This window comes from Gavia stellata, chromosome 4, assembly GCF_030936135.1.
Source record: "Gavia stellata isolate bGavSte3 chromosome 4, bGavSte3.hap2, whole genome shotgun sequence".
Lineage (NCBI taxonomy): Eukaryota > Metazoa > Chordata > Aves > Gaviiformes > Gaviidae > Gavia > Gavia stellata.
Genome location: NC_082597.1, coordinates 50043059 through 50115147, shown reverse-complemented (window position 1 = coordinate 50115147; position 72089 = coordinate 50043059). Strand labels below are relative to the sequence as shown.

At 37.8% G+C, this 72089-nt stretch overlaps 1 protein-coding gene across 1 annotated transcript; it reads left to right on the top strand.

Moving 5' to 3' along the window:
* The first annotated feature begins 27200 nt into the window (after positions 1 to 27200).
* DCN (decorin) lies at positions 27201 to 67053 on the top strand. The gene is made up of 8 exons (XM_009817866.2): positions 27201 to 27368; positions 31440 to 31672; positions 48279 to 48391; positions 59031 to 59244; positions 59420 to 59533; positions 60768 to 60861; positions 65030 to 65168; positions 66267 to 67053. The coding sequence occupies exons 2-8, from the start codon at positions 31468 to 31470 to the stop codon at positions 66459 to 66461; spliced, it is 1074 nt and encodes a 357-aa protein (XP_009816168.1). The 5' UTR covers positions 27201 to 27368; positions 31440 to 31467; the 3' UTR covers positions 66462 to 67053.
* Positions 67054 to 72089: the final 5036 nt, after the last annotated feature.

The window sequence follows — 72089 nt, the reverse complement described above, 5'->3', positions numbered from 1 at the left end:
AGTCTTTCTCTTTTAGCACCTTCTCAGAGCGACACTTGTTTCTCTTACTGTTTCCAGACTTTAATTTCTAGCTGTTTCTGACAAAGCAGACAGTTTCAACCAAAAAATGCCCAGTTCTGTACTCTCATCAGTTTGTGGAGACAGCTCCACCCATGTTACTCAAGCTCTGCTTAGACATTGCCCACATCCGGCTTTGAGGGTTCCAGTCATCTTGTTCTGGGTAGGAGCTCAACAGCTTCTTCTGTTTGGTCAGAAAGATGAACAATTGACATATTCATGGCTTATAAACATATTTGCTGGCAGCTCTTCAGAACATCGTTGTGATTAGTGTATGAAAAATGTAGGCTGACAGGTATAAAGCTGACATTTAATTTAGCTCCAAGAGAGATGTTCATAGCACTTTATTTTCCAATGGAAAAGCTAAACTTTTCAATACATGCACAGCTGATGAGTGAATACGACCTCTGACCCCCAAAAGCAAACACCACCACACAGCCAGTGTTAAAAAAAAATACACAAAAGACAGCTAGGGCCTGATTTTTGTTCAGATTTCATTGTGTGAATTAAAAAATTGCACACACATTTCACAGATGAAAAGAGAAAAAACGTGATAATTAGATATTCTAATTTGGCAATCAAAGTTCTTAAAACTGTGCTGAGTGTCAACAGTTACAAGTTCTTTTGGACTGATATTGCAGCTTCCATCTCTGTGGAAACAGCTGCCATTATAGGCATTGTATTGAATCATGAAAGGAAGAATTGAACTCTGAAGAAAGATTGATTCTCTCTCTGGAAAACTGCAGAGCTTTCCTTTTCTCCCAAACTGAATTAAACCAGAAAAACCACGATTAGCTCAAAAGAGATCCCATTTTTTGGAAGTACATCTTGCATTTCACATAACACCGGACTGATACCTCACCACGAGGTCTGCAATGCCAGAAGAGGTCTGTTGACTTTTCCAAGCAGAAAGAAAATGCACTTCCAATGACACTTTTACCTCCTTTCCACCACATATAACATATGTTCTCATCTCTATTAAGAACATTCAAATTAACCTATTATATTAATGGGAAACATTTATGCAGGCCTTGCAGCCCAAAGATCTTGACTTTTACAATTATCCTGAACTATTTTCCAGGGTAGACAGGAGATGCATTATTCTTCTTTCCCACGTAAGTCACTACATATGTGAAACATCACCAGAGGTTCCTTCCTTTCTTCAAGCTGACTTTCCCTGCCTCTCCACATTAGTTTGGCTATTCCAGCGCTTCTAAAGCACTCCATATGTTGATGAATAAACCGTCATTTCCAACTTGTAATGAGATTACTCAGTCCTTGGGAACAGATTTATTAGCTACAGTTATTACATGTCTAATCGCAGCCTTACTTTCCATAAAGAAAATGAACAGGCATGGATTGCATTTGAGAGCTTGGGGTCCTAAATATTTGGGTTACATCTATGTAGACTTTGTTATTTGGAAGGAAAGCAAAAGGAAACAATAAAAGGCAGAGGGGGAGGGCTTTTTACAAACCTAGGCTAACAAATATGAAGAGTCATTCAATGGACTTTCTGCACATGCTTTAGAGTTTTTACACAGGCTGAATACACGTTCACCATATATTTGTCCAGCAACGATGTCATCTGTTATGAATAAATGATGGGTGGGAACAGAAAAATGCAATGGAGGGAATATGCTACAACAGTGGAATAAACAGGCCTTGTAGTAACTCTGTGGTGAGAGAGAGACTTTGTGTGAGGTAGAAACCACATTTCTACCAGATGGCATGGACAGCTCTCCTGGAGGAGAAGGGATATGATGGGGCCCAGCTGTAACTCTTACTCTCCCAAGTATCACTCTGATCCCAGAACCATGCAAGAGAGAGTTTTGGGAAAACTAAAATTCAGGTCATCTTCCGCCTTTCCTACCCATCCTCCAGGGTGAAATTCAGAGGGAAGATCCAGTCAGAAACTTCAGCTACAAGGGCAGGTCCAGATGCAGCCTAAGGAGGGTTCTTTGAACATTTGGAGAACTTCCTACGGGGAGATTTGGACCTGTAATTACCAGGTGCTGACTCACCTCCATCTAAGCCACAGCTGCATTTCCTGCTGCCTTCTCCCCTTACCCTGTTTCATTATCCCCTGTTCCTTTCAATGACCCCTTTCTCCTTATCTTCCCTTCTACTTAGTGTTTTCCTCCAAAGTATCGCCCCTCTCCCTGATGCTACCACCAGCCTGAAGTCTGCTGCCACTCCAGGGGTCATGTTTGTGGTGTCAAACCCATTCAGGAGTCTATCTTTCTTGTCTGTTTAGAGTAGATGCTTTTTGCAGCAACTTGCAGCTGTGATTCTTCCAGGGCTGCCTTCTAGGTTGATGGTAATGTGTAGTCATTCTCTGTTGCTAACACATAAATAAACAAGGAACCCATAAACAAGAAATCAATCTTTTTTCAGTTCCAGAGTCCCCTTGGGTGTTTTATTGTATGGCTAGTGCAGTTAGGTGTGATGAAATAATAGAAAAGATAATTTTCCAAGCACATTTCTTAATGTGGAAGTTCACTTTCCACCTTTTTCTTTCTTTTAATAAATTTGTTGTTGCAGGTTTTGGGAGTTAGTACTAAAAGTTATCATTTAGTTCAGAGTCTTTTACTGGTTGGGAAGAAGTAGTATATTTGAATATAGGCAAATGAACTGTAAATATTTTTTAACCATGGAAACCTTCGTTTGGTGATGACTTCACTCCTACAGAACAGTCTAGTGATCCTCTCAGTTTTCAAGGGAGGGATATATTAACCAAAAGATCCAGGCAATGCTATTGGGATTTATAGGGTTCACTGGCTGAGACCTCTCTCACACAGTACCTCTGTTGCCAAGTTACGTGAAAAAAGCAGTATAGTTCTACACTACTAAAATAGCATACACTTATAGTGCCTGTTATATTTGATACTGTCACTTTGATTCAATACATTAGTATATTTGACATCAGAACTAGAAATGGAGAAAATGGACAGTTCTGGGCATTCTACCAGACCCCAACAAATAGCACGTTTTTGTTTTCCAAATAAGGGCCAGACCCCCAACTCAGCATAGGTGGAGAATGTTTGCAAGAGAGGTTCTTTTATGTATCTTAGGAATCAGAGAAGCCTCAAGCCTGCTTCATTGTGGGTGCCCGCAGCACTGCCCTACCCTAGGTTCAAACCTGTAGTTTTCTGAGAAGTAGGGACTTACAACGACCTCTAGCATTTTACAGCCTCTACCCAGACCTGGGCAAAGATGCAGAACATGGTATAAGTATTCCACTTCTGGACTATGAGATGCTTGTAAGTTGAGTGCTTAATATGGCTTTGGCAATGCAGTACCTGCAAGTACCATGTATTGTATACTTTTTTGTGGGCATTTTACTTCACAAAAGTTGCTAAGCATACAGTAGGAACAGTGGATGCACTAAAATTGTATCTAATTATGGAAAAGCTTTAATTAATCTGCAGTTATCAACAACCAGGACACTAAATATTAATTACTCCAAGGCATCTGATGTGAAAACAAAATCAGCCAAGGTCAACCAAAACCACTACTGCCTTGTAGCAAAAGGAACTGGACGTTCCTTTCTTCCCTTTTCCACTCTACTAAAACTTTCCTCACCAAAATCTCTGGCATCTTTCTCTTAGTGGACCTATGCTTAGTCGCATCATGCTTGTCATTCCTGCTTTCTCAATCCCTCTGAATGAGAGTTTCCCCTTCTTTTATTGTTCCCCTTGCTTGCCTATGTTCTCCCTCGTTTTAATCTGCTGACCCAGTTGCTATCCTTCAGACATACTCCCTTGTTTCCATTGTCCTGTGTTGTCAGTGTTTCTCTTACGCCTCTTTTATTCTTATCCTTAGTTATATATATTCTTATCCTTAGCAATATGAAATTATCATGTCACTACTTACTGATATTATTGTATTGTATTGGTAAAATTGTACCACAATGGTACTTGATGCCTTGATCACAGGTCTTGAAACATTAGTATAGGCCCTGTGCAAATATCCCAAGATGATTCCTACTCCAAGGAATGTAAAAGTGTAAGAAAAGGGACAACACGAAAAAGTAAGGCAAAGAGGGAAGGAAGGAAGGAAGGAGGGAGGGAAAGAGGGAAGGAGGGAAGAAAAGAAGGAACGAGAGCCCAAGAACTGTAGTGCCATATTGCTTTATTCACTTAGCACTATCTCTTCACCTTAAAGGTTTGCTAGCATCTTAAATAATGGAATCTGAGTTCCTTAATTTTCCCACATATCTTCTTGTTTTTAGAGTCTCATAACTTCTGAAAATCCCAAACTACAGCAATACAACTTTAACATGTTACTTTCTTCCAAAACCCAAACTGTGACCAGATTGTCCCTATATAGGATCTGTGGCCAAATTCTTCTGCTTTCAGCATGTTAAACCTAAAGGTAATGCAATTCATGTAATTACTTTTAGTTACATACTCCAACCATCACCTATGGAAATAAACATAGTATCTCTCAAATCTCGCATATCCTTAAAATAATTTTCCCTGTAGAAATATGTCCACTTTCTGGGTGTGTGAATTGTTCCTAACACCTAAAACTAATGAGAAAATTGCTGAAAATTATCCTGCTGCTGTGGTTGAGAAATTTGGTTTTCATACATGTGGACATGGCAGATGGGAATTCCAGAGATTTCTGAAAGCAAAATTCGAGCTTTGAATGACAGATGGTTTGTGCATTAATGCAAAGAACATGGGCTAAACTGAGTGGCATGTATGCTTTTTTGATTAAACTGGAGTATCAGCAGCTGTAGGATACATTCTTGGTTTTGCTTTGGGAAAAGAGGGTTATCTTCTTCTTTTAATTAGCAGTGACAGCATGTAGAGAGCACTGAAGAGATTTGCTCTGTGCCAAAAATCTTCATAGGACACGTGGGGTCTGCACTTTGAGAAATTTGAACAGAAATAGATAGCATTAAGGGCAAAGTTTACTAAGGGAACAAGATTATAGATTCATGAGATTGTGGCTACAGCTGCAAAACCAGCATGGGAAGTTCCCACCCCTTCTGTACTGCCTTTGGTCATTAATTCCTCTCCTGTGCTATCTCCTCAGTTGTAGAGTTACAACTGGTCGTAGTGTTAAGCTGTCAAATAGCTCACTGAAACTACCATAAATAGCTTTTCAGAAAAGTGAAAATGTTTTTATTCTTCACTCTGATTACACCAGTGGTCTTGGCGGTGCAGAGAAGTAAATGCACGGGACATTCACACTGGTTTTCTGGTCATGGCCAGTGCCCTATCTGACTATAGATATAAAAACTCCACCAAGCAACATACAGAAGTTGCTTAGGTACCTCAGAATGCACTTTGTCTGTGCAGAGACAACCTTGGCTGAAATGACTTTGCAAAATTTAACTCATGCCAAAACTGAACTATCACTTAGAAAACAGGACTTCCAGCGTCTCTGGGAAACCCAGGCTGGTAGGTATGCTCTGGGCAAACCTGAGAGATATTGTTGAGTCCAACAAGAAGTTAGAAGAGGTTAGGCTTTTTTTGGGTTGGTGGTTTGGTTTTTTCTGGCAACCATGAAGTGGAAGATTTAGATTTATGCTCTTCAGTTTCATGGGATTCAAGATTACCTACACTGATTTCTGGGACATTGCTTAAACCTTTGCCCACCAGAAAGACTGAGTTGGAGCTACTCTTGCTTTTCAGTAAACCATTTTTAGTGGGTTGGGGAAGCTATGAGGGGTCTGAGATTTCAGTGAGTGCAAATACCACTGAGAAGATCATTCATCTTCTTGGGGAGATGGGGTCCCTCTTCTGCAACTCTATGTTAAAAGTGTACAGACAGCTCCTGCATGCTAAATAGATACCAGTATCTGCTCCACACCTAGGTTAGTGTCCTCACTGCCTCTCCCAAAAAACTGTTGGGGGCCACATTACTAGTTCTGTAGGTTATCATGCTAGGCTGAGTTGGAGAATCTGGTAATGTCCCAGGAACAAATATCAATCTACTATTATTTAAGATGCATACTATAAGCTACAGTAATAGAATAGTTAGAATTCTGTATGTCTAGTAATTTCTTCTATCCGAACTAATCAGCTTAAATATTTCTGTTCTATAAGAGGGATTCTTTGGCAAACTTATTTCTTGGAATTCCTGTCAGCTATTTTTTACAAAAATTTTACTTCTACATATAGCTTTGAAAGACTTCAGAAGGGTTTTGGTTTGGCATTTTTTCCTCTACTCTACTGCTTGCAAAGATAGTTTGAAGTATATTTTAAAATGTAATTATTGAAATGTCATTCAATAGTGTAAGCAATGTGCCTGGATACCTGTGGATATGTAGTCACACACAAGAGGAAAAAAAGAAACCATGGTAACAATGTTACTCAGAAATAACACAGATTGGAATAATCAGTTTAGGATGGAAGAATACTGCAGAAATTATGCAACTTATAGATAGGCTAGTATACTATCTGCCAGCAGGCAGCTTTGCCCAAATCTGTGCAGATATGTGTGTTTACTACCTTTATGACTAGCAAAACTCCTTGACAAGAGGCACTAAAAAAAGAAAAGAAAAATTCTAGTATTTTATTAATTACAGTAAGAATAATGTCCTCATATTTACTTCACTTAATCCTTATAGAAAAATTCATTTTTGGATACTTGGAAATAAATTTCAAAATTACTCTTCTGATAGACAGGCAGTACAACTACACTGGACATTTTTTCAGACATTGGCATTTTAAAGCAGTATTTGAAGCCTAAACTAGGGATTTTAGATAACTGTTTTTGGTAGACTGTTAAGAAAGTAATCAGAGAGGTTAGTAAATGCAAGAAGACTGAATACTGTTGAGCAAACTAATACCCCACTCCTTCAATCCATTTAGCAAAAATGGCACTTCTAGCTGACAGGAGAGGCAATGGTACTTGGTGGTACAGTAAGTTATAAATAAATTAAAAATACAAGAAGTAAACTAATAATGAATGTGTGATTTTCTGCCTGTTTATGACTCTTTTTCTCTCCTCTGTTTTTCCCAGTTCCTGTACACTCCCCAGCACCATCCTTTGGAAACATTTTAATGGGATTTTAAAGACACAATAAAGACCCAAACCGTTCTATGATTCTATGTCTGACACTGAAATGCAATATTCTTCACATGACAAATGTTTTTCAAGCACACCTCTGGTAATTGTTTTCGTACTGGTATGTGTGAAAGAGGGCAATATACTCCTGGAGAAATGAGGCAAGAGAGGTAAAGACTGCATTTTTGGAGTGGATTATCTATGCTCTATTATTTATAGAGGCTTTTGCTTAATTTAATACTCCTTCTCACTTAACCATGTAGCATCCACAAGTCTTGTGAAGTCAGCTGGTAGCAATAAGAGCTTAGCACCTTGGAAATTCTTGGTTTTGATTATCTAACAACTATCCACATTTAATACAATTTTTGAGTATGAGGCTGTGAGACTTAGCATAATGCAACAGAGGGCTTCTGGTGCCTTTAGAGGACACAATTCTCCACTAACAGCTCTCCTCATTTCTTCATACCTTTGGAGAGTGGCACTCTGCCACATGGCAGGCACTTCATCTTCCTCCTCCTCCTCTTCCTCCTCCTGTTTCTCTTCATGTCACAGTAACAGGTTCCTGGATTGGTTTGAGGGTCAACAATCTGTTTCTATGGCAGTGATTTGCTCCCTTCTGCCACCAATGTGCCTTCTTACATAGACCAAGGATTTTAATATAGTGAGACCAAATCCAGGCTTGAGAAGAATGAATTTTGCTAGTTTGAGACAAGTAAATAGGAATTCTTCAGTTATCAGTTTTTACCTTTATTCCAAGTTTTTTTTTTCTTATTCTCTTTCGATATGTTAGCCTTATCTTTCTTTTTCAATGGTTTTCCACCAAAAATCTCCTTCCTTTCAAGAACTTGTAGTTCAGCAACTGTATATAAGCAAACAGTAGATGAGAGGGAGTTCCTAAAACCAGCAGCAGACACCTCCCTCTTTGTCTTCGGTATAAAAAACTCTGCAAACCCAGCTGTCTGATGATAACGCAGCAACTGAACCACAGTACCATTTAGCATTTTTAAGAGCTGAAATGCTGTGTAAGTAGTGAGAACAGTACAGTTTTCCTTTGGCTTTGGATAATACCGGGTTTACAGAGAACTTGTGCCTATGCTGCTGTCTTTAATGGACTTTCTGACTTCATGTCCACTGACTGGCTTGAAATCTGACTACTAATATGCAGGAATCAGCTGAAATTTTCATTTGAAACAAACTTTTTGTCTAAAGATATCATGTTACTCCTTAGAGAGAGTTCCTCATACGCTCTTCAAATTACAGCTGCTCAGACAATCCTCTGACATCGAAGTCATTCAAAACAATGAATATTGTACTCATGCTATTGAGGCACAAAATGTCTTTATACTTCATCAGGAAATATTTTAAACCAATAAACAGACAGGCAGAACATTCATAATTAAAGCTGCCAATTTGTCCTCAGTTCACATATTTTTTAAACAAAATACTATATTGTTTTTCTGAAAAGAAAAAGAAAGGGCTGTGCAATTAGATATGAAGCCTGAGATAGCTGCAGAGGAAACCAAAGTTGACTTTTCTGGAACAGCGGGTTAGGGAGTTTATACAGTGGTTGTCACTGCTGCTGGCATTCCCCTCCTCCCGCAGACTCAAAAATGCCCTTGGCCTTACTCTGAAAGAAGCACTTTTGCTGTGACAAAAGTTTTTTGCATTTTTTTTTTTTTTTTGCCACAGGAATGGACTTCAGTCTCCTTTTGAGCAGCAAACTCAGTCTCTCAGGTTTGGGTAGTAGTGCTATTATTTTGACTCCTTTCTTGGTAAGGAAGAAATTGAGCCTCTGTTCATTATACTCACTTGGAATAGAGCACAAAACCAAGAACTGTTTCACTACATTAACTACTATTAATGCTTCTCCTTACCTGAAATAAGGAAAAAATATTGGCCTTAAAAAGGCAATATTCATTTGAAGTCTACTCAACTTCAAGGAGTCAAAGTTTCAGTCCCCTTCCATTTTTGATAGCTTTGCAATTTTTATTTTCTTGTTTCTCTTCTCCTATAGTTAAAAAATGAAATTATCCCATTTCCCGTAGCAACACAAAACAATAGAAAGCCGTCTGTGTATACATTGGAAAAGGTGAAATGATGAAATTTTGCATTTAGTGACAGAGAACTCTGAATCACTAATCAGTATCAAAAGTGTTGAAAAAAAATAAATTATGAAATAGCTCACTACTTATGGCACCAGGCCTAAAAATGACAAAATGGGGCAGACCCCTACACCCATGGAGAGACCAAGGTCCCCTGCTGATATACGCATGTGCAAAACAACCCCCCACTGGAAGAAAGGACAATGGAACATCTCCAGTCTTCTGGCTTCAATTTAAATTCAGTTTTTTTCTTGTACAATTTCCTGACTGCAGTTATATTTATATTTATACTCTCTCATGCATAAATTGCATTATTCTGTTAAATATTTAAGCAACTGTCATAGTGTTAGTTGTATTTCATGACTTTCCATAATTGACAGAAGTAAAACTGCCTTTCATTTGCTTCCTCTTAATAGTTCCCAATTTTTAGCTTTACTTCTAGCTTGTCAGCTCTGTTCTTTAATTAGTTTTAAGGGAGCATACAGAATGCTAACGTAATTTTAGTTAGTAAACCCAAACACTGTTTAGTAAACTCAAACACTTTCCTTTTGTGTCTGTTTACAAATGGTGTTTATGCAGGTTCAACAGGACTAGCAGCAGAACATTTCCAAAATAAGTTTATAGAGACAGCATATTTGCAGTGCTAAAGGTGTTAAGTCAGGCATTTTATTGTCTTATCAGCAGAATTTATCTAGGCATATAATATCTTTCATGAAATCATGAGTGGTTTGCAGACTTCCATCTGTCTTTCCACATTCTTCAGATTTTAATTTTTTGCATGGCCTATGGAAGTGGGCTATCCTTCCGAAATAGCTGTAAAAAACAAGCAGTTGGCACCTAATAAAAATGAACACAAAAACTTCCAAATTGCCTGTTCCTAATTGCCCAGAAAGTGTGAATTAGGCTCTAATCCTTTGGGTACTTAGCTTGCACTTTACTGCACATGTGAAGAGACCCCAGAGAGCGCAGGATAGTGGCTCAGACCCCTGGCTGTGGCCTGGACTGCAAGTGGCCGCCCGTCATTGCGGCTGTGGGTGCAGCAGCTTCACTTCATCCACCTTTTGCAGATGCGTCCTCGGTTCAGGCAACCCCAGGCAACCTGTCATGCTATAGGAGAAAAGAGAAAAAAAAAAAAAGGAAAAAGAGTCTGCTATACATATACAGGAATACTGCCTGAGAGATGCACAAAATGATATTTATAACCCACAGATACAGTCAGCATTGGGAGAGCTTCAGCTGGAGTCCAGTTCTGGGCACTGCATTTTAGTAAAGATTTGGACCCATGGAAAAATCCTGAAGACAATGCTGAGAAAGATCATGAGACAAGGAATCATGGTCTGTGAGGAAACACTGACGGAACTGGGGGCTAGAAAAGAGTGAGCTGCACAGATAAAGGCCTACAAACTGCTGAGATTCCCAAACAGACTATCTTGTCTCCTTTTCAGTGGTGGTAGATGAGGAAGTGATGGGCTTTGCTGCAGCAAGAAAGCTTTGGGGTAGACTGTGGGAAAAAATTCTTTCCAAGTGCCAGGAAAGGTCACCTCACTGCTGTTGGAGGTGGCTGCCCGGAGAGCTGTAGGACCTCTGTCACTGAGTGCCCTGGGATGGGCAAGGGCATCTTGGGCAGGATGTGGCTACAGCTCGCCCTGTCCTCCAGCTCCAGGTGGAAATGGGTGTCTTTGCATCCCTCCCAGCTGCAGGTTTCTTCATAAAAGAAGAAACTGCAGTTCTTACCCATAAGCCAGGAATGATTGCACAAAAAACATGGATGGTTAGTAAATGTTGATGCTTGCTTGCTTAGGAAATAACATCAAAGAGTCAAGTATAAAGAAGATTTTCCTATTTTTTTCATAACTGGGAGTTCTGGGATATGTTTCGATGCCTGGACCAGAGGTTTTTTTGAGGTTGTTACAGGCCCTGTAACTTCTTGGCCCCTTTTCATTATTTACTGTTGGCTATTGTGCTCGAGAAGCAGACTTCAAGAGTTTGGTCCAGCAGGTTTGTTTAGTAATGAGCAAAACAGTACTGACTTAAGAGTTCAGACAGTATATCTAATAAAAGGTGGTTTACATTTTAGCTGTCTTTTATTGGGGAAGAAAATTATTCCCTGCTAACAATTTCAATTCCATATTACATCCACACTTCTTGGATGTGTCTACAAGGTGTATCAAGAGATACGAATGTGCATATCAAGACCAGTACGTTACCTAATATTTACAGTTAGTGGCTTGACTAATATCTGTGACCATCTTATAAGGTATAATTTTAAGCCAGAATAATGCAAGTAATAATTTTTCTGTAGGATTCTAGAGATTGCCTGTCTCCATGAGTCATATCCAAAATCTTGACCAGCTGTAAGCATATTTAGAAAATGTAAAGTTGTTCCTAAGAAAAGAGTCAGCACCTGTCTATAGAAATCTCTGTATGAAAACATGTGAGTTGGAAATTTCACACACCTAATCTAAGTAAAAAGTATTTAAACTGGATTGAGTTCTGAGTTATCACTACATTTGGGTGTTTATGAGGTCAAAATATTTTCAAGTATTCAAACAAGGTGCAAATTATTTTCCTTTTGGTTCCTGTATTTGTTTTTAGTGAACTTATGTACATATGGAAGTTGGTTCAAATGATATTTGAATGCTACCTCCAACAATTTCTCTGCCCTTTGCTCAGCAGAAGTTACAATAAATGTCAATATATTTTAAAGTCACTGACAGTGAACAAGTCAAAGGCAGAAATGATCCATTTTTGAAAGACAAGTTATTTGCCAAGAATGTTACTTAAGTTCAGTGATTTTTGTTGTTTGCTAGTTGCTGCTTTTGTCAACATCACTGTACTTCCCTGAGTGCTGCTAAGGGCAAACTAATGGCATATTTCAAAAAGATCACATGGATGGAACATAAAAATCAGTCTTTCAAATGTCACTTAAATACATATCATTTTAATATTAAGATTTGTACCATAGCTCCTAGAGACCTGAAATGACACATAAGCATTATTTTCTTGTTACTAGATAAATACCTGATAAGAAACACTTCTAGACAAAGAATCAAAAGCTTTACGACCTCAAAGTTTCTATTGTTTCAACTTTTCAGATGGCAGAAATATGTTTTCTGGCATATAAACCTATTCTACTTGATATTTAGAAGTACTCCTAGTACATTAAAAAGCTCTAAGTGATATTATTAACAAAGAGGAATGCTGCCAAGAAGCCTGTGCATTCTGTCTGCCTACTCTGCCTACTCTGCCTACTCTGACACTCTGCACGTACGGTAATAAAATAAAACTCAGCAGCAACCAGTGCAGAGCAGTATACTACATGCTATTTCCCAAATATTCCCTACATGAAGAATATCAGACCAATCCCATGCTAAGAAAGATAAAGTATTAGATACGGGAGCTGGGAAACGCTAAATGGTTTCTTATCATTAGTGGAGAAAAATGCATTCTGGACAAAGTCCATATTAGTGAAATTAGTGGTGCTTCTAAATGTGTTCTGCAGAAGTAAAATACAAGTCTTTATGAACGTGTATGGAGCCAACACTTTTCTTTTTCAGTACATGAAATATCTGGTTACTCTTCCTGTAATGTTTTATTCATACATGATTTCACAGTAGCTTAAATTTTCTAACAGAATTCCCAAAATACTTGTATCCAGATATGTGTTTTCATTTTAGACGTGCTGAATTCCCACATCTCCTACTGAGCAAACACAACTGAGTTGATGCACAAAATTGACCTATTTATTTATGGTCATATCCAACATGCACTGTAATTAAGGAAAAAAATAATTCCCTTGTGTGCAGTTACATGAAGGAGTTTGCCAAGTCCTTTAACTTTAGGCACCCACTCAAACAAAAGTTTGTTAAAAGAATCTTTAAAATGCAAAAAGCAGAATTTGGTAAAAAAGTTTGGTTTTGGAGGAAAATGTTTATTTCTGATCATTGACACATTTTGGAAAGTGTGTTTCTAAGTCTTTTCTACTATAATGGTTGTTAATAAAAAACAGTGGCAAACCCCCCAATATATTACAATATTTCTTGTTCAGAATATCACACAGAATTTTCCTTCCAAACTATTTGAGAGAAAAAAATTTCTTATTTTTCGGTGTTCTACCATAAGGCAAAAGAGGGGTATCTGGAAAATAATGAAAAAACCCTTGAGTAAATACACTATAATAATACTATTCAAACTATTTTAATATCTCAGCCTATTAATGCAGGCGCTTTTCTCACGGCCTCTCATGTAATCTATTTATACTGCGTCTAACTGAACAATATGTGAGTGAGAATGTTATTTATTTTACTTTTACATCATACTGGGAAGCATTCATTGCCCTCTTTTAAATAAGCATTTAGAACTTCCTGCTTCTTGTGAAAAAAAGATGTTTTCTTTTAACTTATGTGCAAAGCTTAATGAATTTGAAGGAAAAAAACCCTCACTTATTCAATAACTTGCTCCAAAGAGCAGCATTATTTGTTAAATAAAGCAAATAAAAAATTGTTAAATAAAGGAAATAAATATGTGAGTAACAAACCTTATGAAAAAGCCCATGCAGTGCATATCTAGTAAACATATTTGCCTGCTAATTTATGAATGCCGATGAGCCTTGTGCTTCCCTCTGGGCCCATCCTAGATAAGCTACAGAAGCTTTCCGACATGCCTGTGACAGCCTTTGCTCTTCTCACAGAATCACAGAATCACTACAGTTGGAAATGACCTGTAAGATCTTCAGGTCCAACCATCAACCCAACACCACCATGCCCATTAAACCATGTCCCACAATGCCACGTCCACATGTTCCTTGAACACCTCCAGGGATGGTGACTCCAACACTTCCCTGGGCAGCTTATTCCAGTGTCTCACCACTCTCTCAGTAAAGAAATGTTTCCTAATATCCAGCCTGAACCTTGCCTTGCGCAACTTGAGGTCATTTCCTTTTGTTCTATTACTTGTCACTTGGGAGAAGAGACCAACACCCACCTCTCTGCAAACCCCTTTCAGGTAATTGTAGAGAGCGATAAGGTCTCCCCTCAGCCTCCTCTTCTCCAGACTGAACAACCCCAGCTCCCTCAGCCGCTCCTCATAAGACTTGTGCTCCAGACCCCTCACCAGCTTCGTCGCCCTTCTCTGGACACGCTCCAGCACCTCAATGTCCTTCTTGTAGTGAGGGGCCCAAAACTGAACACAGTATTTGAGGTGCGGCCTCACCAGCGTCGAGTACAGGGGCACGATCACCTCCCTGCTCCTGCTGGCCACACTATTTCTGATACAAGCCAGGATGCTGTTGGCCTTCTTGGCCACCTGGGCACACTGCTGGCTCATATTCAGCCGGCTGTCGACCAACACCCCCAGGTCCTTTTCTGCGGGGCAGCTTTCCAGCCACTCATCCCCAAGCCTGTAACATTGCATGGGGTTGTTGTGACCAAAGTGCAGGACCCGGCACTTGGCCTTGTTGAACCTCATACAATTGGCCTAGGCCCATCCATCGAGCCTGTCCAGATCCCTCTGCAGATCCTTCCTACCCTCGAGCAGTTCAACATTCCCACCCAACTTGGTGTCGTCTGCAAACTTGCTGAGGGAGCACTCGATCCCCTCATCCAGATCATCGATAAATATATTAAACAAGACCGTCCCCAAAACTGAGCCCTGGGGGACTCCGCTTGTGACCAGCCGCCAACTGGATTTGACTCCATTCACCACAACTCTCTGGGCTCGGCCGTCCAGCCAGTTTTTTACCCAGCGAAGAGTACACCTGTCTGAGCCATGAGTCGCCAGCTTCTCCCAGAGAATACTGTGGGAGACAGTATTCTGTCTGCTCTTATCACACTGTGCATAACCCTAGAAATACACCAGGGCAGACCAGCGCAAATATACAGGTAAAGCCCTGTCCGGCAGCGGTCAGTGAGCAGCCAGATTGCTTTCAGTGGCCTCTGTGTGACATACAAATTTGAAAGGAGTCTAGTGCTTAATGATATTATTCCAGTGTTCAATCCACTCTACCTGTCATTTAGAAATTAAAAAAAAAGCCCACTTTTTAAATTAAGAAACTTTGAACATAGAATTTGCCTTTTAACAATGCGGGTTCCTTTTTTTAGAAGCGACTGAAGAAATTTCTCAGCGTGAGAGAAAGTAGAAAGAAGTATAACCCTGTGGGAGTGTTCAAGCGTACATATTTCTTACGTCTTACGTCTCATTGGTGAATAATGGGAAAATATGTCAGAAAAATATATGTGTTAGGGGAGGAAAACTTTAAGTGATTCAGTCTGGTGAGCAATAGGCGTAGCTTGAATTTTAATCTTTCTCCGTCTAGCACTCTCCTTCCCCTTTTTCCTGTCTTATGTTTTTGATTTTCCCATTTAATTTATTTAATACTTTTATTTGTTCACATTCAATCTTATACGAGTGACGTATTTTTTTCACAAGAGATGCTCTTTCCCAGATACCGCTCATTATTTATAGCACTATGTGCTAGAACATAAACTTTTCAGGTATTCAAGGGATACACATTTTTGCATACTGGAATGTCTTACATTTAGTGGCATTTAATACAAAATATAATGAATATAACTACTTTGCCTTTTCCATATCCACCCTCCAGGAATGGCTTTCACAAGAAAATATCTGGATCACAAACAGTCTCTTCAGTGCCAGAAAAAACTCTGCTGTCTCTATATGACTCTACAGTCCCGTTGAACTGCAATTTTAAAGTTGCCTGGGTATTCTTTCATGTCTATAAATCACATCATTGTGTGTCCCAGTGTTAATATGTTCCCTCAGTAACTGGTTCATGTGAAATGGGTTGCTATAAAATTTGCATTCACATTTTTTGTACCAGTCAAGAGGAAAACCCAGGCTCAATGGCACTGCAAATTTACTCCATAATTTCTTACTTCAGACACATTAAAAGATAGGAATCTTTTGTTTGGACCAAATTAAACAAACCACAAGATTTCTCTGAAAAAATATGTACTTCCCATGAAATATTTACAATTTATCTCTGCAAGGGTAAAAAGAACTAAGTCAGTCCAATTTAAATGACTGCTGTAAACCCAGTTATAGTAGGTTGAACATAACCTTATATTAATTTTTAATCTGCAATATTTACACCAGACAAACTGAAGAAATCCAAGTCTGCAATCCCTCAAGGAAACCAGCAATTTTTGTGAGTGACTTTTTTTTGCACAGACTCAGAAAGATCTGCTACTTCAGACATTTGAAGTAGATGTCCAGTTTCATTCATTCTCTGTTAAATGCAGAACAGTGTTCAGAAATAACATCCAGATTATAGGTACATTTTTGTTGCTGATCTCTTACTTTGCCTCCAAGACACAATGGAATTTGGCTCCAATCTGATCAGAGCTGCTTTTGCTGGGTTCTGCTTAATTGATGTGCCCACACAATCAGTACACAAAAAGAGACAAAACAACCAAAATAAAATGTTACTACCCCCAGTTTTAGGAGAGCTGTCAGAGCTTTGGCACAGATACTCACTGTCAACCCTGAAGAGGGTACATAGACATTAGCCTTTCAATGGCTGAACTCACGTTTGTTGATTCAGCCAATCCTGAAGTCTACAGAAAAGCCAGGAATTCAAGACAGTCACTTTTTACACTGTTTTGACCAGAAGATGATGTGTCAACTCTTCCTTCTTTTTTCAGAATATGTAGTGACCTTTGTTTTTAGAGAAGCTGTCCTTTTTGATTTGTGAACTATTTTGTTGGATTCTGAAGTAGGAGAATTATCCACTGGATGTAGATCTTGTTTCACTACTGCAAGTCAGGTAGTTAAAGACTGTGAGGGAAGGCCAGGCATTCAAATAATCCACCTCAAAATTCTTTTAAATGTGATCATAATGCCACCAAGATGTAGAAATCCTTGGCAAGCTCAAAAATACTTTTCATAGAAAGTCAGTGTCGTCATTCTTCCACAAAAGGGGAAACAAAGCTACAAGATGTGATAAAGTCATCTGAGTTAATTTGTAATTTTCACAATGGTAGGGGGTATTGTGCCTTTGTATTGGATATGAAGGTGGAGGTTTGTTCTTTTTCACATATTTTGAAGACATGTAAGAGAACATAACACAGTGACAAAGATTCATTCAAAAAAAGGGCTGTTCATCCAAAACCAGATTTTCCTTTCAATTTGTTAAGGCTAAAAAGAAGAAGAGATTTAATCACTTTCAGGGAAAACGCAACTAGACCAAGAGTCAATCCTTTTGAAAAGTCTTTGCTGTCAATAAATATCTCCACAGAGATAAAAGCGCAAGACTTTCTAGTGTAGCAGACAAAGTACAGAGGATGGTTGGTCCCCTATTCTAAGCTCTGGTGAAACTCATATAAATTGTTAGATACCCCATTTTAAGATTCAGTTAAGAGAATCTGTGGGAGACTAAATGAATCATCAGAGGATTGGGGAAAAAAGTGTAACGAGAAATGGTTAGAGGATCAGCAGTTGTTTAGAGAAGTCTTAGAAAGGAAATGATGACACTCTTCAAGTATGCATAAGGTTGCTATGAAGAAGACTGTGATGAGTTGTCCCACAAGAAGTAGAACAAAGAGTCATTGGCTTAATTTGCAGCAGAGACTTACGTTTGGTATTGGGAAAGCTTTAATAACCATCAGTAGAGCTGAGTAACAGGATCCAGTGCTGGGGAGCGGAGCCCTCCTGGATCTGCCTGGGCACAGGGAACAGAAACAACCGTGGGGGGAGAATCTGCATCTCTGAAAGGTGTTTTACTTGATGCCGCCTCACAGCAGGAAGATAGACTAAATGATCTCTTTTGTTCTCTCTCCTACATTGCTATTATTGCGTGATTTTCATGCTGCACTTTGTCACAAGCTTGCAGTGGAATACCACTACTGAGAAAATGTGTGCTGGAGCTTCTGCTTCACAGATGTAGCATGCAGTTTATATACTATAAAGTGCTGCTAGGTTATCAGCTCAAAAGCATATCCACGTCAAAAGAGTGCTTGTCACACTTGTGTCTACAGTTTTTACAGACCCGCAACCCATGACACTTGTGTCAAATTAATTGTGTTAGCTTACCTTAGATAGAATATACTCTTTTCTGGAAATTAATGAACATTGAAGGAAAAAAAACCATTATGCTTGGCAACCCTGTAAACACTATGTCATATTTACTATGTAATATATAGCTGGTTAATGGCTAATGCACATTTAAATGAGAGATGTGGGACTCCGTCTTACAGTCACTCTTATTGCAAAATCTTATTGAGTTAAATAGGAATAAAATAAATGTGCTTTTATAGAAATGTCTCAAAACCCAAGAGAACCAAATAATGAATGAGATTCTTTCAACAGAATTTTTACATAGAACAGGATGTAGAACAGAGCTCTGTAGTAAGACTATAATTTTCTGTTAATTTTCCATTTGATTGTGTTGGCAGTTTTAAAAATACTATAGAAAACCAATTTTGTTTCCTGTGAAATACTTTTGGACTTTTTCATACACACAATTCAGACGATCAGATTTTCTATCTGATGATTTTGGGTCTTTTTCTCTTCTAAGAGCTGGATGATTATAAAGACAAGAGAAAAGGTATTCTGATAAAATAATTTAATTCTTAAGCTTCTAAATAAAAATACATGTGAATATAAAGCCATTGCTTATGGTGATAGAGAATATCCGTGTGTCCAGTTACTGCCTATATTGAGTACACTGTTCTCCAAAAGCAAAGAGATTGGAAGAATTAAGAAAGTGATGCACAGTTTTCTGTGCCTTATGTAATCATGAGTTGATGGGTCTTGGACTACCTTTTGGACTTCAGAAAAGCTGACTCAGAAATCCAAAATTCAGTAAGCAGTAGATCTAAACCAAAATCAAGCTTTTACACTTAAGATAAGCCTGGGAAGTCTGGGCAAAGGGCACACTGTAGGTCAGAGATTGGTAAAGCTGTTGCATATGTCCTATCAGTCACTTCTGTTCACCAGCTTTATACAAACAAATGAAACTAGGAAAAAAAGAGGGTAAAGTACTCTGGATGTCTAGAAATGTCATATTTAATTAAGTCACATTTTGTACTAATTTGCTGTATAATTGCCAGCTGCATTGATTCAGGAGTTTATAGTCATAGGAATCATAGGGTCATCACAATATTTTTTATAGTCCCACATAACACCCAGCACAAGGCTTATCTCTCCTCAGTATCAAATGGCAATTTCTTCTCCTTTAGAGTACAAAACGGCAAATCCCTAAGAGCACATCCCTTTTTAACTGGACAAGATGAAAATACACACTTAAACACTTGTTTTGGTGAAAAATGGGAATATGTAAAAGGCAAAATTCACTTTTTTTTCAGAATAAGCCAAGCAATTCTCAGACTGGTAATGAAACTGATTCAAGCTACAATAAATATTGTACAAACTTTCATTATAAAGCAGTAATTTGACTCTGTTTTTCCTTGATGAAAGGTATCTGACATTATTTTTAAAAGCTTCAGACCTGAAATGCAAGAATGTGAATTTTCATCTCTTACAGCCACTGATCTTTTATTATAAACAGAAGGTCGTATTATGGTTTCATTTTTAAAAAATAAAATATCCTGAGGTATAATCTTGTAAGAGAAGCCATAAAAAAATAATACTCTCAGACAGGCCGAACCTTCTTTCAAGATCAAAGAATACTTTTAAAAACTACAAAAACCGTTTTGCTGTCTCCACCATATTTGGCAGTTACATTTCATATATTTTGTACTTTTTTAGTGCCACCAATTTTGCTCTCCTTTAATCTGAAACATTCCATAATAAATTATCAATTCACTATTTGCAAAAGAAACTATATGAAGAAGCTGCTTGCTTTGGAAAACAGCACCAAACTGACCCAATGAACACAAAATCTGAGAGGTTGTGAGGAGATTGCAGGAAAGGAGGGGGAATTTCAGTAGATGGTGGGAGCTCCATAACTCTGTACTAAATTCATGTAAAATGGCTTGCCAGTAATGTTTGTGGAGAGGAGCCAGAACATACTGAGAAATTAGGCTATGTAAAGTGGTGGCAAGGGATGAAATAGAGATCTAACCCCAGAGCGACATGTTTTGTTGTCATTATAGTTGAATACTTGAGCTCATTAGACTGGTCAGGCCGTTGAGCCTCTCAGCCCGGCAATGCCATCTCTTGCATGTCCTGGTAATGCTTATAATGAAGGATATAAGAGACCCCAGTGACTTCAGGTGACTTCAGGTTTAGTGCTTCAAGGCCACGGAACAAAATAAAAATGTATTAAAGTAATCTTAACCCTAAGCAACACTAATTTGCCACTGCAAGCCTGTTGTAATCCGTAATCCAGAGGTTTATTATGTTGGAGCTGGGGGAACGCAACGTCTTTGGGACCCAGAAGGAGAAGCAAGGTTGAAAAATGGACTCTTTGTAAACCATATAGGTTTCTGTCCTGGATGTGCACTTGACAAATGGTTATGATTATTAGATAGGCACTTCAGACTAAATAGCAGGTGTCCTTTAGGCTAAAATATAACCTAAATTGTAGCCATAGTTGGATAGGTGGAAAAAAAAAATAAAGCCACAAAAGTAAGGCTGAAAGATTCTACCAAGTCCTCTAAATTATTAGAATTTTCTTGGATGTATTTTTAAAACCTGTTTATTCTCTTCTATCCTATAATTTGAAAAGCAATTGTTTATTTTTGTGGCTTAATTCCATTGCTTCTTTTGCCAAATGTTTCTCATTTTAAATTGACAAGAAAATGGCATTGCAGGCTGTGAATGTTTTACATACAGTGTGAACACCTCCTCGGAGAGCTGAATTTTCTAATTGTGACAGAAAGATAGGTAATTCCTCTTGCGAAGCTGATTCAAACAATTTTGAGGAGACACAGGGTGCAGTAACACAGTGGAAGACCTTTAACAACATGACAAATGACTGTTCCAACCTGTCCAAGTCTCAAGATCCAGTTTGCAGTGGTTGTGGTTTTATAGATGAAGAACAGCCTCTGAATAGATTTTTGCTTGCAAGCATATGTGTGGCTTCTTCAGAGGCAAGATTTCCATCTTGTTATAAAAAGCTGATACATTAATTTTGAAACATCCTATCTAATTCTTACATGTAAGGCAAAATAACTCCATCTTTAAATGTAGTTGGTAGATTCAAACTAGTTCAATATACTGACATTTTAAAAAGTGATTAGTTGGTGTGTGTGCCTGGCTGTTTTCTGTGTCCATCCTCCAGTGTGTTATGCAATACCTGATTTTCAAAAAATGCTTATTGAAAATCTGTTTGAAAATCAGATCTATTAGAGATATTTTGGAAAACTGTTAGTCATTTTTCCAAATCTTGACTTAGATCTCTAAGGGTTTGGGTTCCTGGTATATTGTGATAGATGAAGATGAGTCAAGAAATTCAGTGGCTAAATTTTGAAATGGCATAAATCACAGGATGCTGCAATTGCAATAAGATGGTATGATTTATGTCTCCTGGGGGTGTGTCCCAGCATGCTCATCAATTCATCTATTACGTACGCAGATCTAAAAGAAAAACGACAAAAAAACCAAAAGTGAGACAAATAAATGCAAACCAAGAATATTGATAAACAAAGTATAGTTTAACTTCTATTCAGCTGAAACACAATGGACATGTCTGCTATCCTCTAAATTAAAATGTAGCTGGTCTTTTTGGAACAGCAGGTTGCTCCAGGAACACAGTATGGAACAAAGAAGTAACTGAAAAACATGTTGTAAAAAAGGAAATAAAACAATGAATAATGTAGGAAAAGGATAGCCTTCTTTTTTTCTGATTACCAATAGAGTAAACATTCTACTGTAATTCAATAGCTGAAGGAATTGTCATCACATTAAAAGTTTTTACATGTAGAATTAAACTCTGTTTTATTTAGAAAACCTCACTATGTTTTATCCAGGTTGACTATGGAAAATTACTATTGAGGAACATCAGTGCAATTACTTGGTCAGAGCAATCCCTTGAAGAGCTTATTTATAAGAATAAAAGTAGACTATGCTTTAAATAGTAGCCAAAAGAAAGCCCATATCTGGTTAATGGCAAGTTAAAATGAGTAACTTATCAAATGCTTGATGAAATGCGATGGATATTTTGAAGACTGTTCCCTGAACAATACTGTAACCTTGAAGTATTTAATGGCTGATGACCCTAATTCCAAGTGATCTTGGAACTGAAGGAAATCTGATTCTGTATCAATAGAAAAAGATTTTAAAAATATATGAGACTTTTTTTTTCTTTTAAATTCTGAGCCATGATAGTGTGAAAATGAATTTAAAAGCTTCCTACTGCCTTTTCTTATGAACTTCCATTTCACCCTTCTTGAAGAGGCTTGTATTTTGCTTTTCCATGTCTTCAATTCAGGTAAAATTTGAGTACAGTGTATAGTGTTCTCATGATCACTTCTCCATCCTGAATGCTAGATATCGTCTGTGCTATTTGGACTCTGATCCCACCTCATCGTTTTTCTGTATTATGTTTTTAAATTGACTCAAATGCAGTGAGTTACTTCAAAGGTTCAAGAGTTATGAAAAGCACAGCCTCTTCATTTGAACCCCACAGGGCACACCCAGTTCAGACAGGGTTGGTTCTAATGTAAATCATCACCATCCACCTTAAGATTCTCAATAGTTCCTCTCTATAGCAAGGTCACACAATCCAAACAAAACTAGTAAGTTTTGTGACGACATTGCTCGTATCTTCAAAGTCACCATTTTGTATGTTTAGCTGAAGTTAGAAATTATTTATTTCCTCAGCAGATTGCCAACATACAAAACCAAGCATTTTAATATAGAGACACAGACACAAACCCTACTGTAAAGGTCCTTTTCTTCTATTCCACTCATTTTTTCAGGACTTTCCGCAGTAATACAGTAACTAGCTCCCCTGAAAAAGTTTACTTTCTCTGATGACTAAATTGGAAATCAAGGATGACCTGGCTATTCACATGTTTTTCATAATCTGGGAATAGGCTGTTCAGAGCTGCACAGGATGTGTCTCATTTTGAATGCTGGTTCATAACCCCTGACTAACAGAGGACATGCAAGGAGTATAGTTCCAACATTTGCATGAATTACTGTCATCCTTTTCTAGGGCATTGTGTAATCCAGCTGGGATGATGAGGCTTGTCCAGAGCATGATCTAAGGGCCATCAAAATGAGAATTAAGGTTTGGATTTTTCATCTGAACCTTGAAAATGGTTGGACTCCAACACAAGATACTGCAAAATATAAAGAAAGGCCAAAATCTGATGAAACAGCTGCTCACTTGAAATTTCATCTCCTCTTACCTAAACTAATCCTCTCTCCTCTCCAGTCATCACTCCCTCCTTCATGGCCCACAGAGTGACACACTTTCCTCGGAATGTCTCTTCCATAGGGAATTGCAGCCTTCTGGTACCTTTGGTGAGGGGCATCTGCCAGCACACTCTTTCCTTCATTTCATGTAGAAATGTCAAGAAGTTCAGAACTATCATTTCTGAGGTCACAGAGCACTGAAGGAGACTTTGGTACTTAGAATATCCAGAAATTACATTTCTGTCTCTTTAGCTACCTTGTCAGGCTGTGCCTGGGTCAATATTTACCTGGATCAATGTTTACTAAGCTTGGGTCAATATTTACTCGTATTTTTAGTAGGGGAACTCCATTGCTATGGTAAAGAACAGTCTACTACAGGTGATTGGAAGAAATTATTATGCATAGTGTAGAAAGGAGAGGAGAGACAGACAGTAGTATATTAGAGAACGTGGAGAATGCAATGCTAGGGAGCTAGTAAAGCCCAGGCGTAAGATATAAAGACAGAGGAGGTGGAGAGGGCCCCTGAGAGGCAGCCAAACAGGGGGATCTGTTTTCATCCCTTCCTGATGGGGATTGGCACTTATCTAGCTTGCTCATGAGGACTTTGAGGCAGATTTGCCTGCCGCTCTTCCTTACCACAACAACGCTAACCAGTCTTTGATCATCAAAGCTGGGATCTATTAGAAGGCAGCCCAAGAAAAATGCCTTTTTCTCTAGTGGAAACTTAGAATGAGGAAGAACCTGAATCTCTGGGCCACCATGTTCCTGCAGGACAGATCCTGTCCTCCTGCTTTGGTTTTATTCCAGTGACATTCTGGATTGCAATAAATGCTACCCTTTTTTCCCAGGCTCCCTAAAAAAAAGCCTTTCTTTCCACCCCCAGGGGCAAATTATGTCGGCTCCCCGTCCTGAGGAGTCTGCAACCTGTGCTGGTAACGCTGAGCGCCTGCTGGACCTGCCTGTCTCCCAGCCCAGCCCCGTGCTCCAGGAGCTCTTCCCCCAGGGTATGTTTGCTCCTCACAGGGCAGCTGCTCATCTCCTTCCTGCAGAGGCTTCCACTGGACCCAGGCAGAGCAGTCAACAGCAGGCAGGCAGGCTGGCTTCCTGTCTTGTCTCTCACCACTGCCCTTTGAACGGTCCACAAAATAAGCTGTGAGCAAATGAAGCAGATGCTATCCATCAAAATTTAATAAAAAGACTGTTATATAAATAACATTAACATGCAGTTGCCTGTAATTTTCTGGGAATCAGTATTTGGAGCAGCATGCAGCCCTATAAGTTTGTTAAATTGCAATAATAAAATCATAGAGAAACCAAGATTGTTTTAATCATGATTTTTTTATATTGACTAAGCTGTAGTCAAAGTAGGTAAGACTGGGAAGGAGAGCTTATCGATGCTAGGCCCTGTGTATGGTCATGGGCCTTAAAATTATATAATGACTTAATATTGTTGCTGGGTTGTTTTCTTTTCAAAGTTGTTTATCTTCTGAGTGACATAGCAGGGGGCAAAGAGTGGGGTTAACGAAATACTTGTATCACATTCCCGTAAAAGCACACAAATGACTCAAAACAGTTAATAGGGTACTGCACCAATATTCAGTGTCGTAAGTCCTCTCCCATTCAGTCGCTCAGTTCTCCACATACTCCACTTTGCATTTCAGGAGGACTTGGACACCTAACACATGCCCCTTCTACCTCTGGGTGTCAACAGGCAGCGTAAGTGTTTTCATAATTCCTAAAGGTGGTAACACCTTTTCCCCTCTGAGCTTCTTGGGATGGACTTTGTTACAGAAAAAGTAGGAAAATTCTCCCTCTACGGGCAGCAGTTCCTCTGCAGGCAGACTGGGAGCCCCCAGTCCACCCGGCAGGCACCCTGTGCTCCACCTGTTCCCACCTTGAGCTTCATGTTTTTGTTTGACGCAACTCAATGCCTAATATAAAAAAGAATGAGAGGTGGCTGTCCATCCCCTCTTGTGCCTCCAAAGAGATGACTAAGCTATTAAATTATAACACCTTTCAACTCCATAACAGATATCAGAACAAATGTATTACAATTTTACTGGGAAAGGATATGAATGGGTTTTGCGAAGCAAACTGACAACAAGTTTACCCTGACCTGTTCCTCATCAAAATCTTGCTTTGAAATGTTTTTGAACACCAGATGCAGCTGGTGACCAAGGTTCAAATAACTGACATTACTAAGATGCAGCCAAGATTTCAGCAAGCCTCATGGCGACACTTCTGGACAAAGATAAGGCTTTGTTGTAAGCATGAAAGCTTGGAACACCACTAATCACATGTAGAAAATGTCACAACAAAAATCATTAACAGTCTTGAATCCAGTGGAGAGGCAGGAGAAAGAAGTTAGCTCAAGGACTAGGGGCAAATAAATGATCCTTAATTTTTAGAGTGAACTATATAAGGAAGCTGTAATGTAAGATGTCTGGTTACACCTTTGTACTACACTGACCAAAATTAGCAGTCAATTATTCTACCATGTTTTCTTCCACCAAAGGAGAACAATTATAAGAGCTGTTTTAATGGCTCTTCTTGAAATTAAATTAAGAGAATAGCTAAAATTTCAAGAGTTTATTGTGTTTCTAAAAATTCAGACTTCTTTTAAACATCATTTCACATTTTACAGGCTTTAATTTCAGATTTGCACCTGGTCTTAGCCTAGGGGCAGAAATAAAAGGATACAAGTCAAAACACAGAGACACAAGCCTCCAGTATTTAGATAGGACAGCTAACAGCACAGGGAAGCTACACATGTTCACAATGTGTTTGGATTACTAAATAAATAGTAATTATTGTATTCGCTCTCCTTTCAGTTTGCTAGACTTTTAAAGTTGCACAGGAATAGAGAAACTGCATTTTAGCTTCCATTGATATTTGCATCAAAACAGAAATTACTAAAATAAAATATAAATCTGAACAATGAGTCAGATACATTTTTCCTTTCATGCGTTAAAAAATCGCCATTGTCTCTTAAAAAAAAAAAAAAAAAAACCAACAAAGAAACCCACCCCAAGAAACCAGTTAAAGCTAATTTCCCCTCTGCTTTGCTGTCCTGGTGAGAAAGCAGTAAAAAAAAGAAAGGTTTATATAAAGCAGTTCTAACCACAAATGTTAGACTTGTTCTACTAATGAAAACATGATTTTCATATATATCAAAAACATGCTGTAGTTTGAAGAAATACATAAAAACTCTTATTAGACAGGATAATAGTATATTACACTATATACTACTTGGTTTGACAATGATTATAACATAAGCAAAGGCAAGTTGATATCTGTTTAAATAGTTTTACCTAAAGCTACCCCTTTTTTCTGATATTAATCTCCACTTTGACTAACTCCAAGATTAATTTTATATCATTTCCTTGAATTACAAATACTATAAACAAGAGGAACAGCCAAACATTTTTCTCAGTAATGAGTCAGAAAAAAAAACATAGTTAAAACCAAGAAAACTTTCCTAAGTGGTTGTTGTAGGCACATAAATAAAATAGGTAAAATGAATTACAGCAAGGCATCTGTCTTATAGTGTACAAGTAGTCTGAGATTCTAAATAGTTGAAAAAGAAATAAAGCAAATGAGAAAGAAAAAGGAGGAAAAGAAAGCAAAAGAGCTGATAAAGTTTCTGGCTACAATACAGGAGACATATCATTACCATATGATCTAATGTGGGTGTCAGCCTGGATTGTGTTCATTGAGAGAAACCTTATTTTTTAACTGTGCTATGGAATAGAAGCAGGAGGGTTTTCCACCAAGTGACAGTCACTGAGCTGAACTTACCCCCTCCTCCTTTCCACACCTGCAAAGCCTTTTGCCTGGGTTGAATATTTAGTTTAATTACATCTCAGCTTTGAGAGCTCCTGTTGCAAATCCCTGGATTAAAAGGTACGGTTTTCAGTAATTCTCCTGAACTATGCTGCACTAATAAAACTTCAGGCAAGTCTACGGCAAGAACTAGTTGAATTTTAAGAGAAGCAAGGAAAAAATCCTACTAAATGTTTAGCAATGTTAAAGTTTTCTATCCAGTACTTTTGTTTCTTGGGAACATGAGAATGCATTCTCAAGGACTGTGCAGATTTCCTACTGTTTATTTGACTGTTCTGTCTCTTGTTTTGATTTGTATAAGCACTGCTATAGTCCTTTCTTTTTCCTTATTGTAAACTTCTGCAGCAGTACATTCTCTGTTTGCAATCCAGTGTTTAGAATCGGTGATGTAGTGAGTGTAAAAAATGCATGATTTCCTACATTTCTGTTTTAAACTGCACTCTGATTTCTTTGTCACTCGGATTTCTTCATCTATATTCCAATCATTAATGAATATAATTTCAATTTCAGAGAAAAAAAATATGTAGTATTTAGTTAAACGGGCTCAGTGTATGCCTTTGTAATGCTAGAAAGTGCTATGTTACAGTATACAAACATGGGACTCGTATTTAAAGAAGGTTCCTATGAATGAAATAGTAGAAAAGAAAATTCCTGGAGTTGAAACTCCTGTTAACAGAGTTTTAATCTCTTTAAAACTTCCAACTCCTATGTTTGCACATCTAGACTTTAATGCATAAAATGGGTAAAACATATACTGTAGGAGATTTTTTTTGAAACTGCACATATTGTTTAACTTGCCTTTTGTGGCATTTTGAGAGCTTTCTGACAGTAGGAGAACTAATATTTAAAACTTAATATTAAGGTAAACTGACAAGAAGACCACCAATACAGTGGTGACGTGAACTGATGAAGCATATTTCCAGTGGTATTTTAAACTGAAATGTGGCCAAGTCTATGGTATAGTTTCCTCTGTTTGTGGAAAAGTCTTCCTCATTGTAAACACATAATTAAAGCAAATTTAAACAGTTATGTCCTGCAGACATAAATATTGTGTCACAGACCTTTAAGAATTCAGAGTTTTTCCCCCTCTCTATTTTTTTTGTAAGTGAAATGTAAACATTTCTTACTAGTAAAGTTTTGTGTATTTTTTTTTCTCTGTTTATGTTCGTTTACACTGCAAACAATAGGAACAGATATGTGTGCCTGCAGTACAAATATGTATATGAATAAAGATATGCAGACACATACCTATTCCTATTTCCTGATTAATATGTAGCTTTTGTCTGCGATTTTCTCTGCTGTGTCCTCAGATTAGATCCTTGATATCCTTTGTTGTCCTACAGTTTTCCTTTATACACAGCTCTTACTGATTTTATTATAGTTTTGACAAAACAGGGACCAAAGGAAAAAGCCTACTACAGGGTTTAACTGAGATAAGCGGTCATAAATATTAATGTGAACAAGAAGTAAAGTGTGAAGACACTTCCAAAGTGCCTTTGCATTTTATTGGGGTTTTTTTGAGGGGTAGTAATTTAACTCCAGGATAAGATCCTGATTGTGCATTCTTGGGATGGATGGTGCTTCAGCAGTGACCCTGGAGGGGAATACAAGCAGTTTTAAATATATTAAAATATTTTACAGCTCTATGAAAAAAAATCTATGTAAAAAAGAGCTAGGGAAGCTCTTTAAAAAGTACTGACTGCCAGTGCCTTGCCAGGGTTGGTGTGCAGCATTGCCAATGTTTATTGATATTAATGTACATTCTGAAAAATAATTTATACTGGGGTAATGTTTTATTGGCCATTTTCATAAGGCAGCTTATTACGATGAATGATGATGATTTAGCAAATTTGTCTTCCCATTTCAGACTATTAATAAATTGCATTGTTATTTTACAATAATTTGTACATAGTAATGATTATTTCAAAAATTTTGTTTTAGATTAAATTATGGTAAGAACTCGCCACCATGTATTAACACCACTTTGCTGTGACATCTGTACTTGTCCGTGTGCAGTCTGCATGCATCACGGGGGTGTTGCTGGGGAAGGGACACAGCCCCAATGTCAGTGGGGGACCAGGGCAGGAGGATGGCCCACATGGAGACACAGCCTGCCCCTGCTACATGGCATGTGTTTGCACAGCACTGAGTTGGGCTAATAGGACATGCTAAAATGCTCTGACTCTCTGGCTGACATTGGGGTCTGCAAATCCCCTCAGTGCATGCAGCAGGTAATATGTCTGCTCCAGGAATAGAAAATGCTTTTGGATCCAATTAAGAAACCAACTATGTCTCTTAAAGAGGCAACAGAAATGGTGTTTTACTCCATGTGAAGTCACTTCGAAGTCTTTGGACATCTGAAGATGTTGGATACCTGACTTCCTGTTAGGTAGATGACAGAAATATAAGCTATGATTTTAAAACACCAGCGTATTTTATAAGGTAACCTTACCATCCTCTCAAGACTGAGCCCTAAAGGTTTCTGCAGGATTGCATTATTGGCATCTGTAGGTAGAAATTCATAAAGGAAATTGAACCCAGGCACAATGTAGATTGTATCTCATTCCAGGCCTGTGTTTTTTATTTATTCAGATTTTTTATACTAAGCACTCCTGTTAGAGTACCTGGATGTGGTATTCTAGAAAGAGAGGCCTCAGTATACCACTCTCACCTAACATCAGCTGCCCATGTTAGTCATCTACCTGGTAGGTTCCATATGTCAACGCAAAGAGGGAGACAGTCCTCCTCCTCTGCCCCTCCCCCAGTTTTTTTATCGTTCCATTAGTCAATATGGAGCTGAGAAATGCTATACCACACCCCTAACTGTTAGATAAATTCTGCTAGAAAAAAGTTAATCCCAGCTAGTTCCCAAACAAGGCATTTTGGAAGTTATTGACCTGAAGAAGCAAGTGGACATTTTTGCTTTCATTACAAAGAGCAACATCTGTATTCAGGACCATTTTAAGAAAAGGCTCCTAAACAAATGACAAATTTGCCTCTCTGTCATTTGGCAACTTGAAGGCAGGTTTCTTCATATTTTTTTTGGTGGGTTGTTTTTAGACCCATGAAGGTTTGTAAAAGATAAGCTTCCTTATATAAAGTAAAGAGTAAAAGAAAATAATTTTCAGAAAACTAGCTGATCTATATAGCCTTGATACAAAACCTGCAAACAGCTGTTTTGTAATTTCTCCTGAGCACTGACCAACACAGGTAGCACAATGTACAGTGTGTTGAAATGCATTTAGGCCTAGGTCCTGAGAACACATATTTAAGCAGTTTTCCTTGTTAATATCCATGGCAACACATACTTGCGTAAAGTTGCTCCTAAGCATTGAAGTCTGCAGAATGAGGCCCTAAGTTCCATTAGAAAGTGTGCTGACAATACTACAAGCATCAATTCAAATGCTTATGCAGTGCAAAGCGGAGGATTTTCAGAGTGCATTGTTTATATTATAAAATCCCCTAGCCAAAAATTTGGAAAGCAAGCCAAGAATATCCAATATAATACAACATTGTATGCTGTTTTATTGTGCTGTTTAAACTGGGAAAGAAGTATAGCTCATTTAAACAACTAAAGATCTTCCCCTCTCTCTCCACCCCATCACTAGATCCTACTTTTTTCAGTCAGTTTTACTAGGCTATAATTTAAAACATACAGCAAGCTGGCGCTTTAATAAAATATTTCTCAAGACATAAAACACTGCATTACAGTGAGTTTGGGATCCTCAGGTTTGTCCCCAGGGGACAAATTCATTGCTCTGAAACAAATGTTAATGAAATCAAATAGACTGTTACGTTGGCAGAAAACAGACACATGGAAAATGTGGCTTATTGTTTTGACTGTTTTGCATAACAAAGCTGACAGTGCTGCCTGTTCCTAATAAATATTACTCTAAATATGCAAACAGATGTGTTTACAGTTGCCTTTAAACTGCTCTGTAAAAAAAAAAGCCTATTGACAAGCAGTTACCAGACTCCTATCACGTAACTGTCTTATTTTCAAAATTCGCTTTTCATTTATTGAAAGGAACAGTTATGCAATTGGTGGATATGCTGGACCTCCTTCAGCAAGAACTGTGAAGCTATGGGAAACTGCTACTTTTGTTGTAAATCTCCTGCTTTGATGCCTAGGTTCTGCCTGGAGTCGATGAACTAAGCCATGAGGCTAGCTCTTCTCTTCGTCCTACTGCTGCCAGCATGCTTGGCCAAGCCATTCCACCAGCAAGGCCTCTTTGACTTCATGCTGGAGGATGAAGGGTCGGCCGATATGCCTCCAACGGATGATCCCGTCATATCTGGATTTGGACCAGTGTGCCCTTTCCGCTGCCAGTGTCATCTTCGCGTGGTGCAGTGCTCTGACCTAGGTAAGCCCAAGAGTATCTTCATAGGGTATATACTTACATTCTAGCCACGGGTTTGCAGCTGAGATGGTGAGGCTGCTACACACTGCCACTCTGTAACTGGGCTTTTGTCAAAGAAATATGCTACAGCTACTGATAACTAGAATGTACTATATGAAGTAGGCCATAAAGCCCTGACAAGATGGACATTTGTTGTGACCATGAAGAATGTTTGATTTTTTTAATGTATATTTTGTGTATGTACATCTCATTTGTTCTTTGAAAGACCACATATTTCTGTTGCAGAGAAAATAACTTTTCAAGTCTAGTCCTTCAAATGCATATTAAATAAATTCAGTGAGGTCAGATGTGGGAATGGAAACATTTTAAAAGGTTCTAAATTGCATGGTCCAAGATGCAACACCCTTAATCATACTGTCTAGTACCTCAACATAGAAATCATCCCATTTTCATTGGAATACGTGAACATGAAATAACCAACCCTGAATCATATATGCTGGAACCAGCTCTTTGTAGGAAAGAGCTTGGAAACACTCCAAAACAATGAACACATTTTGGACCTCCTTATTAAATATCTTTCTTAGACACTGTTCAAGCTGAAACCATGAGAACCCTTCTCACAAACTCCCTTTACTCCCTCACATACAAGGGCTTATCTGCACAGTCAAACCAGCAGGATGTGAAGCCATGCCTGCCATCACTGTATTTGACTTTCCCATGCAGAAATCTCAAGAAATGAAGTTGACTTCAGTGAGACTGCTCTTGTTTTAAGCCAGTATTATTCAGTCTAAGTCAGTGTGCGCTGCAGAAAATCAATTAAAGTTGGTTTTGCTCACAAGGAAATTAGGCAATTTATTTAGTGGACAGACAAATAACTTCTCTTATGATTTTATAGAGTTTATTTTTTTAAAAAAGTCCTCTCTCAGCTATTTAAATGTATAGCTGGGTGTTTTTATTTTCCTATGTTATCACATTGGCTTTGATAATTACTGTAAATCAGGGTACAAATCCACCAATTAGGATCTGGGTCTCATTGTGGTGGGTGTTGTATAATTACAGAAAGGAGGGCGAAGCATTAGTTACATCCCTAGAAACTTCTGTGAATTTATTAAAGCAAGCCACATAATTACGCAACAGATATGTTTGGCAAAGACCCAGTGAACAATGCAAGCCAAGTTGCACAAACGAGCACGGACTAACGTAGCCATGCATTCATAAAGCTTTTACAGTACTGTCCCTGTTGAAAGATATTTTCTTTTTTTACCATTTAGGTGCCAGATAGTAGCAAACATGTGGTGGGGAGTGGGGAGGAGGTTGCCCCATATGCCATGAAGCTCTTAGGTTTTATTTTTATTACATTGGCTAATGCTGATGGAATTCAAGTTATTTTGGGAACTTGTCCCCAATCTGCTTCAATTCTGCAGAACGTAAGGAGCTTTCACTTGGTAAAAAAGTGGAGATATTCACACAGGGACCCTTTGTTGCTGTACTTGCTCTCATATTCATTCAGTTCTCCTTCACACACACATGGTTTCCAAAGGGTTGCACTACAGTCCACTGCCTACAGATGCTTCTGGGTTAATAGAGTCCTATACTGACAAGAAGACCCAGAAACACAGCAATTAAGGCCCCAGCTCTGTGTTTCCCAGATAATTTCGAGAGGGGTGATAAGAAAGAGATATATTTTGAGCTTGGTTTAAACCCACATGCTGCAGATACTGCAACAAAAAGATTGTGCTTTTGAAGTGGCTGGGTTGATAACATCCAGCCTCTGGGCACAAAGGAAGAGAGATCTCCCTGGGCTTAAAATATGCAGCCCTGAAAAATAAATAATATTTCCCTGGCAGAGCTCAAGGTAGTAATAATCATTCAGAGTTCCCCAGCCTTGGCATTACGTTTCACCCATCCTTGTCACATGTGGCTATGACAGCCACTGATCGGTCGTGGCCCAAGTGGGAGGCTCACCAAGGCACAGGTCCAATGGCCGCCCCCGTGAGCAGGGACAGGACAGCTGTGTGTGCTGCCTGCTTGCAGGCAAATCTGCCCTCTGTTCTCCTCTCTTACGGCCTTGAGTCTGTTTCTGTGTGACTGGGACTCAGACAAGGTCAGATTTACCTACCGACTTGAGGAAAGCTGGAAGCTGGCCCCAGGAGCTCAAAACTTTGTTGCAAACTGTGGAGGTCCTGCCAGGATGACCTAGCATGCTCCTGGGCTGTGGGATGAAGGGTGCTTGGAGCACAGTGATCAGGAAGGCAATATGCACACAGGAGCCACAAAACCAGCAATGACAGTTCCACCTCCCTGCTAACCAGCGCTCCTGGCCCTGGCTCCTGGCTCCCTTCAGCGTCGGGCATTTCCAACCTGACCAAATTAGCTACCTCCCTCCCCCAAAATTATCAAGTTTAGTCATCTAGTCCCATAGGCACTAACTGAAGAAAAACTGCAGGCAATAATAAGACTCCTCCCAGGGATATATTAAGAGCTTACTAAATTAAGTCCCACAAAGGAAAGTTGAAATCTGGATCAGGATCCTTTCTTCCATGGACTCTCTGGTGTGGAAGGAGGGCTCTTTGCAGCCACAAGCCCCTGGGAGCAGAGGGCATGTCAGAGCAAGGCAGCTGGAGGACCCTAATGTGGGCTACTTATGCAGAGGTCTCCTCTTCCTCAGCATGCTTCTCTTTGTGCCCAAGGGGCATTTGCTATTTGTAAACTCTTGCTTCGTAAGGAAAAAGCCAACTATCTGACACAGACTTATGTGAATAAACCACAGGAGAACTATTACATCCAGGGGCCACAGATCAGGTTTGCCCCTTATCTCATGAGCACTAGATGGGAATAATAATAAGAAAAATAATCCAAATTCAATAAAAACAGTGAAAAAAATGCCCAGTGGTCCAATTACAGTCTTGTCAGCTGAATTTTTGCATTCCTCTACTTTTAAGCTTCAGTCACATCTTCCTAAACACATACCTCCGAATTAATTTATTTTGCCTCCAAGCCAAGAGCTGAGTTAGCAGGAAGGAGAACGCTGCCTTCTCACACCCCAAAGAAGAATTCTCTCTGAGCTGCAGTTACTGACAGATTGAGAGCAGAGCCCCATGTGCCTACCTTATAGGAGATGTATTACCTTTGTGTAACAGGCTCAAGAATCTCATCAAGGAAGACCACTGTGGTATCTTTATAAAAGCAATGCATTCTCTGAATCTGCCTCCTGTTGCTAAAAGGGAGCCACAGGTTCACTTTTTAATCATGCCTCAGTATAAGGCATTACTATGCTATAGCCAGACTTTCCATAGAAATCACAAATATCTTCCTTATTAGCACACACTACAAGTGGGGAGTAGCTGATACAGCTGGTCAGAGGCAGCTATTCGTGTTTTAAAATAATAAATACAGGGAAGATATGCAGTCAGTTGGCCAGGCAAACATGCCTTGTAAAAGCCCTAGCAAGGATTAACCGTTCCATTTAAAGTCTTATCCTCTCAGAGGCAGTCTCAAGAAAAGGTTCCTCCCAGAGCACCCTGGTAGGCAGGAAGACATATGTGTGATTACTCAGCCCTTGCAGCAGATGCAGAATGCTCCATAAGCGTGTTCAGAGGTCATGGTCAGAGCTTTATTTCACCTTCAGATAAGTCTGGCAGCCCCTTACGAAGTGAACAGTGTTTGTGTTCTGCAGGATGCAATGAGATCCCCTTCCTTGGAGACTTCACAGGACGTAGGGGGGTCCCTCCAGCCCTGTTGCTGTGAGCGTCCATGGAGGTTTTGTGGTCTCCAAAAGGTGTGCGAGAGATGGATTTCTGTAATCAAAGTTCAAGCAGTATTACAGCTTAAATTGGAATTTTACTCACAGCTCAGAAATACAGGTTTTCTCCAGCTGTAAAGTAAAGAAGGGTATATTAAAGCTCAGCATGGGTGTTGGAGTGTGTGTTTGAAAAGCACTTTGAGATCAGTGGGTGACAAGCTCACAGATATGTAAAGCATTATACCAGGGATCCAGTAACACAAGGCAGTTTATCTGAACACATACAGTGACTAAACTGCAGTAACTAAAGGCTCTTCAACATCTGAACCATGGTAACATGACAACAACAATTTATTTGTTGACAAAAGATGATTTATCTCATAGTATAAAACCTTCCAGAAACATCTGAACACTCATTTTCTGATCATGTCTCCATTTGGGAACCTCATCTCTCATTATAAAGGACATTATCTCCTTTGGGATATACCTTGATTTGAACTTCTGTTGTCAGCATAAAACCTTTTTAAAGAAAAATAATACGTACCTCATTGGTGATCAGTCTCAGTAATTTTATGAGTTCAAGAAAACAGATAAGATTACTTACTATTGTGTGCTTAGCTTTAGAATCACTGCCATTATTTGAATGTTTACCAGCCTTTCAAAAACATAATTTTTAAAGCTAAATATTTAGCTCAAAATCTTGCAGGTTTCTAAAGATGTAATAAGAGAACGCATGGAACCTTAAATGGCCAGACATTAACAAACCTAATTTTTAAATACAAAAAATTATTAATTTAGGACCTGCCTTTAGGACAAGTTATTCCATATTTTATGCATTTTTTCCTTCTAACAATAAGGACTAGAGACTTATTCCTTTTATCTTTAATAGAAGCTGAGACTCTCATGAATCCCCTGACTTCATGGAACTGGATCATGTAACAAAAATATTATCAATAAAAATGGAACCATGAAATTTGGGAAAGTATATTGTCACTTACACTGAGAGTAGTCTCTACGTCACAATACCATGGCCTTAGAACTGAAGACTAAATGCCGTTTTGGACAACATTCTTTAGTCAGACATAACTTATGCTGTCATCAAACACAAGTCATTGGGCTTTCCACATGTTGACTGGGTGAATTGTAATACTTTAATATGTTGGAGATCAGACTGGAGAATCTATATGAAGTATTACAGGTATTACCTGTAATATAGGAGTGATCTCAGGTGATGTTAGCTGTCTAAGAGTCATCTGGGCTCCTTTCACAGCCATGGGGAGAGTTAGGGAGCTGCCCCATGGTGCAGTTAATCCTGTCTAAGCTGGATGTCAGTGACAGAAAGAATACAATACTCATGGAGAAATAAGCTGCCAACACAGGGCCTCAATGACCACTCAAGGCTATACAACTTACTTTCAGATTAATGAAGTTATGTGTGATAAAATTAAAGCATGGAAAAAATAAACTTGGGTTACCAGCATTATTTTGTAATAAGTTTGCCATGGGTTATTAAAATTTTTGTGTATATTCTGCTTAGATACAATTTTTTTGGATGCCTTGGAAGTTAAAGACAGCATGAATTAAAACCGTGTACTCAGTACATCCTGAAAAATTATTAAGTCAAGAAGCCAATAATTAGAAAACACTCTTGAAAAGTTGTCAAGAAAAAAAATATATTGACCTGGATGTAGGTTGTTTTATATTAACAAAAAGTCAACAAAATCAGCAACCTGAATTGCTGATGTTCCAGTTGATAAACTTGATTCTAGGTGAAAATTAATCACAGAATCACAGAATCACTACGGTTGGAAATGACCTGTAAGATCATCAAGTCCAGCCATCAGCCAACACCACCATGCCCATTAAACCATGTCCCACAATGCCATATCCACACCTTCCTTGAACACCTCCAGGGATGGTGACTCCACCAATTCCCTGAGCAGCTTATTCCAGTGTTTCACCACACTCTCAGTAAAGAAATGTTTCCTAATATCCAGCCTGAACCTTGCCTGGCGCAACTTGAGGCCATTTCCTCTTGTCCACTCTAAATACATTCTTTATTAGCTGCTTACTCCAAGGTAGCAGTTACCAATTCTGTGTGTTTTCTTTTTTTTTTTTTTTCTTTAGATTTGTTTGCTTGCTTTAGACTAGGAAATGCCATTTAAGAAAGCCTAGCGGCAGGAATGGAAATCCTGACTGCCAAGTCAAGGTGGTACAAGAAGTGACTGTTTTCTGGTTTGCACTGTGACAAAGGTTCATTTCTAAAATTTCCCAATGCATGAATAAATAGCTAATGGATAGCTCGTAAAATGTGAGTCAATTATTATAAGTCATAGCAGGTGATTGCAGTGCTTAAAACATACTAAATAATCACTGCTGACACCTACTAGTGTTATGGGCCTCTATAGTATGTGTATTATGTACTGAAGACCTTTATGGGTTGTATTACTTGGTAAGACATTTAACTATTTAAAAACTATCTGTGTTTTCACAACATAAAGCCTGTGCTATTCAACTGTGAGAGGTTCCCAGCCAAGTCTTAGGAAGAGCTAAATAGTCCAAAGGCTCCTTCCCAGTGTTCACTGAGAACCCACTGCCAACAGGGAGGAGACCTCGGAATGTGGGTCCTATGTGAAGCTACCAATGATTAACAACAAGCAACTACCAATACTAGCCTCCAGCTACTCAGCAAAACTCTGCTCACAGAGTCCAGTTACCATGCTATTTAGTAAAGATTCTAGTTTTAAGCAGATTTTCAAAACACCTCTTACTAACCCAGATTTGAGAGTGTCCCCTCCTTATCAACTTTGGACTCACTGGCCTGTATTTTGCCTTACACATGTCCTGGATCTGTCATGTGATTGAAAGGCGGTGAGCCAAAAGAAGATAATCAGGTTACAGAAAAAAAGGAGTATTTTTCTGAATATACTTTTATCTTTTTCTAAAGTTCGAATCTAAGATTATATAATTCAAAATACACTGCAGATTATTTTTTTTAATTTATTTCTCCCGCTTTACATGCCTGTCCTGACAAACAATATTGTCAAATGCTGTAATTCTAGTTCTCTTCAGTTGTATTGTATTTAAGGTCTCATTCACACAGAGCATTATTGTCCTTTACACTATGAAAACAAAGTAGATGGAGTAGAACTTGCTCATTGGCTTCTCTGCAAGGGAAGAGATGGGAGCAATGAACACAGACACAAAGGGACCTAAAAACCAAGGACCATGGCTGCCCAGGTTTTTTTTGATGGGTGGGGGGGGTTGAGTTGTAGTTTTCAACTTACGGGACCAATTATGGGACTCAAACACTTCTGTACAAATGACCCTGTTGTTAGCAGGGTTATACTTGCTGTATAGGCAACTCTGCTGCAAACTTCTTAGGCAATCAATAGGGAATGAAAAAGGTGAAAAGCAGTATTTAAAGAATTTGTGTGCTCTCTGCATGCATGCTCTTAAGTGAGAGGGCACCCAGGAGAGAATCCCATACCAGCTTTGTGTTTGTTTCCAGGGATCTATTTGGAGTGCTTTGAGTTGCTACAAAAATCTGTTAAGGAGAGGATGCTTGCAGTTTTAATTTCAATAAGAAAAGGAATGCAATAAATACTCATATTTAAAAAAGCAGTGAAAACAAGAAACCTTTTCTGCCCACCTAATTTCATGGCAACTTTAGGGATTTAATGGCAAAACAACAACAGACAGATTATTTATAGAAATGCTACAGCATTTAAAACATGTGCAAGTGTAAACGGGGCTACAGTCTCGTTCTGTAATACGTCATCAGCACAATAGAAATGTGCAATAGGTCATTCAAGAACCAGTTCCTGCCTCCGCCTCCTACACCACTTAAAATGTGAAAGCCTAGGATGACTTCAGTTTCTATGCTGGAGTGCATGTTTTCCCTTCTACTGCTCCAGTGTGGGCCTCAGAAACTAAACAGTCTCTCAATAAATTAATATTTTACGGTGACATGGAAGAAGAGTGTTTGCAGTGGTGCAATAACCAGTCTCTTTGCTGAATATCTCTACCTAAGAAGTGCAAGAGCAAAGGCATGAGTGAATTACCCAAACAAGATGAAAAAGCTATGTTCTCATTCAGCTCTGATACCATTTCTTTCTGTAAGCTCAATTAGGTCTTCAACATTGATTTCTATGCCTTCAAACTGGGAAGATTGTACTGATCCTTTACGACTGGGAAGTAAGAATGGGAGAGGAAAGGCGAACAGTGCTAATATAGTTTGTATAGTAGCAGCAGCCCAGAAAGGAAGAAGAAAAGAAGGGCTCATATGACTATAAAAGGGAAAATCATGCTTTTTCAAGGGAAGCTATAACATAAATTATTAAAAAAGGAGACATAAAGAAAGTTTCAGATTCAGGAAATGAAAAAACAGGAAGGAGGAACTTAAGAATTGAATTAAAATCTTACTGTTTTCAGGGTTAGGGGGCAAAATTTATTTTCTCTTCTTTATTCTTTCACTCTGTGGCAGACAGTTTACATCCTCTGAGCTGGAGATGACTATTACAGTGATAGCTGACCTGGGGAAGGACTATCACTAAATGACTGACAAAATAAGTAACAAAGCAAAACTATGTAAGAGCTACAAGGATATATACAACATCATCTAGTAGAAAGAGGGAACTAGCAGGTCTGCAGACTCCCCAGTTCAGTCAGGAAATTCTGTCCCAACATTTATTTAAATGTTATTCACTATGTCCAGACACAGTCACAGCAGCTCCTTCCATTGCTTTCTTGCATGAAAGTAGGCTGAAAACAACATTTATGAAACATGGCCATGTTATGTTTAGAAGTACCCAAAATAACCAGGAACATATCTCTGCCCTCAGGTCATAATAAAACTAGGGCTGTGCAATGACCATGTGGTCAGAACAGGAAGGGGTAAGTTTGCTTGAAACCAGAGAAGAAGCCCCCTCAAATGACTCTTTATGGCTACTACATTATGTTAATGTTAATTCTGGTAAATCCCAAAGTAAGGATTGAGGGAGCTACCCTTAAATTGTCATATGTTGCCTGCTGCTTAAACTGCGAACTGGGCAAACATCAAATTATATTACTCCAAAGGATCATTCAAAATGTAATTTGTTAGATAGTGCTCACTTTTCTGAGTCACTGAAATGCTCTCTTCTGACTACTGTAAAATACTCGTAAGAAAGAAATGTTTCACCTTAATGCATGATATTCATAGATAGTACATCTGCATTGCATCCACTTTGACTAAAGCCGTTACGAGAATGTGCTGGCAGATTGCGTGAATCACACAGGACAGTTGCTGTTCTCTGATGGGATGTTTTATGTCTGTAACCATGACAGTGGGAAATGTAAAGCTGGCAATTCTAGGAGTTGAGAAAACTCATAATATTTGATTATTTTAACTTAATGTCTTAGTTCCTGAAGTCTCATGATTATTTCAGAATATTTTTCTGACTTTCTAAAATACTTCAGTGCTTCTTGAGAAGGCATATAGCTTCCAGAACTTTGAAATTAAAAGTCAGTTAGTTAGAAAGAACATAGAAAGAGAAGTTGCTTGATTTTTAGTTTCAAGAATATATCATTACTCTTAGGTATTAGCTTTTGGAGCCAGGAGGCTGAATCTATCTCTACCAAAGATGTGACTAGCACTGAAAAATAATTCATAACATCTGTAACTTGCAATATTTGCTATATTTGAAATATGTATTCACTACACAGAGTGGGTGGAAATAGAAAAGAGCAGTTAAAGCGATACATTCATTTTTAAACCTTTGCTAAGGCCTTTTAGTTATTAGTGCTATCGTAATGGAGACTTATGCATTTGATCATAATGTGTGAATTTGTTTCTATTTTGCCATGTTCCTCACTCTGTTCTGGGAAACAATGTTGTAAAAGTTTGGACAAAAGAGCAGTGTAGCAACATATCAGTAGGTCTACCTTTGTGAGAGGCCACCTCAGCAGGGGATGGAGTTAATTTTCTTGTTGTCTCCTATGGGAAGGGTCAGAGATATACAAAAATAATAAGTGATAAAAATAAGTCCAAAATGGATCTTAATGGAAGATGAGTCTTATAGACTGAAGAACAGAGAAAAAGTCTGAAAAATGGTTGTGAATCACCTTTAAGAAGATGTATTTTAAGAGTCTCATGCATTCCAATGGACACTGCTTTTTTATATCTCTTTCTTAGAAAAAAATTATTACTGCTGATTTCATAGGAAGCAAGGGGAAGGTGGAGAACAAACTTTTACTTTGAAAAAGAGAGAGAGAAGGAGGCTGCAGATACTTCTCTGTAGATAAATACAATTGTTTCTTATTTTATGGATGGTAGGATGCAAAAAATGAAATTACTCCTATTTGCAAATCCCACACAGTAGAGAACAAATTTCCTGTAAATACTGAAGCACATAGTCTCAGAAAGTGTCAGTGAACTTTTCTAAGTCAAAGCTTTCAAAGTTGTGTTAAGCTCCTTGCCATCCTTCCAGAAAGCAGTCCCTGAGTCCTGTTATTTTCCATGACTAAGTATCCTGGCCCTGTAAGCTTGTTGTTCACCTCATTCGCCCCGGAGTCCACTCAGGGCATTACTAAGGGCATTCACCCCCGGGAGGGTTGCTGCCCATCAGTGGGATGCGGCAGAGCTGGGCTTAGAGCAAGGGAGAGCACACAGCAGTGTGCACAGGCAGCGGCAGGCAGCTGCTGGAGAGGCTGCCTCCGCTGGGAGAGCAGCCGCTGATGATCACGGCTGGGAATTACATGTAGTTCAGCCCAAATTCCTCAGCTGGCAGCAGCTGTTTGTGGAAACTGAAGGAGTCTTGAAGAGAGCCCCATTTTATGGCCCCTGTGATAATAATCATGAGTGTTGCAATGTAATAACACATGTATCTGAGCTACAGCATTCAGATGTCTCTCTGCCTTTTGGCATCTTCTCTCCAGCTGGGGAAGGGAAGGCTTATTCAGAGGAATAAGCCCCATCCCTGCTTGTTGTAAAATGGATAGGTGGAGGAAAAAAAGCCCAAAAGACCCCAAACAAACCAAAAAATCAAACCACAAACTCTGTTGCATTGTTGAAGTTTTTTATAATTGGCATTGTTCACATATTTGTTATTTTGACTATGTGGTCTCAGTGTTGCGACGATGCAATTCTCAGGGAAGTGTCCTCATTTCTGGGCTACAGGCTCAGACTCCCTTTTGCTTAGTCTCCCTCACTGGCCCCATAAATCTTGCATTCCTTTTCTGCATAGTCTTATGGCTTCAGCAGAAACATGGCTCTGTGCCAAGTTGCAGACTAACTTGTGGCTCTCACTTCTGAGAAACTGGAGCAATGGACTGAAACCCCTTCATAGTGAGGAGGGTTCAAAAGCCACCCTTCTCCTTTTGTGGGTTAAACAATTCCACGACCGCTTGATTGCAGCTCCTGTGGCTGAGCAGGTTATTCCCTCAGCTGCAAAAGTAATAAAGCTCATCTTGTATACCAAACCCCCTAACCTCCCTTAGTCCTCACACTATTCCCAAATCCTTGCTACATCTCCTACACCTGTTTGGCTGGCTAAATGGCAGCATATGCTAGTTGGGCTGGTGCAGTGCTACACAGGAGATGGCTAGCTACTGATTGCTGCTCTCTCAGGGACTGCATAAGGGCTGAATTATACCAGCCTTGGCTCTTCTCTGCCTAACTTCTGGTCTCATAAAATCTCCAGACCCATCAGCCTTCTGTCCTCTCCAGGAGGTGAGGCAATCACAGCTAAACAGCCAGACACTGTAATTTGCTTAAGAAATTATGAGAAAAAACAACACCCCACATAGATAGGATCCCACAGAGACAATCCTGATTTCTGCAATGTTACCTTCTTCTCTGTCCTCCCACTAAGGAGGGATTCCTGGTCCTCTTAACCTCCCCACCAAAAATCTTCTAGGTGACTGTAGATGAGCCTTTCAGTGCTTCCAAACGTGAGTGTGGGCCCTTGTCTGCATGAAAGAAATCTGTGGATGATCCAGCTCTGCTGGATTTTAATGAATACATTTTGATTGTGTTTGTTATTCCAAAAATCTGTTGTGTAGCGACTAGTGTAAGAAAAAGTTAGAAAAACTTCTGCCAGGGATAATAAAAGTTCAGCTGATCCTGACTAACAAAAGGAAATATTTCAAGCTTGCTTACACACTTTTTTTTTTTTCATTTTGTAGTTCTATGGCGTATTCTGTTCTTTGGGTGTTTTGATATGCATGCATTTTTACACACATACATGTACACTGGTGGAAATAGTTGAGTGCTACAGGTTAATAATGTAAAACAGAGGAAAATTTCTACTTATAGAAGTCTGTAGAGAATAACACAGATCTGACCTGTTCTGCAGGAACTGATGGCTGTTCAGCTTCTCTAAGAAAGTCATGATTTCTCCCAAAGAAATACGTTAGTGCAAATCAAAATGGTCTTTATGACTAAGGATACATGAGCTGCTTTATTAAATCCCTTATATTTCCAGAATTTGTAGGCTCTTAATTTCAGTGTAGACGAGGATTTTGGAAGGGTGGAGCTATACCATTTCTACTTATCCGTGAATAATTAGAATTTTTTAAAATGTATTTACCAACTTAAACAATAACTGACTTAGTTTTATTCAACCAAAATAAATAAAGACATATGTATTTTCAATTTAACATACAGTGGGAAAGGCAGAAGAATCTAAATCTTTAATCAGTTGTAAGTTAATTTTATGAACCAGAGGCCTGAAATATTTCCAGGGAACTGAATACCAAACTGTGTTTGTAGCACTGATTATTCACATAAAAAGTCAGACTGCTATGAGAGATTTTCATATGGCTTTTTAAGAAACAAACTTTAGGGTATAAAAAATCACAGGCAAGAGCTGGAATACTTGTGTAAACTGTGCTTAAAATGATTGAGAGGTGATTCAATTGACATTTTCCAACACCAGTTCCCCTTTCAGTTGGTATTCCATAAATTTCCCTGGAAGGCATTTGTTGGTGGACATGCAGTCATACTGTACAACATGGCTTCAGAAGTATATGGGCATCGCTTGAGTTTCTCAGAAATTAGTAGTAAGGACAGCCCACAGTTCCCCTCTAAACTTCTCTGTCTCCCAGACAGAGGAATCAAAAAGTCCTCCTGGGAAATAGTAATTCTATCCCAGGAGCCAAGAGCCCTTTCAGCTTCTACTGGGATTACAATTTTCTCAATTCAGTTCAAATTCTGTCATGCTGTCGTAGTAGTTCAGTCTCCCCCATTCATCTGAACTGGCTGTCTATATACCTGTCCTGACCAGAAAGACTTGAAGGTTTGCTCTCCAGGCAGGGAATCTCCAGCACAGCGACTGGTTTGCACTACAGCAATGCTCCTCCTACATGTATCTATCTGGGGTTAGATTTACCTATAAAGAGACCTAGACCTGCAAGCTGAAGCACAGCTCTTGAAGCCAATGTAGATGTGACAGGTGGTGAAACATTTGGATCCAGTCCACACCTCAAACGCAGTTTAGTCCTGAATTATTTAGCTGCTGATTTTACAAGGCAGTGTCCAGATCCACCCATTTATAAACTCTTCCTCCACTGGAGAGCTCCAGTTGATGTAGCTTTCAGCTGGAGGATGTACTAAACTGCTTGATGATGTAATGCAATGTCTCTCCAGCACCTGGGGTGCATCCTGTACTCCTCTATGCTTTGCTCTTGAAAACTCAGACAAGTCAAGAAAAAAAAATACAATTTCTATAGCTGTTTTCTGAAACATTTTTAAAAACAGCTTCAGGAAATGCATAACAGTTTATGCATAAGATAGGTAATAAAACAAGTTTAACACTTTAAGGGATGGCAATTATATTCTTTGCATGCAAAGGTCATTATTGTATTGTACATCCCTCTAGTTTCTACTACAAGATAGGAAGCCTTTATAAATAATTTTTCACAAATGGATATCTGATTATTAAATTTGTCTTATTATAATGTGAAAAATCTAAAGTTTAACTTCATTGCTCTGAGAAATTATCAGTTCTACCTTATTCAGGGATAACACTTGAGCTTCTAGAAGCTGACATGTAAAGCTTGAAATTTAGTTTGAAGTTTAGTTTTGGCAAATTATCCCTTCAGTGGCAATCCAAGTATTCTTACAAAGTATGTTCCAAGGGCATCACATAAAGGACAGCTGCATAGCTCTCATGTGCCCTAATTTCTGCCATAAGCACTTATTTACAGATAGCAGTCTACTAATATAAATGTACTGACAACCAGAACATAGTAATATTACTTTGAATACAAATCATTAAACCTTTTTTTGTATTTAAATGTGAAAAATGCTATAAAAGTTGCTAGACTGTAAGAACTTCTTGTAACAAAATTAAGATCTTGAAAAAGTAGTGCTTTTTGGGAAAGAATTTTTAGTTGCTGACATCATTCCTGTCCACTGAGGACAGAAACTGTCCAAAGACAACCAACATACAAATTATACGGTATCATATTTTTATATAGTTGGAACTCTAGTCCTACACTTCTGAAAGTAATGAGGGTTTTGCAATTGCCTTCAGTAAAAATGAAGTCCACGCCTGAATGAGGAAAGGTTATTTTAGTAATATGAAGAATCTTAATCTGTATCATATATTCATGCACTGAACATCAGTGAGGTAAACAGGATGACATGTGAGCTTTGGCTCTTGTCATTTTGTGCACGGTAGAAGCTTTTAGTAATTCATCGCAGGCTGGATGATTGTGCTTTCTAAAACTTTTGGATGCTCGTGTGATTAAAGCTCAGCCAGGTTAATCTATATTGTACTCAGTTTTAATAAATATCAGATCCAAATATTTTAATAATTTTTTACCTAATGTTAGAGAACTTATGGGTGGGAAAATAACTTGAAAGAGTGGCTAGGATGTTTTTTAAATTCAAAAACTAAACCTTTGTAATGGTAGGACAACAGAATATGTTTTATACAGACTAATATTATCAATTAAAAAGTAAGATTAAAAGCAGCAAACAGTTTTCAAAAGTTTAGGTCTCCTGCACCCATAGATGGATAACTAAAAAAGCAATCTTTTGTTTCCAGAATTTGCTAAGCACCAAACAGCAGTAACAGCCACTAGTGGGATCTGTGAGACGCTCAATCCTTTGGAAGATTCAGACCAGGCACCTAAAGATGGATTGGAGGCCTCATCTGCATGCAGATATTTTTAAGAATATGGCCAAATCTGTAATGAATTCTTAGTATGTCACTAATTGTAGTAAAACGCTGCAATACACATGACTGTGGCCTCTAGAGTTTATGGTGAAGTTTTATAGTAGTAACTATAGGATAGTGCTCTTTATGTAGGTTAAAAGTATTAAATATAGTACCAAACATATAGTTCTTTTCATGTTTTGCCATAACCATTCCAAATAAGAGCCAACAATTTTTTTACTTTATGTATATATATACTTTTTTTTCTAAAAAGGATTGAAAGAGAAGGGGTTTTGCTTAACATTGGATTTTGACAGAGAAACCTACATTCCAGGTGTGAAAACACTTACATTTGTGATGAACGTTAAACATCACAGAATCACAGAATTATTGAGTTTGGAGGTCACCTCTTGAGATTGTCTAGTCCACCCCCCTGCTAAAGAAGGTCAGCTAGGTCAGGTTGCTTGGGGCTGTGTCCAGTCAAGTTTTGAATATCTCCAAGGATGGAGACTCCACAACCTTTGTGGGCAAAGCGTATCTTATCTCTGGGCAAACATATCTCACTGTGTTTGCAATGCCATGTTTGAGATTAAAATACATAGATTTAAAAAGATAATATATATAGGTATATATCTTTCATCTGAGAACAATATCATGCAGTCCACCATCATACTGGGGAGACACTGGCAATACTTGCAGAGAGATCTTTCCCAGGAGAGTTCAAATATTGTTTCAGAAATATTTGTTAAAAAATTCACTGGTAAAAAGTCTGTTCTGTCCAGAGAAGTCCACTTCTGTTAGATGACTATATAGAGACTTTACTAGTGTCTATAAATTTTTCCTACCAACCATTCATTTAACATTTCACATTCTGTTAAAAAAAAAAAAAAGACTAGTTAGGAAAGAACATTTTAATTTTGTGGTAAATCAGAATGACTATAAAAGATTCACTCTATTCCAAGTCACAGTATGAAAGGAAAGCTGGGTAAAGCAAGTGTTATTTAACACTAAATAATTTCATTTCCATGACTTCATCGGACTTACATATCAGCTATTCAGAAAATAGTCCCAAAGAGAGTCTTTAATTTAAACTGTCTGATGTTCTTTTGGCAGTTGTAGTGAAACCAAGAGATTTGTTCTCCAGAAAACTTGGACATAGTTTCAGATGAAAGAAAAAGGGGGAGGTGGATTGGGGTTTTTTTAAGGTGGACTTTACTGCAAGTTATTCAGTTACTGTCAAACAAACAGCATTTTTTCTGGAAATGGTTATAATTAACTATCGTACTTCTTTCAAAAAAAAAACCTACTACCTTTTAAATAGCAGGAAATGTTCTCTGTCCACAAAAGCTAACACACAGTGAAATTAATAAGTACCATACCTCTTTCTGAAAGCAATTTTTATTCATAGAATTCAGTGGAATTAAACGTGTTACAAATAATTTTCCCAAACTCAATCCTTTGCTTCAAGCTATAACTCAGGTATATTCTCAGAAAAGGGCATAATGGAAATGTGAATAAATAAATTCTGATTTGACATAGCAAAATAAGACTCTCTTTGACTGGCTGGAGACAGAAATACTTTCAGATAACTCTTCATAAGCTTCTTCAGGAAATGAGTTCTAGAAATGGTGTTTACTGAAAGGTAAATGCTGCTAAGAAATGTACTGAACCCTATTTAAAGTTTCTTTCAAAATCAATTGTTTATTCTTTTCACTGTCCTTAGGACTGGAAAAAGTGCCAAAAGACCTTCCTCCTGATACAACTCTGCTGGACTTACAAAACAACAAAATCACTGAAATTAAAGAAGGAGATTTCAAGAACTTGAAGAATCTTCATGTAAGTGTATAAATGAACTAGCATTTGCCAAAAAAAATGTGGAGAAAATGTGTTTTTGGCCTGGTAATCAGGTTTTTAAGGAAAACTGATGAAATACTCTGTGATCTTCCTCCACCAGCCCAGACTATTTACTTCCTTTCCCATTCCTCTCCTGCAAACTCTCTTCTCATACCACAGAATTTTCTCATCTCTTTTCAGCTCTTCATACCTGTCTCCTGTCCTTTCAGTTTCCTGATCTCCATCATAACTTTTCTCACCTATTTATTTATGTTTTCAGTCCCTTTGGCACAGTGACTTGGTTATTTCTACTTAAAAAGCAGATCCATCTCAACCCTGACACCTCACTCACTTATTACTGTGTTCCTTCCCCTCCCACCTCTGACGTCACAGAGATCTGTATATACCATGTTTGTCAGCAGTTTTTCTGTACTAATTTTAGTTCAAGAATCTTTTCAAATCAATCTTCTGCCCCCTGCACTACAGTGAAATTGTGGTTTTGCTATAACCTTCTCCTAGCAAAACTCCATCCTCATCCTCCTTTCCCTGCCAGTCTCTTCCAACACTGCTGTCTGTTTTCCTCTTTGCTGAAATATTTTCCTTCCCTGGTTTCTGTGACTGCCCTTTTTTCTGGTTCACTTCTTCTTTTCCAAGTTTCCATCAGACAACTACCTTCCTCTGTTTCCAAATTTTTGTTTCTCTGTCTGAGGTCCTCCTCCCCTATTTCTATACTTTTTATCAACGTCTTAAAATTCATACTTCATAGTCTTGCCTCAATTTTGTTGAAATATCTCTTTCTTTCCAGATCAGAAAAAGGCTATTACTTCTCTGCCTTTGAAAGTAATACCCCAACTCAGGCATATTTCTGAAAATATTATTTTTCTAGCCTTTCACCAACTCAATTTATTCTGTGTATTATTCCATTTGATCCTTTTTTATTATAACTAATATAAACTACTTGGCTTTGCTTTCTTGGCTCTTCACAGCCTCTTTCTATTCTATAGTTTTCATTCACAATCAAGAAGCCAACTCCCACTTTTTGTCTGTTCATGATGCCAATGCCTTCACCCAAATAAGCACTGTTTCAAACAAGGATCTGAATTCAGCCACTTATACCTGGAAAAAAAAATCGTATAAACAATTATCTCCTCTCATTCCAAATTCCCTCTTAAATTTTTGATTTAATGCAACAGCAAGAATAAAAGTTTTAAAAAATTTCTAGAAATAGGCACAATGCCAGTCTGTCCATAGTGGAGGGAGCTGCATGAGTAAACGATGATGAGGTTCATGTTATCTAACTTTAGCATAGGGGTCTATACTTGAGCTTGTTACATAGATAACCTCTACAGTCAACAAAGAGAAGCAGGTGCTTCTACACCACATTTCATCTGATTTGGTTTTAGAATGAGATGACTTGTGCCCCAGAATTTCTTTTCAATTCCCCTACTTGGCTACTGAACAGATTCAACACCCTAATTCCTGCCCACTTGTTTTGGTTTTCTTCCACCTTGGAGAGGAGTTCTGTGTTTTCAGTGAAGATCATCTGCAAGGTGCTAAAAAAGAGAAAAGTCTTGTCAGGGAAATTAAGCTTTTTGCAATCTTTCTTCATGACACTGCATTAAATGAGTCAGAGCATGGTATTGCAGATGAAAAGCACTGTCCCCGGTGACTTCTGCCTACTTGGCACTCAGCTCAGGTCTCTGTTATACATCCTGCCATGAGTTAAGCTGTTGTGAACTATGTCATCTCATTGAGGTTAACTCTATGGATTTTTTTTTTTCTTTTTTTTTATTACAGCAGATATAATTTAATAGTGAATTAAATAGGTAACTCTTCAGGGAAGAGATTATTTGTTTGTCTTACACCCAAAAGTACCCAGTACCTGCTTAGGGACCAGTGGAAATCATACAGAAGAGCGACAACAGTAACATAAGTTTTACCAAAAAACCTTCAAAACAATGCAGTTTTCCTGCATTTACTCAAGAACAAAAACCAATCCTCTCATCTCCTCCCCAAAATAATAATTTAGTCATGCAGCACATTTATGTAACTAGGCACCATCTTTACTCTCAGCAGGCATCATTCTTCTTGTGTAATATCTGGGAATGATTCCCATTCCCCACCTTGCAATTCTTCAGAGTCATAGTGAAAGGGGAATATTGTTTTTAGATAAATATAACTCAAAAGCTTTGTTGTTGACAGAGCTCCATTGTCACTTTTGTTTTAAGGAGATGCATATGTGTGTGTGTGATATATATATGTGTGTGTGTGTGTATATATATGTATCATGCATCTACTTTTTAATCATACTCCCTGATAAACATGGCTTGTATTAGCGTTACACTTGACAGTGTGATGTTCAAAGGTTTTGAGACTTCTTAGACTTAACTAAAGCTTTTTATACTCTACTAAAACAGGAAGAGTTACATAAATTATCAGTAGTATTGTTCCAAAACTAAAATTATCAGCAACTGCAGTTAACCTCTTGCATGAAGTGATCATTTAAGAGAACAATTCCTTAAATCCCAATTTTCATATATCTTGAAAAAAATGAACAGTATATTCAGTTTATTCCTTTTCAATATTCCTTTTAAATTCCTTCCTAATTCCTATAGACATCACCGACCATAGGTATAATAGTTTTAGAAGAGATTTTTCATGAACAAGTTGGGTTGAACCTAAAGTTCAACTTGTACTAAAAAACAGATGAAATGAGGAGGAAAGAAAGGATCTACTTATAACTTGCCCACGGCTTCTCTTTCAGCACAAATGTAACTGCTTATGCTTTGAGTGCACAATATGCGGAAATACAAATGAAAGAGAAATTAGTACCTACAAAAATATTCTTTGTATCAGAAAATTTTCCTAAATAGGTAAAAGAGCAGTTAAAATTTGCAGCTGTGGAAATATGGCAAGCAATTAGGAAAGAATGCAAAGGCATATTTATCTGCAAATAATAGACGCCTGCCAGTAAACACCAGAGTCAACAGTTTTGGTGCACTTGATATTTTTATAGTTTTAAATTTATCTAGGAAAAAATGGCTAAACTGTTAATGTTGTCCTATAAAAACTCAGCGAGACCTCACACTATTGAAAAATGAAAGATAAGATATATATTTTTTACCAGAGGACTTGGGAGAATGCAGAAAAAATAGAAGATAGTCTTTTTTTAGGGCCGAGGACTGAGTTTTATGATTTCAGAAAACTGTCTAATATTATGTAAAAAACTTGCTTATGATTTAGACCTGTGCCAAAACAATCAGAGAGGTTCTATGGGAAAAGCCAGGAAAAAATCTTGTATGAAACTGTCAGAATTTTCCAGGCAGACTGACACTTCTGGATAGAGTACAGTACTTTGACCCCATGGACACAATAAAGAATCCAAAATACTACATGAGTAAACCCTCATGCAGAGTGAAGGAGGAGTCTACAAAATGAGCACATGGAGTTTCATACTGTGTGGCAAAGCCAAAGCAAACCAGCATAACGCCTGGCACTTGGAAAAAGTGGTAAAAGAAACTACTGTGTATTAGGTCACTATAAGAACAGCACAAACAACAGAATAGTGACTGCATGCTTTTCCAACAGGAATTTTTCAATGGCATAGTGTTAGTACAGCAAAAGAAGACAAATGCGCTATTGGCCTGAAATCAAATGGAACATTGCTTAATTTAAGCTGGCAGAACTATGAAAGGCCATGGTTGCGCATACAACAGTGATAAAACCAGTTGTATTTATACCGAAAGAAAAGACCTGCACAAAAGAGACAAAAGATTTAAACTTGGGACTTAAGGTTATGACCATATCCACACTAATGTATTATCAACACTAAATGTATGAGCAAATAAACTGAAACACTCTTTGTAGTAATATCAAGTGGAAAAATAATGCATTGCATTAGAAGAGTTCCGTGCACTCCTTTTTTTTTTTTTTTAATCAAAAGAAGGCTCCCTGTGGAAGGACAAGAGCCCAGATTAAGTGAAGCAAAGTCTAAGAACATCTTCCAAGGACAGAGAAAAGCTCGTAACAGATCAAAAAATATTAATGAAAGAACACAGTCTTCTGATGACTGATTACAGCTTCAGTTTCTATTCCCAGGCATAATTAAAAGAGAAGTTAAGTAAACATAATGCTCTGCAAATCACAGAATGAAGAATCATTAACAACTGGCATACTGTAAAAAACCAAAGACAGATATCTCTGTCCAGTTTCTACCTCTGAACTCAATTCCCACTATCATCAATGGCAGACATTCTTAACAGGACTGAGATACTTTTTTAATTTTTTTTTTCCACTTGGTGCAGCTGTAGGTTTCTAACGAATATTCTGAGAAAAAAAAAAAATTCTTTCTGAAATGCAGCACTCCCTTAGAGAGTTGCCATTTCTTCAGACTCTCCTTTGCATTGTCCTTAACACACAATGAGATTTTCCACTGCAGCAAGTGTGCAACACACCGCATGCATGCAAAACATTTTTAATGTGCAGAGGATAAAGATCTTTTCGTGTGAGGAAAACAACAGAAGAAAATACTTTGAGGTCCTTAAAATTCTGAAGAGAATCAGCTTACTAAGCTAATGAAAAAAGGAAATTTTATAGAAAACAACAATAAAATAAACAAGTGAATTGTGATAAAATGAATGACCAAAATGCTTGCTTCAGTAGACAAGGACAGAGTTGAAAGATTCTCTAGAACTCCAGAGCATTAGGATTATTTTTTGTTGGAGCACGAAAATGTAGAGCCAGCTGCTCCCTGGTCATCTGTGCAAGTCATGTTGCACAAGATTTATCAGTGAGAGCTCAAATGCCATGCAAACTAGATCTGCAGCAGGCTCCTTGGCTTTGTGAGATTTTTCAACGAGGTACTTTGGATGTGATCAAATTGCTTTCCACAGTCGTCTTTCATTTATACTGACAGGCTGTTGTTTCAATGCCTTGCTATCTCCTTCCCTCACAGTTCATTCATCTCTTCCCTATTGTTTCTATGTCATCCCTTTTTCCTTGCCTTTCTTAGCTATGACCAGTTGATCCCAAAGATTTTAAGTAACAACAAATAAAGAATAATTGCACCTTCATGGTTTTTTATACCTTTATCCTTTTCCTGCCTTAACAATATGTCGTGGGCCCTTCAGGAGACATAACATCTGGAATTCTGTTCAGAGACCTCCTAGGATCCAGGGGCTCTTGGTTCCTTCAAGTTTACCAATGTTTACGATTTTTTAAATGAATTTTAAAATGAATACTTATTTTGTAGGATTCTGTTTCCTGGTACAACATAATTAGAGAAGAAAGTCAAGTTCTGGTTTATTTTTTTTGTGTTCTTTGTTGTTTGGCTTTTTTCCTAAGTGCACATCCACTCCTAATAATTTGGCAGAAAAGCTTGACTATATGTCCAGGTTATGAGTATGACTTAACAACTAAAAACATAAGGCAAACAAAAAGGACAAAATTTATTATTATTTTTATTTGGATGCCTGACTCTTAAGCTTACAGTTCTTAAGGCATTACTGTTCCTCACAGAACTGCAATAAAACACAGGTAATAATGTAATACATAACCCAGGAAATTAAAGAAATTCCTTCAGGTCAGCAGATTGACTTTTCAGTTTAAACCCTGAAGGATGCATGCATCATTAAAGATTTGATGTTAGGTAAGAGTACCGTCCCCGGCTGGCAAAACAGATGTATCACAGTGTATTAAGGCTGATAACAATTTGCTGATCATTTTACAGTTCACTTCGGATTTTGGCAAGGCTCTCACTTCAAACGATTCTAAACTAAGAAGAACAAAATTAGGGATGAAAACCCCTCAGAACAATCCCCTGAGATTCTCACATAATGAAATTACACCAAAAATATAATCCTCTGCTCCCCATCCCCAGACAGGGCAAAAATTTTGAGTTTTGGTAACCCCAAGAAGAACAACCTTATGCTAGTTCCTACATGATCCTGCACGTGGTTTGGGGAAATCCCAAGCACAAATACAGGCTGGGAGGAGAACGGATTGAAAGCAGCCCTAAGGAGAAGGACTTGGTTGACAAGAAGCTCAACATGAGCCAGCAGTGTGCACTTGCAGCCCAGAAATCCAACAGTATCCTGGGCTACATCAAAAGAAGTGTGACCCCTCTACTCCGCTCTCGTGAGACCCCACCTCGAGTACTGCGTCCAGCTCTGGGGTCCCCAATATAAGAAGGTCATGGACCTGTTGGAGTGAGTTCAGAGGAGGGCCACAAAGATGATCAGAGGGCTGCAACACCTCTCCTATGAGGACAGGCTGAGAGAGTTGGGGTTGTTCAGCCTGGAAAAGAGAAGCCTTGGGGAGACCTTATAGCAGCCTTGCAGCACCTGAAGGGGGCCTATAAGAAAGCTTTTACAAGGGCATGTAGCGATAGGAAAAGGGGTAATGGCTTTAAATTGAAAGAGGGTCGATTTAGACTAGGTACTAGGAAAAAATTCTTCACCATGAGGGTGGTGAGGCACTGGAACATGTTGCCCAGAGAAGCTGTGGATACCCCATCCCTGGAAGTGTTCAGTGCCAGGTTGGACGGGATTTTGAGCAACCTGGTCTAGTGGAAGGTGTCCCTGCCCATGGCAGGTGGGTTGGAACTAGATGATCTTTAAGGTCCCTTTCAACCCAAACCATTCAATGATTCTATGATTGTCACACGCTCCCTCTGCAGTTTGTCAGGGTGTATTTTGATGAAAGCCTGCCAACAAGTGTCCCAAAATTTTCTTGAATTGTGAATCCTCCTTTTTGTTTTGGAAATAAATATTTGAGGTAGAAACCAGACCAGAGGGAGCTAAATGGCCAGACTCGCACTGACTTCAACGGAGCCAGCATCTATTCCTGTCACACAGTGTTTTTTTTTAATTTCTTTTTGACTACACTAATACCAGAGGTGTTTCAGTAAAAAGTAAGCCTTCTTTGGAGCACAGCTTGGATTTTTTTCCTCTCTGAGCACCGCTTAAACTGCTGGTCATGATAAGGTTGTTCGTAGCTGTTACCACAGTGCAATATTATAACAGAGTCAATGTTTAGCTTGCAATGTTTACATGCTATATATGACAAGAGAAAAAGGCTTTATCTCAGGAAAATGAGGATGGAAGCTAATCTTTCTCTTATCCATAGGAAATTGCTATGAACCCTCTAAGCCAGACTAAGCAATGTCTTTAATACTTGATGTATTTGTGTCTCTTTATTTTCTCTTTCTTTCGTGCCTCTTTTCTTGCCTATGGCTAAACATCTTTGCACCCATACCAGGTCATGCTGAAAGCTGTACATTCGTGTGCTCAGCCTTTTGTATTGTGAATTGGTGATATACTTCAATTCTTTTTTTTTTGGGGGGGGGGAAGTACATTTATTTTAAAAGAAGTATCTTCTTCCCTCTACTAAAAATGGAGGAAGATAGATTTTTGAATAAAAGTATCAATTCCTGTGGCTCTGTTCTAGGATGTCAGATTTCTGCTAAATCATTTCATACCAGCAGCATCGCAAGTGCTATCTGTGGCCAAGGGCTCCAGCACTTTCAGCACTTTCATGTTGACCCTTATTTTTCCCTCCGAGTCCTTCTTGCCCTGTACAAATTTTTTATGTGTCCTTTAACGAGACTAATATTATGCCCTGTCATGCCATCTGGGCTTTATTCAGGATAGCTAGTCCATGTGGCATGTTTTTGCCTAACATCCCTTCCTCAATAGCACTGCCTGCAGATGTTTTCCCTAGGTTTTTCTCCTCTAGTTCCTGTTTTCACTGACCTCTAAATTCCCCTGAGTTTTTAATTTTATTTTGTTTTGGTTTAACTTTTGTTACATGCAAACCATACGAGGTACATTCTAAGGAAAGTAAACAACATTGCTCCAAGGCTAGTAACTTAGTTCTTTAAGTCTTGCATAGAATAGAGTTATTGTGAAGTGGGAAAGGAACACAGGTGCTATGCTGGTGTGTTATCCTCATCATTTGCTTTTGCATTGGGAGACAGTAAAACTTCTCTTGCAAATTCTGATGTGTGGGTTTATTTTTTCTTCTTTACAGCTGCACAGCAGTGTAGAAAAATAATGCAGTTTTAAAATACCAGAAGCAGGGACTTGCAGAGCAGGGTGTAAATGGGAAATGATATTCTGGCACAAAAAAACTTGAAAACTGTAGGCTTGTGATACTTTCCCACCTCATACCACCATACATACATTCCCACTGTGAAATTAGTATTTTTAAACATACCTTTGATGGATACCGTCATTTCTAAATGAGAAACTTTCTGAATGTTTGAATAAAACAACAGTTCTGTGTGTTTCCCTAAGAAAACATGATCATATTCAGGAGAAAGCATTGGCAAAGCAGAACAGATTAATCCTAGATACGTAGATAATTTCTGATTTGGTCAGGACCATCAGTTCTGCTCTGAAGAGCTGTAACAATCCTCTTAACATCAACTACTCTGAGAATATTTACATTGCAGTGCCTAGCTGAATGTATACCTATCTATTTCCAGCAAGAAATATTTCACATCAGATCATCAGCTGTGATAAACATAGTTCAAACATTTTTTATCTAAAAGACAACAAAGTTAAAACAAATCAAATAAAAAAAAAAAAAAAAAGGCAGACTTTTATCTGAAATAAATGACCAAGCAGTACAAAGCAGGTTGCAGGATAAAAATTTCAAGTGCTGATAAGATGAGTCTAAACTCATTGAATGTTGACTTAGAGATCTATGGAAAAGAAATCCATGGTAAAATTAAGAAAAAAAAAAAAATTAGCAGTAGCACATTCAGTTATTCAGTTATGATAAAAATGATGAAAGAGACCGTCTGCATAATTCAAGCTGTACCCCTCATAATAACTGGATTGTTTCCTATATCCTAATATTGTGCAGGTAGTTGTATTACGCTACGGGCAGAATGTACATCTGTATCACAATTCTGGCAATGATGACTCAGGAAACCACACACTGTGTTTACCCTATGTGTTCTCATGGCGGTTCTTATAGCCTAGGCTCAAATAAAAGAAAGTTGGGGCCATGGCTTCCACTGGCCAATATATTTATTTTGGGAGAGGCTTATTGTTAGGGAAATACTCTGCTGAACTGTGAGTGACCTCTTCTACGTCCTCTTGCAAATGTGTTATTGCTAGCTAGCATACAAAATTAAAACCAGATATGCTCAGTTTTACGTGTACTCAGTGAAACCTTGTACAGAACACACTGCTTGCTTTGCTCAGGATGATCTGCAGGACGAGTTCATTAGGGAAAAAACGCACATCAAATACCATTTTAAACTACCTTCTCACCTCTCTTTCAGTTTTCATGATGGAGAGGTGCTGTCACAGATGCTGATACACTTCTTGGCACTGTTTTAATACTTAACTGATTGTGGAAAGAGTTGAATGCTCAGTTTTCCTCCAAGAAACAGACTAAAGTGTAATTCTGAAAATATTAAAAGTGTATTAAAATGCACTGAATGTTAACTATAGTACATGCAATATAAAAATTTGTGGTTTAGCAGCAACTGTTGTCTTTTATTCCTGAAAATTGCATAATGGAGTTAGTGAACAAAGATGCTCTATAGCTATTTTCTAGTAATAAATATAAGTAGATATTATATCTATATTTTTACAGCCCATTCCACCTAATTCACTGCACAAACATGCGGCACTGTAAGTCTGATAAGTAGATAGCAAACAGATGGAATGATAAGATTCATTCTGATATGTATCATATCTGAAATCCTTTCCATTAACTGCATTACTGTTCTGACAGTAATGGGACATTCTCCCTTTTTATGTCATGGTTGGTTAATCAATAAAAGAGTTAGCAGTAATGTAAAATTTCAGAGGTATATGGACACCGCCTATTACAGGTAACAGAGCTTTCATGGAGGCTTTTCCCCCCTGACTGTATAGAGAGCTAATTTGCTTAGAGTTACGGTCAGTCTAGATATCACAATTGTTGTAAGAACTAGATTAGGCACCTACGTAGTAGGCAGAATTAATATGGTCCATGATCCCTAACTGCAGAGTATGACACTTCAAATTGCTCCCCTGCCATACCAAGTTATGCTTACCAAAAAAAAAGCTTATATCTCTGCAAAAATGAGATTATTATCAGACAGAAATGTAATAAGTCTATAAGACTAAGAGGAAAGATGTGATGATATGCATATTTTTATTAAGCTGGGCTATGCCTTCACTGTATTGAGTCATAGAATTTTCTGTTCAGGAAAAACTGGTTAGGATGGTTGTGTTAGGATGGGTAAGGTATAAAAGTATCCTCAGAATAAACAAAATCAGAAAAGAAGAGGCAAATAAGACTGATAACATTAGTTTTATGTGAATGTCTTGTTCTTCACAGATTTCAAATGGAAGGGTTGTACTTATTCTTGGGTATAAATTATGGCTGTTAACAGAAGCTGCATATACCTCAGCAATGAAATAACACTTATATTTGTTATGTAAGCCTTGTTTATCTTTTGTTGTTTCAGAAGTTCTTAATCTATTTGTTTTAGTATTGCATTGCATTTTCTTCAGCTCACTAGATTGGCCATCAAAAGACGTCAAAAGATTCTAGAAAAGAATAATAATTTTAAAATGTTTCATTCCTAAACCAATTTCCCTAGTGATCATCTGAGATCTCCTTCATTATTACTCCACAGGCATTGATCCTTGTTAACAACAAAATCAGCAAAATAAGCCCATTAGCTTTTGCTCCTCTGAAGAAACTGGAAAGACTTTACCTGTCCAAGAACAACCTGAAGGAACTCCCAGAAAACATGCCGAAGTCTCTTCAGGAGATACGGGCTCATGAGAATGAGATCTCCAAGCTGAGGAAAGCTGTCTTTAACGGACTGAATCAAGTGATTGTCTTAGGTACGAGCATGAGAAATTATAACAAAATCAACACAGTGTTTTTTCAAGCTGTTGTTTTTAGTTCAATCAGTGATTTTATGTAGAAAGCCAAGAAATGGTCTAATAAATTAGCTTCGACCTGAAGAATATAGGTACCTACACTGCAGCACAGCTCATGACCATGTTTTTTTGGCAGAACTAGGCACCAATCCAATCAAGAGTTCAGGCATTGAAAATGGAGCTTTTCAGGGGATGAAGAGGCTCTCCTACATCCGTATCGCGGACACCAACATTACTAGCATTCCAAAAGGTAAGAAGTTCAATTGGACAGGTATAATATAGTGACTTCCAGTCAGCTGGAAAAAAATTATTATGGAAGCCTTCTGAGTCAGTCCTTAGAGTATCCATTACTTTGCTACTTCATTTTTTGGTCAGTTGACTTTCATTGGTTTGGAAAATTTTGGTTTTCTATTATGAGAGGCTCCACAAGAGGTGCACTGTCAACAGTATGCAATTTTATGTTATTTTGCTTTTCTAGTGTCACAGCTGAAATATAAAGTGGAAGACTCTTTTCAAGCTCCAACCCTGGTTAGAGAGCCTGATCAACATTACACAGATGTAAACTCATATAGAATTAACTGAAGTTCTACAAGCATAAAATCAGCCCTCCACAAGTCTGTGGGTTTGAAGGCAAAAATGCTGCTCATATACAAGACAGAAATGGTTTTATATCTAAAAGTACTTCATTGCAAATTGCTACAAAATAAGAACAACTTCAATATAACCTATTAAAAACAAAACAAAACAAACCACAATGGTTCCAATCCAGAGGAAATTATATTCAATTTATTCATACTTTAGCCAGCAGATTGTTTTGAAATAGCTGAAAACTTTTTGAAAGTTAATACTAGCTGTTATTTCTTTCTTCCCACATTTCCTGTTTTGGTTGTTCCTTTGAGGGACCTCAGATAGTTAAAATATCTGGTTCCAATTCTTTTTCCCTGATAAACAGAATTTGCAAACTAGTATGTGCCCTAACTAAAATAACATTAAAATTATTTTACCTCATATTTATAATCTTATTTTCTGCTGCTGCTTTTTGTTAAATACCTAGGTGTCAAATGATTGTAGATTTATGTATGTGGATAGTCTGGCTAAAATAAAGGCTCTTTCTCGTACACTATTATAAATGTCCTATTTACATAATCATGAGGGCTAGAATTCATATCTGAGAAGAATTTTATTTAGCTATTTTTTAAGAATTAACTGTTCTATGATGACCTTAGGAGCTTGGTCTTATTTAGAATCATAGAATCATTTAGGTTGGAAAAGACCTTTAAGATCATCAGGTGTTTCATGCCAAATAAATTGTTAGTAGCTGTTTTCAGTTTCTCTGATTGCAAAAGTTCCTTGTTTCATTCAGTGAATTATTCTTGGCCATGTCTAGTAAAAATCTTTTTGTTACTGTAAAAGAGCCTCAGTATAACACAAATCCTTTTAAAAAAATAATAATCCAGTAATTTGATGGTGTTCTCTTCTTGCAGGCCTTCCCCCATCCCTTACTGAACTTCACCTTGATGGCAACAAAATCAGCAAAATTGATGCTGAAGGTCTGTCTGGACTCACCAACTTGGCAAAGTAAGAATTCATTTCTTCTTTTCACGTAAAATATTAGTTGAAAATGTAACCACCACTTACACAATTAGAAAACATCATTCTGGGCTTCATGAGCATTATCATCATTGAAGCAGTACATAACTTAGCAGGAAAAGCTCCTAAGGGCTTGTGTACTGACTTAAGAGAACAAAACACTTTTTTTTTTTTTCCTAGCAACACTTTCCATCTGTTTTCAATTATGAGTGATGTATGCCCAGGACAACTGTTTCTTTTATGTAAAAAAAAAAAAAAAGAAAGATAAAGAGAGCAATTAGATTTTTTAATTATGTCATGCTTCTTTCATTGTATTTCCACCTTTGGTTTATGCAGTTTTCTTGGGACACTGCATTGCTCATGCAATTTGCCCTGGAAACTGAGGAAAAAAGCACATGGGAACCAAAATTGCTTGCAACAGTGTTTCCTTTGTTTGTCAAGAAAGGCAAGCCTGCAATGAGTCCAGGAACATGACAAAAAAAAATAATCATACAATATAAATGAAAAAGTGTCATTTTTTTGGAGTGACACCTTGCTAATCTGTGAATATGTTGTTGAATAAGTTTCTCTAACTATAGAAAAATGTAAGGAGAATTCCCAAAGAGCAGTTATAGACATACAGAATTTGTGAATTAGTTCATATTAGATAACATGTTAAAATAGTAAAATAGGCTTTTACTACAAGGTATTTTAATACTATGATACTTTAAAACTTTTGTATGAAAATAAAAGTGTAACTGATCCAAAAGACCATTAATCAGGTCACTGGATCTAATTCCTGGATCTTCATCTTAATCACTCTGCTTGTCACAATGAAGGCAGAAAACAGAAAGATTACTGAGCAACAGGAGTTAAGTTTACCACTGTTTAAAACAAAACAAGATCATAATTACTCAGGTAGAGAGTAATTTACTTTACTGGAGGAGGGACGTGTGGGGTGTGTCAGCTGTCCTGCAGATGACAGGGTTTTTCTGCTTTTTCACATTCACACTTGGAAAAAACTACAGGCAACATCTCATGGACAATACTGTTGGAAGTCTTTCTTAAGACATAAAGTTTTATGCAGTGAGTGCTGATGGACTACTAAAAATATCTAACCTTGGGCTGCTTCTGTTGTGACTGTACTGTATGGAGAAACAAGATACTCTGTTGATCCTGGTGTGGAAATGTGGAGCTGCTCAGAGCAGGCACTAAGTTTTAAACTGCTCTCTGGCCTGTGCTTAAGCAGGAAACCTAAGCATAGTCAGAAATCCTCTTCTGCAAAGTTGAAAAGTAAGGCAGAATACAGATTGCTGAAAAACGAGCGCATTGGACATAACAGAGCAGACAGATGAAGAAAGGAGGGAGCTATGGGAGAGCTCCAGGACAGCTTATGGGATAAATCTAAGGGGCAGCATGCCCCTTATGCCACAGAAACAAGCTACCAAAAACCAGCTTTTACTTACACATCTAAGTCTTCAGAAACATCAGTACAGGGTTGGACCCCTCTCCTGGATCATGTCAACTCATGCTCAACAGTCTAATAGCTGCCCTAAAGCACAGTTAGACTTTGAGAAACAGGTCATTTTTCTGACTGTCATAAGGTGTTTTGAACTGTAAAATGTTCCATGCAAGAGCTCAGTGTAGATCTACTGCTCATTCTCTTTTGAATTCTTGAGTTCTAGTGGACTGCCAATATTTCTCCTTGTTGTTTGTTTTCCTTGTAAAATTATATTTAAGTCTTTCAAAATTCTTCATATAGTGCTGGAGTGTAAAAAAAAAAATCTCAGGAATGTAAACCGAACAAAGACTTGCTGGTTACATACAGGAATGAGCTCCACAGGAGGATATACACATTACACAACTGATGTTACTAATCTCTCTATCCTATTAAAGTTTACTGAAAAGATCTAGCTCCGTACAGTGGAAGTTGCTTCAAGCGCAGAGTAACGATGATGTCGAGTAGCATGAAGTTTGTTAAAAAAAAGTGGAAATAAGCCAGCAGGGATGTTCGAGACAAAAGAAGGTGAAAAAATGTTTGAGAATTTCTTCAATTTTTAGATATGTTTTTGATGATGCTCTTCAATGGTTTAGAACACTTTGACTAGATCAGCTAAAACACTGGAAAAATGTTATCTATTCACTAATATAAAAGGAAGTAATATGTCAATATAATAAGCAAAAGTGATTTTTCAAATTCTTCCTTATTTTTTCCCATGGGAAGAAGAAGAGAGATGAAGACCGTATTCTTTCCTAACACTCTTAATCACCCTGCATTTTACACACTAATCTTGACTTATTTCATATGTAAACATATGAAGCCTCGAGTGACTGAGGGTTTGTAACACATTTAGATGAGCTATAATTATACATAATTTCACTGCTTGTGGGAGTTAGATCCACTTTTCTACAGACTTTTCCAATTTTACTCTTTCCCTAAAAGACTTTCCCTGCATGGGCTAATGCAGAATTGAATCTTGGCCATCCCTGTGGTGTGTAAAGGGGTTACTTTCGCTTCAAGACACCAATATGAAAGTCAGACCTGCTTTTTTTCATGCTGGTCTCCCTGGGTGTGACACATCTGCTTGTAGAACTGCATATGTAGTGAGCATATATTTAGATATGTGTCAGCCAAGAATTTATAGCCTTCTGCCAATTTTTTTTTTCCCCAATCCTTGTAAAAACATTCACTATGAGCACCCATCACTGAAATCCTTTGTAGACATTCTGTAGATCTTCAGATCAAATTGTTCAGTAGGATCAAATCCCCTAAGCTTTCCTAAATCTTGATGTACTCTACTCAAAAGGAATTTTGTTCTAAATAATTTTTAAATGGAAATTCTTTCTGACCAAATTCTAGCAAAGATATGGTATATTGTGAACTGATTTCTGAGTGAAATGAATCCCTGTTGATGTCAGTGAGAGATCTCATTAAGGTCTCCTTTGTCATTTAATAGTTTGACAACATCTCAATGTTTAAATAAGTATGATAGGACTTTGTGTTATATATAATACTAGGTAACAATATCTTTCTTTGACTGTTTATTTTTAAAAGGAAAGTTATAAAATGCACTTCCATTCTTGGACAGCATTATTTCTGGAAACATTTCTGCCATAAAGAACAAACAAGATTTTTTAGTTCTGTGATTTTATACTAGGTCCAGATTCTGACCTTTGAAGCTGACACAAGCCACAAAGAATTACAGGTAGTAAATTACTGCGATTCAGACTTTCTTGAAAAGTACTCATCCATAGCAAACTATTTTATCACAAGGATTCTGATTACCTATATTAAATTCTTTAACTGATTCAGCATTTTTCTCCTCAAAAAAGGTTGCTAAAAGAAAAAAGATAAAGCAAACTAGATAAATAAGGTTCAGCCTTTATAGAAATAATTTTCTCAAAGGACAACACTCCTGATGATGACAACTCCTGCAGAATTACTACTGAATTCCATACTGCAACACAGAGCATTGTAACTTATGAGAGCCTTGAAAAATTTCTGTAGTTTGGTAATTGCAAATTGAAGTATTATTAACACAGAAATACACAGATAAGACCAGATTTTCCAAACTGGACATAAATTGTGCTAGTAAACCCAGAATGTGGATGTATAAAACAGGAAGAATGATTCTGTGATGAAAGCTCTGGACTGGAACCTAGGAGAAACTTGTATGTCCTACTTCTGTGTCCTGCTGAACAAATCATTACGTGTTACTCGGCTCCTGTTTCCAGTCCGTAACATGGCTCCAACTACATAAGTACCTTAGAATGGTGTGGTGAAAATTTAAACTTAACAGTTCTGGTCACCCAGGGTTATGTAGTTTGACAAAGAAAGTTACAGCCAATTCTCCTAAAGTCATCTAAGAAACTCTTATTCAGCTTTTAAAGAAAGACTGCTGCTTATGGAGGTACACAGTACATATTTACAGTGGTATTAGTCCTATAACTCTTGAAAGTATGCAGTAGCATGGGCACAAGTTGAATGTTTTCATGATAATTATGATAGTTCTTTAAATATGTTTATCTAAACTAGTTCTCTGTGGTGACTCTGTACCTCATGCATAATTCTGAAAATTAGCCTGGTCTGTTCTATGACACTAGTGTAGAGAAGTAATCAACTCAAGAAAGGTGGTTACGTGGGCAAGTTTAACACATTTTTTGGGGTTTTTTTCAGATTGGGTCTCAGCTTCAACAGTATTTCTTCAGTTGAAAATGGCTCTCTTAACAATGTACCTCATCTGAGAGAGCTCCATTTGAACAACAATGAACTTGTCAGAGTACCTGGTGGGCTGGGTGAACACAAATATATACAGGTAAAGTTTATCATACTGCCTCAGAGAGCAACAGTTGAAAGACTTCGAATGGTATTTGTGTCGTTATTCAGTCTTGAACAGAAACATATGGAGTGTTTGTGCAAAAGGAAACTTGATGCAAGTTTCATAAACTGTGGAATAGGCATGGAAAAGTTGCATACAACAGGAAGACTCTAATTTAGATTTTTTTGTGGATGTGGCTATGGAGGTGTATAGATCTGGAGCTATGCATTTGTTATCTCTGTGTGTCTGAGGGGATGCAACAAATAAGGGATTATTTGTGTACTTTGATTTCCTCTTTACTCAAAAAATGCTTTCAAAGAACATTTCTTCTGTTAGTTATTTTCAATTCTATTCAGTCACATTTTGCAACCTTTCCCAAGAACCTTCCTTTTGGTATTTCACAGGGCTGCGCCTTCAGGAGGGCAAAGAGACGCAATATGCGTTTCACATCAGCAGTAATTTTGAGGTCTCTGTGGCTGGGTAGCTAGAAATATGGCCTCTTGGAACCAATTAAAATCTGTCTTCACTTGGACTAAGATTTTACGGGAAAGAAAGCTCCCAAAGAGTGAAGACTCCCAAATGTAAATCACCACTTGCACGTAGCTTGGGAAAATTAATCAGAAATGGTGACTCTGGAGCAAAGTAATATTCATCAGCTATTTTAAATCATCATTAGTGATTACTTTGGCTCTGAGTCCTGTATAGTTGCACTCATGAGAGTGAAAGCATTAGAGCTGGGGAGAAACCAATTAGCACCAAATATATTCTTTATATACAACACATGCTTCTGAACCACAGCACTGTATTAATAATTCCACATCTTTGACTCCTGTTTTGGTTACAGTATGATTAAATGATAGTAATGTTATTAGATTGCCTTGCACATTTTCTGCTATTTCTGTAGAAATTATTTCTAGTTAGGTATACTCTAGGTATTTCAAAAGGTAACCGGAATCAAGCATTTCTTTGGGAAAAAGGATATATTGTTACTCTATGTAACATTGCACAATACATACCAAGTATTTGACATCAAATCATTTATCTTATTTGCAACAGTAGCTCTATTTCTCACTTCTGTACTTCTATGTTTTTCAGGTGGTCTATCTTCATAACAACAAAATTGCTTCAGTTGGTATCAACGACTTTTGCCCTCTTGGCTACAATACCAAAAAGGCTAGCTATTCCGGCGTGAGTCTCTTCAGCAACCCCGTGCAGTACTGGGAAATCCAGCCCTCTGCTTTCCGATGTATCCATGAACGCTCTGCAGTACAGATTGGAAATTACAAATAGATGTCTAAAGTTGGGGTTCGGTTGTGTTTCAGCTAAAGTACGTGTTGTAATAGGCCTGTTCAAAAAATTGTTGCTAACAATTAATGCCAAATACCAGAAACTTCACTTTAAAGTGGAGATGATCCATTGATGTAGAATAAATGAATCATTACAGATGTACAAGTTCAAGTATACCATCAAAAAGAATTGCCAACTGTGCTTTAAACTGACTTATTTCAGCCTTCTTTTCCAGCATGCTTTCTGTGGTATTTTTCAGTTTGCTGAATGCTACAGGTTTTCAGATTCCACTGTATATGAGATTCGGAGTAAATATTTGTCAAGCTATGATATAAAAAAAAAAAAGGAAGATAGTGATTGGGGTTATTTTTATAGCCACACACAAAAAAAATTGTAAAGGGAAAAAAAGACCCTCAAATCATCTCGAGACTTGAGAAGGTGCGAGTTACCTCCTTTAAATTTATTTCAAGCCCTGGAGGTTTAAAAATACTCACTATAACACTAAACTAATTCTGAATGTATCTATTTAGCAGAAGCAAATAATGTTGTTGCTAATGTCATTATTTTGGGAAAAATAAAATAAATTCATATTGTACACATAGTTCTTTAAAGTTTGCCATTCATCTAGAGCAATGCTGTTCAGGATTAGCCGAACACAATCCTATTGAAGAAAATAATGAGTAGTCTGCAGTACAAAACATGTAACCTATGTCTGGAGCTCAATGACTAAATTTCTCTAGGGCAAATCCCTTTCACCTTAGTCACAAGAGCAGTTTTAATGACTTCAGTGAGACTGCCTTGCAGAATATGGTATTAGGGTTTAGTCATTGGTATCAATCCATGTATATATCTAAACCAAAAATAATAGCAGTTCACTGTTCACTTGTTCTGCATTGTACATTTGTCAGCATCCTTTACTGTTTTTGTTTTTTAAACAATGTTTTCAATTGTCAAGTAGAGATATGCAGGCTCCCCATCTGATGAATTTGTGGAATTTAGCACAATTAGAAGAAAATCATAAGTATAGCAAAATATGAAGTGAAATAACTGCAAGGCCTATCTGGACATTGCTGGGACATCATTCATAGAGGTATCTTCATAGAGTGATTTGAAGTCCTCTGCAAATTGGGATTCTTCAACCCATACCAGTGGGTAGCAAGCACATCAAAGGTAGGCTGCACATTTCTACTGTCAATCTACAAAGCTAAACATATACTCAATAAAAATGTCACCTTAAAAGAATCTTCTGCAGCCTCTTACTACTCCAAGGTCAATCTCTCTAATTTGTAAAACTTATATGTCATTTATATTAAAGAATAATGTAATACAGGCAAACTCCAAAGTGTTTGTCTTTATTTTCTGTTTTGATAACATAACATAGCATGTCAGAACTTTAGTTATGATTAAGTCTTGAAAATTGAGCATCTTTGGCATGGTGATAGCTAAAGTAAGAGCAAGTTGTGTGAAATTCTCTTGCCTCAAGAAACTTTTTCATACCTAAAACTCATAGGTGTTTTTTCTAGAAAATTAATATATTTTCTTTAAAGCTGTCATTTATTCAGCTAGTAAGTAATTGGAAATGATTATGAATCACTAAAGCCATTACACAGAATAAGTGTGTTTGCACTCTTTTTAGCTATCTCCTCCACATAGGAGCCCATGATTTCCCCCATTTGCATCTGTTTTTTCTTCTGGGTTCCACATTTTTGAGTGTTATCTTTTAAATAAAACTAACAGCACATGATATCCTTCTGTCACTGGAGGGAAAACCCTCCAGAAAATCAGCAGTTAGATTTTTTTCCTTTTGGTTCTTGGTTGGATATCTGCTATTATTCAGAGAGAGACTTCATGCAGAAAGCTAAGCACTGGCATTTCAATAGAGAACAAAGGCATTGTCGTAGCTTGAACAAGTTGGTATGTACACATTTCAAATTAACAGATACAGATGCAACTTACAGAAAGATGTGTATACAATAAATAATAATGATTAATTATTACATAAAACTTCATATAAACATATACACAAACTTCCCATTTCTCCTTCCGTGGCTTTAAAATCTCTCTATACTAAGGCTTTTCTTTCAAATCAGAAGCAACTTTAAGTCCAGAAAAAAAGTTCTGAGCCTGGTCATCCTCTGTAATACCCATGGTACATCCCATACCAAGCTTGCTGCCCTCTGTGTTGAAGCACAAGCTGTTCCTCATAAAATACATTCCCCGCTAACAACCAAGGGTTGCAAAGATAACAGGACTTCCCTGATTCCCAGTCCTGTGCAATAAAACAGAATAAGCAAATCCTATAACATGAGACCTCAGCAAGATCATGACAAATTCAAAAGGTAAACACACTGTTGGTTTTCCATAAATTGTGCAGCCATACCTACAATGTCTGACTGATGGGATCCTATCCACACACAGCATCTGCAAAGACTTTAAAGCAGTGGGAAGCCCAATACTTTTAAAACTGCTTTTTGTATAAATACAGAACAGACGGCTCTTCCCCTTGAAAACAAAACAAAACAAAACAAAAAAAGGAAAGAAAGGAAAAAAGAACAAACCCCAAAAAACTATAAACAGTTGGGCGGAAAGAAATAAGAGAGCTAAAGTAGAAAGCTTTTAGGCCCAACAGTGCATCTCCGGTCCCTCCATAAAGTACGAAGATGTTAAACAGTCACAACTGTAGGACTCAAACACATAAAGGAATAAAACCCCCTTGTTTCCTGATGCAGCCTAAGGCATCTTATCCCTTTCTGCATCCCAGGGCCACAGAGGCGTCACTGCAGGCAAGAGTGTGAACACCTCTTGGGTGTGAGAATAGACTCTCTTAGAGAGCCTGAAACAAAACATATCCTAAGAATCAGAAAATTCAAGCTGGTGGAAACAAGAGCTATAACAATAAAAAGGTGTAGTGACAGATCCTCAGCTGCAAGAATGATGGAAGGATTTAACTGACATACAGAGGCTTCTTATTTCTTCCACCAAATATAAAATTATAAAAAATCCAAACTAAAATAATAACACTTGCTTGCCTTTGCTTTTAAAACCAGTTTCATAATAATATTTTAAAAATTCTATCTTTTTTGTGATAAAGAAGACAGAATAATGAAATTACAGACAACAATGTATTTTCTGCCATCTTAAATTAATAATGCCTATGATTCATCACACTATTTAGTAACAAGCCTGAGTAAATGTTTGGACTTCCCTTTTGCTTATTTAAAGAGCTTTTCAGAATTATGGCCAATACTTTCTGCTACTTTTTGATATTCAAATGTATAATTTTTCCCCTAGTCATGAATCTTATTAAAGGGCTAATTAAAATCCCTATAAGAGGTTTTTAACTAAAGAAAATAGTCCCTTTTTTTTTCCTACTGAATTGACTAAATAAGTTGGAAATGAAAATGGTGTCTTGAAGAAGCGATGTTTCTTTAAGTTTTTATTGCAGTTTGATGGCAATACTGTAAACTTACTCCTTTGCTTTTGTAGTATCAATGCCATTTTTTTTCTATTTTAATTAATTATATCCCTCAGGTTTAGGCTTTCCAAAAGTACATACACATTTTTTGTTAGCAAAATCATATATTTCTAAAGAATGTTATTTTTCAAAACTTGACTACAAATGAATTAGCCCCTTCATATATGCTTGTCTTTTAAGGCCAGAAGGCAGCTGGCTGGTTTCTCCTAAAGTGCACCACGTTATGGACAGTCTTCATATACTTGATCGGTGAGGTATCAATGACATCAAATCTAATTTCATTTCCAGGACAGGATCAACTCTTAAATCCCTGGTATCAACATGTTGCTCTGATTTCCAGGCCTATAGATTTTTTTCAGTTCCCTCCACAAACTGCTTCTCAAATCTTTCAATCCACAAGGTCTGGCAACAGCTCTTTGGCCCATAACCTTTTTTTTTTTTTACCTACTAGTGAACCACTCTGTTATATCTCTTTCTGCTTATGTTTGTTACTTTTTTTAAACAGGTAGTATTATCTACCTCACAGTTATACATACAAATTAGCAGAAAGCTGAGAAATTGCTTTTGTTCAATGCAAGCATTGATTTCATGCATCTATATCATATGCAAAATAACTAGAAAAGGTTAGAAAAGACTTTCTGATCCCACCACTACTCTGAAGTGCCATCTAGTGTCACTGAAGGACAGTAACAGAGTTACTGTTCACTAATTGTGAAAACCAGGAAGGAAGATGTTATGAGGCTTTATGAAAAGAGGCTACACAAACTCACATACTTTCTCTGCTGTTTTTCTTTTCTTTTCTTTTCTTTTCTTTTCTTTTCTTTTCTTTTCTTTTCTTTTCTTTTCTTTTCTTTTCTTTTCTTTTCTTTTCTTTTCTTTTCTTTTCTTTTCTTTTCTTTTCTTTTCTTTTCTTTTCTTAAGTCAGAGTACATAGCTGTGAAATCAACAGCCTTTTTGTACATCCACAGTCAAACATTCTGGCTTTGCACATGGATATGTTTTTTGCTTACCCTCTCCGAACATACACATTGTTCTGAAGTCAGTTTTGCTACAGGGACTGGCCTATATCTCTATTTTTTTTCGGAAGAGGTGGCCTTATTTTCCATGGTCATTACCAAGCTACTGCTTGGTATTTTAAATTTTAATTTTAAATCACCAAAGAGGTTTAGTCGGTGCTAATTTAGTTGGGTGTAGTTAATTCAATAAAAAGAAAAAGAAATTAAGGAGCGTGATAGTGACAAGTTTGCACAGCACTGAAGGGGAAACGTGGGCTGTGACATGTTCAATACTAAGTGTATCATCTTCAAACTGAAATAGTGGAACTAAAAATAGTTGATAAATTTTAGCATTAAACATTACCCTAACAGTACTCCAGCAGCTCCAGCTGCAATGCAACAACATATCTGTTCATCTCCTGAAAAGGCACAAAAACTGTTTTAGTGTTTGAATTAAACTCAACACAAACACTCAAACACCTAGATGCATCCATGGATATGTTTAAAGTGACATAAACCAGCCTTTCATCTCCTGCCCTTCTTCCTGCTCTGGAAGTTCAGGGCTTTTAGTGTACCACAAGTGTCTGAGGATCAGTCTGGATGCAGGCACTATGGAGGGCTGCTTACCCTGTCTGTTAAACTTCACACTTTCCTTTCTGAGATACAAAGATGTGGTTTCTTCAAAACTCCTTTGTCAGGCTGTTTTCTTACTCAGTGTGTATATTATGCTGCTTGAAAGCTTTAGAGATTATCTCTGTGTGGGTGTCTTAAGTCAGCAGACCAGAAGAATGTTAATGCTCTGTTACTGCCTGCTTAAACTGGGACTTAAATCTGTGGGAGAAAGAATGGACAAAACTATGAAAAATGGTACTGTTTTAATCTTATATATATATGCACACATCTTTAGATTATAACATAATATTAAAAAAAAAAGAAATAAAGGTAACTAATAACAAAATCAGAGAATCTGCAGTGTGATGAGAAGCAGTGATGGTCATGTTTCTGAATCCACATGTACGGCTGCAGAAAGCATCACAGTGAAGAAGTTTTTGGAAAATAACAAACATTGCAGGCCTTGCATCTGCAAACATTTATGCACATGAATAATTCCAATGTTTTCAGCCAGAGGAACTGAAAGCTACAGATGGGCACTCAATTTTG

Coding starts and splice junctions, on each gene's coding strand:
- DCN (XM_009817866.2), top strand. CDS start 31,468: ATGAGGCTAGCTCTTCTCTTCGTCCTACTGCTGCCAGCATGCTTGGCC. Junction 59,534..60,767: donor CATTACTAGCATTCCAAAAG/GTAAGAAGTTCA, acceptor CTCTTCTTGCAG/GCCTTCCCCCATCCCTTACT. Junction 65,169..66,266: donor GTGAACACAAATATATACAG/GTAAAGTTTATC, acceptor TATGTTTTTCAG/GTGGTCTATCTTCATAACAA.